Below are 72,089 nucleotides of genomic sequence, written 5' to 3' on the forward strand. Positions count from 1 at the left end.
TATATGGAATGTGTTTGGATGATTAGCTTGGACAGAATTGGCCTGGATTTGATTTTGGCATGATAAGGCTAGTGTTATGCATATTTGGGAAGTGAGGTAGTGATTCTGAGTTTTTGATGTTTTTGGAAGGTTTCAAAGGTTCAAACAACATCCATATGATATTTGGGAAGTGTTGGAAGCATCACTTTACTTAGAACTTCAAAGATTTAGAGGTTGAGAATTTTACCTCTTTTGAAAACCATGAAACTTGCATTCTAAGAAAGGAAGAGAAAACCTATGTTTATGAGGTTTTGGTGTGAGTTTGAAGAGTGATTTGCACCTCTATTTATAGGCCAAGAGTTCTGAACTCAGACCTTTGCAAGTTGATCAAGAATTGGTGATTTGGCTTAAGAGATAAAAAGGAATCTTTTACATTTAATGCAAAATGGTTAAAGTGACCAAACCATGGTTAAAACTCAAGCTTCTTATCCTCTTCTATTATGATCTCAAATCAGAAAAATATCTCCAATTATTGCCTCTATGCATCATTATTTGGATCATTTGGCAAATTGGCTCATAACTTAGTGAAAATGGCATGAAATTTCAAGTGAAAAGTTCACTAATGTCAAAATTCAAAACCATAGCTACACTTCAAATTTTTTCATGCTCTTGGACATTTTGGAAAGCTCATATGACACACTTCAAAACCCTAGTTGAAAGTTTCTTCAAGATCTTTAAGGAAGTGGGTGAAAAAGATCCATGAACTTTGAAGAAAATGAAGTTTTAAGTGAAATTTTCCAAAGATACCAACTTTGAAGCACCATATCTCTTAAATGGTTGATCTTATGGAAAAAATTTATATGTGTCAAAGTTGTTTATTGGATCAAAATCTACAACTTTCATGTTGGAAGTTTATTTCAGTTTGTAGGTGAAATTTTGAGAAATTCCCTTCCAAAGTTTGGAAAAAACCATTGAAAAACACTTAGAAATTTTTCTAAGTATGAAAAGTCAAACTTTTGATTCTTGATTGATTTTCTTGATTTTTCTTGATCAAATGACTTCATATATCATATATTGATGATTTGAAACTTCAAAAGTCATGGTTGACCAAAATTCCCCAAAAGTCAATGGTGATCTTGTACAGTTGACTTTTTCAGACGAATCGCGTTTCTGGAGATTTCAAATGAAACAGGCTATCCTCATCAAATGAATAGTATGAATGGATCATATTGAGGTATTAGAGGATATTGAATCATAGTTTGAGTTATGACACCATGTCCTGATTAAAAGGCAGTTGTTCAGTGAATTAGGTCAAAAAACCCTAATTGTCAACCAGATGAAATTGATGACTGTGGATCTTGAATTGAGGTACAATTTCCATTGTATATTGTCATAGGGATTATTTGAAGATGATTGAAACCTTTGATTGACTTCCTGGGGATTTTTAGGGTTTCCCAAATGTGATCCCTGATTTCAGTCCCTGATAGTTCAAAACCCTAATCTGATGATTTGTCTGATCAATCTTTGTGTAGGAGATGTTCTGAGCCAAAATGATGCACTTGGGGTCTTGAGGTCAAGTCCCAAGTCTTTAGGTCAAATCCTGAGCAAAAGTCAGGAGTATGCTATCTTCAGTCAAAACCCTAATTCAGTCGATTCAAAGCTGTTGAGTTTGTTGAAGTAAATCTCTGGGGACTAAATGTTGGTTGTTGATGAAGATGATTCATTTGAAATGAAGGGAGAACAAAACCCTAATTGATTGTTACTTGTACTGATGAGTGATTTCCTAATTAAATCCTGCTGAGTCACAAGTAACAAACACAAGCTATGCAGTTTGTTGGAGATGCAAATGATGCATATGCAATGATATGAGGTGGTATCTTAGGTCATAAATTGGGGTATGACACATCCTTTTGGATGTGTTTGTTTTATTCTGAATACTAAAGATCATCTTGGTAAGTTTGATTCTAAAGCACAAAAGTGTTTCCTTCTTGGATATTCTGAACGCTCTAAAGGCTACAGAGTATACAATACTGAAACATTGATTGTAGAAGAATCAATCAATATCAGGTTTGATGATAAGCTTGGTCTTGAAAAACCAAAGCAGTTTGAGAATTTTGCAGATTTTGATATTGATATATCAGAAGCAGTAGAACCAAGAAGCAAAGCTGCAGAAGCTGGCAGTCTCAGAAGCAATGGATCAGAAGATCAAGTTGCTGCATCTTTAGAGAATCTTAGGATTTCTGAAGAACCAACAATCAGAAGATCACCTAGACTTGCATCAGCTCACTCAGAAGATGTGATCCTTGGAAAGAAAGACGATCCCATCAGAACAAGGGCATTCCTTAAGAACAATGCAGATTGTCAATTAGGTCTAGTTTCTTTGATCGAGCCAACTTCTATTGATCAAGCTCTAGAAGATCCAGACTGGATAATTGCCATGCAAGAAGAACTCATTCGGTTTACAAGGAATGATGTATGGGACTTGGTTCCTAGACCAAAAGGATTTAACATCATCGACACTAAGTGGGTATTCAGAAACAAGCTGAGTGAGAAAGGTGAAGTGGTAAGGAACAAAGCCAGACTAGTGGCTCAGGGTTATAGTCAGCAAGAAGGAATTGACTACACAGAAACCTTTGCACCAATGGCCAGGTTAGAATCTATTCGTCTATTAATTTCTTTTGCCACTCAACACAACATCACTCTTTATCAGATGGATGTTAAGAGTACCTTCTTAAATGGTTACATAGATGAAGAAGTTTATGTCCATCAACCTCCTGGTTTTGAAGACTCCATGTCTCCAAATCATGTTTTTAAATTAAAGAAATCATTATACGGATTGAAACAAGCTCCTAGAGCTTGGTATGAACGTTTGAGTTCTTTCCTTCTGGAAAATGGTTTCACTAGAGGAAAAGTGGACACTACACTCTTCTGTAAAACTTTTAAAAAGGATATTTTAATTTGTCAAATTTATGTTGATGATATTATCTTTGGAACATCTAATGCTACACTTGGAAAGGAGTTTGCTGAGTCTATGCAGGCTGAATTTGAAATGAGCATGATGGGAGAACTCAAGTATTTCCTTGAGATTCAAATCAACCAAACTTCTGATGGAACCTATGTTCATCAAACGAAGTATGTGAAAGAACTTCTGAAGAAGTTTAATCTTTCTGAAAGCAAAGAAGCCAAAACTCCTATGCATCCAACATGTGTCCTAGGTAAGGATGAGGTAAGTAAGAAGGTAGATCAGAAGTTGTACAGAGGTATGATTGGATCTCTTCTATACCTAACTGCTTCTAGACCTGACATTCTCTTTAGTGTTTGTTTGTGTGCTAGATTCCAATCAGATCCGAGAGAATCTCATTTAACTGCGGTTAAGAGAATTCTGAGGTATCTGAAAGGTACTACTAATGTTGGCTTAGTTTACAGAAGATCCAAAGATTACAACTTAGTATAATTCTGTGATGCTGACTATGCTGGAGATAGAATAGAAAGAAAGAGCACTTCTGGAAGTTGTCAATTTCTTGGAAGTCATCTGATCTCATGGTACAGCAAGAAGCAAGCTACTATTTCCCTCTCAACAACAGAAGCAGAATATGTTGCTGCTGCTGGTTGTAGCACACAAATGCTCTGGATGAGAAGTCAGCTAGAAGATTATCAGATATATGAGAGTAACATTCCTATCTTCTTTGATAATACTTCTGCTATATTTTTATCTAAGAATCCTATCTTACATTCAAAAGCTAAACATATTGAGATTAAACATCATTTCATAAGGGACTATGTTCAGAAGGGTGTTATATCTTTAAACTTTGTGTATACAGGCCATCAATGGGCTGATATCTTTACAAAACCCCTTGCTGAAGATAGGTTTAAGTTCATTCTGAAGAATATCAGTATGGATTTATGCCCAGAATGAGAAGATGAGAAGATCTTATGTATGAGTATCTTCTGAAATGAGATTGGATTAGTCTTTTATAAGAAGTTCTGATTGTAATCAATTTGAAGTAGTGATTCAGTTATTACTAATGTTTCATTGTCTAAGTTGACTCAGAATCTCTTTAAAAGTAAAACAGCTGTAACTGGCTATCCAGATGGTAAACACGTGTTCACTATTTCTGGACAAACGTGCGTGTAGTTGAGGGGACGCCTACTTAGGTAACTGTGCTAATCACTTCTTTTGTCATTATTATCTCTCCTCACGTCATGTAACATTAAATGCCATTCATCATTTCTTTTATTGTCCTTTACGTTTTTATATCCGTCAAACGTTTCCCTTCCCTAGAACGTTTCCTTCCCCACATTCCCTCTATTTATTTCTCCATTTCTTTGCATTCTTCAATCAATCTTTGCGCTCTCTCTCTTTCTCTCACTTTTCTATGAATATTTTTTGCATAAACCTTAGTTTATTCATCTTCAACCTAGCATTCACCATGAATCCGTCTTCATGTTCCTCTCAAGAGGTTTCTCCACTGAAAACTTGCTTCAGTCCTCCATCAGTAATGGAAGTTTTGTGCAAATCTCATGTGGAAGCTGATGATTTGGGTGCTTATGGTTTCAACCAAGATGCAAAGGCGAAGGCTCAAGGGTGGTCGATCTATATGAATAGAACGGTTGGAAGAAGACTTTCTTGAGATATTGGATGATGTTAAGGATCATGTTCTTGACTTCTATGTTAAGGGAAAGCCTCGTTTGAGACATTAGCTCTCTTCCTGTGAACTGTCTCTCACTTCCTCCTTGAATTCATGCATCTCTCCTACAGTGGAGGTTCTAGTCTGGACAGGCATGCAGAGTTTCAAGCTTTCATGGCTGAACAAACTGAGAAGACCGCAGGGATTCATGATATGTTAGCTAAGATTATGTCTAAGCTAGGGTTGTAGTCCTTAAGTCTTTGTAGTTTTCTTTCCTTGTTGCATCTGCTTATTCTGCATACATCTTTTGTAATCCTGCTTGTTAATCAATGAAAAGTTTAATTTTGTTTCTTTCCTTTGTCGTTTTCTACATCTGAATCTTTTATATTCTTTTTGATGTTATGACAAAAAGGGGGAGAAAATATATGATAAATGATCTGATTAATATTATCAGTTACCGGGTAAAAAGGCCCCACATTACTAACAGAACTTGCAAAGTTCTACACTTTAAGTTGTGTTGTTGCAGGAATCGAAGATTCAAGATCAGCATAAGAAGCAACAAGAGGAATCAAGCTCTTGAATTCTTGAAGCAAGCTGAGTGCTATGAAGCTTCAGGATCAGAAGCAAGAAGGAAGAATGTTCAGATATTCTGATGATAGAATATGATCTGAAACATTATGTCTATTTGTTCTGATACATTTTATATGGATCTGATACATTCTATATGGCTTATATGGCTCTGATACATATTATGTGTTCTGAAACATATTTTATGTTCTGATTCATTCATGCTGACTTTTGTCGTTTAGTTTTGTTCTGTAATATTTCAGGATGTAGAGATGCTCTGATGATGCTCTGGTACATTCAACAATGTTCTGATACAATCTAGCATGAAGTGATGTAAGAAGAAATTCAAGTTCTGAAGCTGTCCAAATGGAAGCAAGAATCAGAAGCTGTGAATGATCTGAAGATCTAAAAGAAATTCAAGTTCTGAAGCTGTCCAAATGGAAGCAAAAGTCAGAAGCTGTGAATGTTCTGAAGATCAAAGAAATTCAAGTTCTGAAGCTGTCCGATCGAAGCAGGAATCAGAAGCTGTGAATGTTCTGAGGATCTAAAGAAATTCAATGTTCTGAAGTTGTCCTATGGAAGCAGAAATCAGAAGTCATGAATGTTCTGAAGATCAAGCACTGTGAACGTCTCTACCGAAATAATCAGGGAAGTCTTTTATTATTAAAATTCTTCTAGTATTAATTTCAGGGGGAGATTATTCATCTCAGGGGGAGATTGTTAATCTCAGGGGGAGACATATTCACATGCTTATGCTATAGTTGTGTAATTTGTCTTTAGCCGTCTGCTCTTTCTGATCGCAAATTCATATCATTTATATATGTTTTTGTTATCATCAAAAAGGGGGAGATTGTTAGAACAAGATTTGTTCTGATCAATATTCTTAGTTTTGATGATAACAAGGATATGAATTTTGTGTGAGATAATGTGGTACTCTAATACATTGCAAATTCCCTTTCAGGAAATATATAAAGAGTATGCACAAATCAGCGCTCAGAAGCTTTGTCTCAGAAGGTTCAGCATGCAACATCAGAACATGGTCTGGCAAGACATCAGAAGATGGTCAAGGCAGAATCAGAACATGGGTCTATGGAAGCATCAGAAGAACTTGAGATCAGAAGCACTGAAGTTCTCATGGTATCACGCTCAGAAGCACTTCAAGGTCAGAAGACAAGAAGATGCTATGCACCAAGCTGTTTGACTCTGATGATATTCAAACGTTGTATTCACAAACATCAGATCAGAAGAAAGTACAGGTGGCAGGCTACGTTGACTGACAAAAGGAACGTTGGAAGCTATTAAAGGCAACGTCAGTAGACACAGCGTGAACAAGGCTCGAGGTAGTTGACAAAAGCGTGAAACATTAAATGCAATGCTGTACGGAATACGCAAAGCATTAAATGCTCCCAACGGTCATCTTCTCAATTGCCTATATAAATGAAGTTCTGATGAGAAGCAAGGTTACCAATCCTGAATAAACTTATTCTGAAAAACTTGCTGAAACGCTGTTCAAACTCAAAGCTCAGAAACTTCATCTTCATCAAAGCTCACTACATTGCTGTTGTAATATATTAGTGAGATTAAGCTTAAACGTTAAGAGAAATATCACTGTTATGATTATAGCTTTTCAGAAGCATTGTAATACTCTTAGAATTGATTACATTAATTTGTAAGTAACTAGAGTGATCAAGTGTTGATCAGGATACTCTAGGAAGTCTTAGCTTGTGTCTAAGCAGTTGTAATTAGAGTGATCACGTGGTGGTCAGGATACTCTAAGAGAGTCTTAGCTTGTGTCTAAGCATTTGTTCCTGGAGTGATCAGGTTGTGATCAGGATACTCTAGAAGACTTAGTTGCGGACTAAGTGGAAAACCATTGTAATCTGTTGCGATTAGTGGATTAAATCCTCAGGTGAGGTAAATCACTCCGTGGGGGTGGACTGGAGTAGTTTAGTTAACAATGAACCAGGATAAAAATAACTGTGCAATCTGTTTTTATCGTTCAAGTTTTTAAGACTACACTTATTCAAACCCCCTCCCCCCTTTCTAAGTATTTTTCTATCCTTCAATTAACACATGGCCCTCGAGGTGGAACATTAGGTATTTCTCATGCCATTTCTTCCTCAACTAAGTTTTCAACCGGAGTTGAATAAGAAGAAGCTTCTTGTTGTTGTCTTCTTTCCCTAGCTATTTGTCTCCGTCTACGAGTTTTGTTATTCCTTCAACGCGCAGTCCTCTCAATCTCAGGATAAAAAAGGAGTTGATCTGCAGGTACACGTCCTCGCATAAACTGCTTTCTGAAAAGCTAACCAAGCATAATTAACAAACACAAGGAATAAGAACTTAGAAATAAGAGATTAATTATAAGACTTAATACAAAACAAACTATTGCAATGCTTGCAATATCTAAACAACAATCCCCGACAACGACACCATTTTGATGAAAGTATATTGGAGTACTTTTAGTTTATCGTTTCCACAGGGATTGGTGCGATATCACCGCCGTTCTATAGTTTATATTGTCTTGCGTTAAAGTTACTTTGGGTTTAGTTTGGAAAAATATCATTCACAAGTTTAGTAGCAAGGATTAAAATTATGAAAGTTCTAAGGTTATAAAAACGTATCAAGACTTGATTTCATCAACCTAATTTGTATGTATTCAATTAATCATGCATATGAACTCATTATTAATCAATATTATCACGTATCGTTCGTCTATACCGTTCGTGTCCGAAACGGTATAGCAAGTTTTACCGTGTTGTTCAACCAACGATTTTTCAACCGATCAAACAACACAAATAATGTTTATAAACCGATACAAAGTGAATATCAAACACTAGATCCATGTCTAGACATAGTCTTTGATAGATGATAAAGTTAGGTCAAGATAAAAACATTGTATTTCACAAACATTTAAACCCTAGAAATCCAAGATAAAGCAAACATTATCATCTATATTGATTCATAACTTGTTCATATAAAATAATCAAAAGGAAAACATACAAAGGAAAGGGAGATTACATCTTGTCTTGATACAAAAGAGGATTTAGCTACCCATCACCATGGTAGCTTGCACAAGAAGTAAGACACAAAGATTAGATAGCATCAATCTTCAAAGGATCAAAGATTCAAGCTCTTAATCTTTGTTTTTGAGTAAGAAATGGATGATAACTGATTTTCTCTCCTTAAGTTCAGTTTAGAGCAATGGCGCAATAGAATCATCCAACAAAATATCTAAAAAGTGCTTTTATACAAGTTTAGAAAGTGAAATATCGCTAAGCGAGATATAGCTCGCTAAGCGAGCCTACGAGAAAATAAATATTTTCCACTCAGTGAACTGCGCTAAGCGAGATAAAGCTCGCTAAGCGAGCTTAAATGTCTTAAGCTACTGCAAAGAGTTCCAAAAAGGGGCATAGCGCGCTGCAGAATGCGCTAAGCGAGCTTGCCAAAGGATTTCTTCACTTTTCTGACTTTTCAAGGGTTCAAAGCATCCTAAAAGCTTCTTCCAACTTCCCATTACTGCCATAATTCAAGAATCCTACAATTTTAAACACAAAAGTTAGGTATTCACATATTTACATACTAAAACAAAAACTTACTATATTTAAGCTATTTTTATGCAAACTTGAATAAATAGTTAGAGTTTGAGTTGTTAAGAACCACAAAATTAACCACAATTATATACACAAATTGGTCCCTAACAATTAGGTAGCTAGTCGAAAAGAACTACAAAGTTTCGATCAAAGACAAGATGATGAGAGTCATCGAGGCTGGTGGAAGGTTAATCCTAAAGGCTCCTATGTCTCAAAATAGAACCTTTAAGATTGAACTCGATGTAATGGAGCACAAGTGCCTTTCTACTGCAGCTAGCAGATATGAATGGATGTGGCACTATCGACTAGGTCATCTCAACTTCACTGACATCAGAGACTTGAAAAGAAAGAATATGGTTTCAGGACTTCCAGAAATCGACATTATAGACGAGGTATATGAGGAATGTGTGCAAGCGAAGCATCACAAGAATAGCTTCAGCAAGGAAGTAAGAAGTAAGTCGATGGCCATTCTCAAAATCATATACTCTGATGTATGTGGTCTTATCCAGTTGGATTCGAATGGAGGTAACAAATACTTTTGTTACATTCATAGATGATTTCAGTCGAAAACTATGGACTTACTTGTTCAAGAAGAAAAATGAAGTGATCGAGGTATTTGTAAAGTTTAAATCGATGGTCGAAAGACAAAGTGGGGAAAAGCTCAAGGTTCTGAGAACTGATGATGGTGGAGAATATGTTTCGAAAGACTTCGACATATTGTGTGAGAAAGAAGGGATTGTGCATGAGGTGGTGCCACCCTACACTCCACAGCAGAACGGAACTGCAGAAAGAAAGAATCGAACCATTATGAATATGGTGAGAAGCATCTTGAAAGGCAAGAATTTACCTAAAGAGTTTTGGGGTGAAGTTGTGTCGACCGCAACATATATTCTGAACAGATGTCCAACAAAAAATCTAGAAGGAATTACTCCAGAAGAATGTTGGTTTGGTGTGAAGCCTAGCGTGAGTCATTTGAAAGTATTTGGATCTATAGCACATAGACATGTTCCAGATCAGTTGAGAAGAAAATTTGATGACAAGTCGAGTCAGATGATCCTAATTGGATATCATTCAACTAGAGGTTACAAGTTTCTCGACCCAGTGAATAAGAAAGTAGTGATCAGCAGGGACGTGATCATAGATGAGCTCAAAGAATGGGATTTGACTGAAAATGTCTAGAAAGGTTCAGTGGGAATCTTACTCGAAGAACCAGAAACTCAAGTCGAAAGAGAAGTTCAATAAGAGGAGGTTAGAGATCAACTAAGTACAAGCAGACTTCGGAGGACAAGACACATGCATGCAAGGTTGCAACATTGTGTGATTACATCAGATGACGTGGTCAATGATAAAGGTGAGCTGGTACATTATGCTCTCTATGGAGATGTCGAACCAATCAATGCAATTGAAGCATTGAAGGATTCGAAATGGGTGAAAGCAATGAATGAAGAAGTGAAGTATATCAAAGACAACAATACTTAGTCACTTGTCAAATTGCCTTAAGGAAAGAAAGTAATTGATGTCAAGTGGGTATACAAGCTGAAGATGAATCCCAAAGGTGAAGTGACTCGACACAAGGCAAGGCTTGTGGCGAAATGATTTCTTCAAAAAGAAGGAATTGACTTTGATGAAGTATTTGCACTTGTTGCTAGAATCAAAACAATTAGTTTGGTTGTTAGTCTAGCAGAATTGAACAGTTGGCACATATGTCAGATGGACGTGAATTGTGCATTCCTGAATGGCCCCTTTGACGAAGAAGTCTATGTTGCACAACCAGTTGGGTTTGTGAAACATGGAGAAAAGAGAAAGGTGTATAGGCTGCATAAAGCCCTGTATGGACTTAAACAAGCTCCAAGAGCTTGGAATAAGAAGATATACAACTTTCTAAAGGAGAAGGAATTTGTGAAGTCCACAACTAAACATGGAGTATATGTAAGAAGAAGCAATAGTGAATTTCTTATACTATGTCTCTATGTCGATGATTTGTTGATAACAGGTTGCTGCAAAAGTGAGATCGAAGACTTCAAAGGTGATCTTAGCAAGGAATTCAAAATGTCTGATCTGGGTGACATTTCATATTTCCTTGGCATCAAACTCTACAAGATTAATAAAGGCTTAATGATGCACCAACAAAGATATGCAAGTGAAATTTTCAAGAGATTTGAGATGGAAGACTTGCAACTATCGAAGAAACCAGATGAAGATGATGTCGACTCAACCCAATATTGAAGGCTTATTGGATCATTTAGATACCTTTGTCATACAAGACCTAACTATGGTGTCGTTTTTTTACCTCCCCGTTTCACTTGGGAGGACGACACGCTAGACCCTTCACGCAGAATTTGGACGGAGAATACGCCCGTTGCGGGATGAATTTTGTTTCAGTTCTTCCTACGATAACACATGAACTTTTTAATTATCCTACGAGGAGGAAAGGGGAAAAAGATCTCAAATAAACCCTAGGAGTTTGCTAAGTGTGGGGATTCACCTAGACTAGAAATTCTGGAGTCCGGGAGGTCGGTTATACATAGGGAAGGCTTTAAGCACCCTACATATTCGTAGTAATCTACGGGAACCTTCTCTGTGTCTATGTGTTTGTGTTTGTTGCTTATTGATTGGGAAATTTTCTCCTTTATGTTAGGAGAAGGAATTGAATTGAATTAAAAGAAAGACAGACTGACTGACTATTTTTGGTTTTTTATTAGCTCGCTGAGATTCCTTGTGAACCTCATGCCTACATATCCCTAATGGAAGTCAGAGCTTTTTGTAGTTCGGAGAACTAATTAGGGAAATTAATTATTTTTGGTGCCATGCTTGAAGCTTGAATTAAAGCTTTGTTTACAGTAAACAGGCATGAAATCATCTTTACAGAGAGGTATTTCTACTATTCCACCACAAACATTTAAAAGAGTGACAGAAAAGCTGAATTCATTTCATTAAAGAGAGGGACCGTACTTGTGTGTTTGCAAGTATGCCAGTCACGTGTCTCTTGAATGAAAGAAAGATTCTCATCCAAATTAGGGAAAGTGTACAAGTCTGGGTTTGTTTTCCTCAGAGCATGCCTTTCAAAGTCCTAAATGGGAGAATGTTTGAAATTGAAATTGAAATTGAAATGTTTGTTTGTTTGAATGTGGTGATCTTTGACTCAGAGGGGATTTTGACTTTGTTGAGGATTATCCTAAAGGTTGACCCTACTGAGGATTGTGCTTTTGTTAAACAGTAATTGATGGATGAAAGACCCAGGTTTGAAGATGGACTCTACTGGGGAATTTGTCTTTTAAAAGCTAAATTTTGGAAGCTAACCCTTTCCAGGGAGTTATGACTTTAGAGGACTGATTTTGGAGGCTAACCCTTTCCAGGGGTTTTGACTCAGCTGGTGAGATTATCTTTTGAAAGTTTGATTTTTGGAAGCTAACCCTTTCCAGGGAATTTGGATTTAAAGGAGTGATTTTGGAGGCTAAACCTTTCCAGGGATTTTGGATTTAAAGGAGTGATTTTGGAGGCTAACCCTTTCCAGCAATTTTGGATTTAAAGGAGTGATTTTGGAGGCTAACCCTTTCCAGGGATTTTGAATGATGGCAGAATGATTATCTATTTGAGACTTCTTATTTAAAGCCCAAGATTAAGGCTGACACTAACTGAGGATAGACAACTATGGATCCTAGACTCTGCTAAGGAGAAAAATATTGAAGATTGAGAATAAGGGTGACAGAGACTGTCCATGTCTCTCATTCCAAAAGGTGAACTCAATACTGGGATTGAGACAATCTTAGCTAGTTTAAAGTCTGGTTTGAAGAGTGGAAGAAACTCACCAGGGTAGGCTAAAAGGTGACTAAAGACCTGTTCCTATGTTTATAAGAAACCTGATGGGTCCTTGTATACAAGCTCAAGAGGAAGCTGAGAATGCTTTTAAGAAGCCTGTGGGTCCTTGTACAAAGCCCAAGAGGAGGCTAATCGAGGGTCATCGAGGGTCCTTGTTATAGCACAAGAGAAAGCTATATGGTTTTGAACTTATTTTGGATCTAAGCAAATGGGTAAGAGGTTTCACCGGGAATAATTCCTCTTGGGTGGATGTGTCCTAGTTTTGGGTTCTAAGGCTTTTTTCAAGATGTTTCACCGGGAATAATTCATCTTGAGGGTTTGAACTAAAGATCTCTAATTAGGAAAGAGCCTTCACCGGGAAGACATTCTCAATCCTAGGCCATAGTCCTATAATATATATATATAGTTTAACTGTCCTAAGGTTTACACTCAGACGTAGTCCTAAACAATATATAAATTGTTTATATTTGACAGTAATTTAAATGAAGACTATAAATTGAAAGCTTGTAAAGCCTAACCTGGATGGAGTGGAGGCCTTTGAAGATGTATGTACAAAGCCTTACCAGTAGCTTGGTTGTTTATTGATAACAGTTGAATATTTATTATAAACAGTTAAAGGTTTTTGAAAACAGAAGAAGTGAAGATGGACCTTAGGTCACATAGGTATCAGAAGAGTTTCATCGGGAATAATGCCCTTCAAATACCAGAAGAATGTTTTGAAAACAGATGAGAAGATTTTGTAAATACAATTTTGAAAATCAGACTAAGAAATGATTTACTGTTTATGAAAAAGAACAGTTGAAAATGATTTGAAATGATACAAGGTTTTGTCGTCTGAAAACCTTTACCATCTGTTTATTCGAAGTTTGAAAACAAGTTTTGAAAATTGACAAAAGTCAACTTAATTGAAGTAAAGGTAAAATCTATACTTAAATATGACCTAAATGACTTAGGGTTTTATCATAAAATTATTCATATAATAATTAGATTAAAAACAAATGAAAACACATATTTGAAGTATTAAAAAAACACTAAAAATACACCATTTTAAACCTATTAAAAACACATGAAATAAATAATATTTTTGTGATTTTTTTGATTGTTCATAAAATAGATATATTAATTAACAAGTGTGTGAAAAATGAAATTAAAATGAATTATTTTGATAGGTGAATTAAATGGTTTAAGTTATGAAGAAATTAGAGAAGAAAAGTGGTAAAAAAATTGGTTTTGGCCCTAGCAAGGCTCGAACCCACGCCCTTATAACCTTTTCACAAAACCTTGCCAACTGAGCTACGCGCTCAGTTTGCAATATAACCATACTGAATTAGTTTTATTTTAAAAATGCCCAGGAGATTCAAATTTGCGCGCCACTATAGTCATCTTCTTCCTTGAGCTCGTGAGAATTTTAATTTCTAACTCTCTGGTTTCTCAACCAAATGGTATGGTGTAAACATCAATTTTGCTTGTTTTTGGACGAGGAACATGATCATGAGTTCAGAATTCATTTATTCTAAGTGTAACTAACGAATTTCAGTATGAACACGAAGAACACATAAACCCTAATTTTAAAATTAAATGATGAAGAAGATGAATAAATGAATGATGATAGAGGGTTTTTAATCCTCTGATGATGCTGAACAAACTGATATCGAGATATATCAAGAAGAGTACTTAAATATGAGTGTTAGAGTTTGAAAAAATACCTCTGAAAATGGAGGTCGATGGCTATGGTGGAGAACTTCTGGCTATGGCTGAATGATCCTAAAAGCTTCCTGGGGACTCAGTGATGCTAACTGAATGCTTATTGCAACTTGAATGCTTCAGAATTGCCCTGCTCGACTCCCTCGATTTGAGCTTCATGTGAACATGGAGGTTGAGGATTATGTACTTACAGATGAGCTGCGACCATCTGGATAGCTTCACTACACCCTAAGGAACCTATTTGGATGCTTGGACTTGCTTGACACCTCCTGAATTGTGCTACAGACCTCCAACTGCTCGAGCTTCAAAATGGAAGTGACTATGGTGCTCCTCCACTTACAGAAGTGATCCAGGTGCTTGGATCACTTCTAATGAACCTCCATGAGTTGTTAGAATGCTTACTTTCAAAAGAAGAGCTCTGGTTTGAAGAATTCGATTCTTCTTGCCAAAGAACTTTTGAAAACCATAAGCATGAGGGAGAAAAAGAGAAAGCAAGGAATAGAGTTGCTTTGGTGTCTTGAATACTGAGGAGGGCTCTTCTATTTATAGGCAAAAGGTTCAGAGTATTTGGATGTAGAGAGCTTGCTTAGTGAAGTAGTTTTGGTTTATTAGGCATGAAGAAATTTCAAAGAATATCAAGATGTGATCATTGCATTTTCGAGCTAGCTCCCCATCCATTGATCTCTTGTGATCTTAGGGGACAATTCTGATGCAGAGGAGAGTTCTAATTGGCTTAGAAAAGATTCCAATTGATGAATCACCATTTGCCATAAATTCACAAATGTAATGATTGCATAATCACATGTTTTGGTTTTGGAATATTCTCTTCAAATATTTGTGCAATGATGCAAATGATTCCATCCTATTCCTCATAATGTTTCTGAAGTTTAGAGGCACCAATTAGTGTAGGCATTTGCATAATTTGGTCAAAACCAAAGTTGGTCATGTCTTGAAATTTTACTCCATGGGCCTGACTTTGGACCATCATAACTCCTAGCTCAAAATGAATTTGGAGAAGGTTGAGCATAATTTGGAAAGCCCTAAACATCTACTTCAATTCATTAGTTTGGGGTTTCTTCAGAATCATTTGGGAAATTTGTGAAAAATGGGCCTGAAGTTGGAAGAAAACTAGGTTAAAAACACTTAGAGCTCTTTTGGCCCAACTTTTTTTAGTCTTAAAAGTTACTTTAAAGTTAAAGTTAAAAATAAGAGCTTTTAAAATAAAGTTAAAGTTGTTTGGTTATGATTAGTTTTTAAACTTTAAAATTATTTTTAATTTAAAAGTTATTTCGTAAAATATATATATATATGAGACATGATTAAATGACACCAATGTGTCAAATTTAGTAACTTGACACCTTTGATAACTCTTTACCACATATCTTTATAACAAAATTTACCATTAGATTGAAAATTATTATGACATATTTCATGTGTATAGAATTTAACATCAATCGGAGATCGTTTGATATGTGTACGAAATGCATAAAAACTAACGCCTTACAAAACTTCAACAAAACCGTTAATATTGATCATTCTCTTTAACATATCAAATGATTTCCAATTGATGTTAAATTTTATGGACATGATATATATGATGTTAGCTTTCAATCCAACGGTGAATTTTGTTATATGTATATGCAGTAAAGAGTTATCAGATGTGTCATTTTACTAAGTTTGACATCTTGGTGTCATTTGATCCTGATCCTATATATATATATATATATATATATATATATATATATATATATATATATATATATATATATATATATATATATATATATATAATGCGTATTGATTAATTGTTGTATTAACATATATAATTTAGTGTATAGTATAAGAAATTAATAATATTACTATTAAAAATCATTATACAATAAAATAAGATATAATATACAAAATAAATAAAAAGTTGGACATTACTAAAATCTACAAAAATGATGGTGTAAACAAAAGAAGAAGAAAAAAAGAATAAATAAAATATAACTCTAGATGTTATGAACTATAAAAAAATTGAAAAACTTACGGTCTATTGTATTAGTGTCATTTTAAAAAAAAAATGTTTTCAATGGGATTCGAACCGCAACCACATGTTTTAAGCTTCGAAAAAGTTGGTTTCAACTCCTTTTTTACAAGCTCCTTTTATTCAATTTTTTGTCTTTAAAAAAAAGCTACTTTTTTTCACAAGAGCTTTATAGAAAATGTGTTTGGCCCTCCATCTCCTTATAAGGAGAAGAAAAGTAGATAAAAAGTTGGGCCAAACAATACCTTAGAATATTTCTAAGTTTTCATGACCTATAATTTCCAAAGCCTAAATCTCTCAAATGATTGATCTCTTGAAAAAAGTTGCATTGTAAGAAGTTGTTTTATTTCATGAGATCTACAACTTTCATGTTGGAAGTTTTTTGAGTTATGTAGGTGAAATTTTGAGATCCATGAACTAGGTCAAAATGCACTTAGTTTGACTTTTGTTGACTTTTTGATCCTTGATGAATTTTCTTGATTTTATTTGGCCAAATGACTTCAATAATCATATATTGATGATATTGGTCCTTAAAAGTCATGGTTTGACCAAAAACCTTAAAAGTCAAAGGTGATCTTGTATAGTTGACTTTTTCCAGATGAAGTGAAATTTTGGACTTTTGTGTTGAATCAAGCTCTCCTCCCCAAATGAATGATATGAATGGATTATATTGAGGTAATAGAAGTTCTTGAGCCATGTTTTAAGTTGTGGATCCATGTCCTGATTAAAAGTCAAATGTGCAAGTGAATTAGGTTTGAAGCCCTAATTGTCGACCAGATGAAACTGATGACTGTAGATCCTAAATTGAAGTGTAATGTCCTATGGGTATTGCCATATGAATCATTTGAAGATGATTGAACCATTTGATAGATTTCTTAAAGCTCCTTAAAGTTTCTCAAATGTGGTCCCTGATTTTAACCCTTGACGGGCTCAAAACCCTAGTCTGGTGAACTGAGCAAACCTGAGTCTTGATGACTGGTGTCTAATCAATCATAGGTGAATAGAATGAAGATTTTGAGTCCTATGATTGTATTGGAGACTATTCCTTTTATTGATTGATCCTTTGCCCGTGCTCTTTTGCCCTTGAACATCCTCGATTAAATACCAGATGAATAAGTGACTGCTCTGAGTATCTGTTTTGAATTTGATGAAAAGTCTGGAGATGTGACATCTCAGGGGGTCAAAATTAGGGTATGACACTAACTTAGCATACAACGTGGGTATGATAAGTAATGCAAAAGCCAAAGATATCACATCTAGCAGCGGCAAAGAGAATACTAAGGTATCTGAAATGAGGTTTCATTATCTTCGAGAGCAGGTAGCATATGTGAAGATGAACTTGGAACACTGCAGAACTGAGAATCAGATTGCAGACATCATGACAAAGGGAGTGCAGGTCGAAATATTCAGAAGACTACGAGTTATGATTAATATAGATAGCTTAGACACAATGAATTAGGTGGTGTGTTGAAAGTAATTCCTTGTTTCGAAGCATTTTGCTCGACAGAGACAAGGGAGTGTCGAAAAGATTTGTTTTGTTTAAAAGTGTGGAAACAGTTTGTTACACACAAATTTGTTATAGATCTAGATAGATTAATTTAGACTTAAATTAGATTTGATTTGATTTAGTTCCAAAATAGGTATTTTGGGCTTTGGCTTAGGGAGTAAGCTAATCTAAATCTATAAATAGGGGGTAACCCTCATTATTTTGTAGTCAAGTCAAAAGGTTGTATTCACAGAATTTATAGTTGCAAGTGAATAATAAAGTTTTCCACAGTTTGTGGGCAGAGAGTTACTCTGCAGAAACCCTAATCTCTTTTCTTCTTTAAATTTCTTTTCTCTTTTCATTGTTATCGTGTGGTGATAACAAACTTGTTCATCAAGATTGATAGAAATTCATCATAGGTTTTGGTGGATTTCCAACAATTTTTTAATTTAATAACATGAAATTTATTAATCTACATGTGTTGTGCCCCTATCATCAAATTATATCACTACCAGAAAAAATATTTTTATGTTGTCTCTTTCACTGTAGGCCAACTTTTCACAATATTATTCTATAGACTTGAGTCATGTGGTTTGGCAGTTACAATATCTAAATTGTTGTTTCCTTTATCGTATTTTTTCTAACAGCTTGGCACCATATGTTGTCATCACCTGCCATCAGTTTCCATCCAAGATTTATTAGACAGGCTTTGTTCATGTCCTCCAAGTTCCTGAAACCCAAGCCTCCCATGCTTTTAGGAGGTTGCATTAGTGTGCTCCACTTGACTACGTGTGTATGCTAGTAATCATCAGAATCTCCCCATATAAAATGTATTTACATCTTTTAAATATATTTAATGCACTCCTTTGGTAATGAACATGTCATCATGGTGTATGTTGGAATTGCTTCACTGACCGCCTTAGCCAACGTTGATCTACTTACCAAAGAAAAATGTCGAGTTTTCCAATTTGTTAGTTTTGAATTAAGATTCTCTAAAATGTTTGTGAAGTTTTTCTTCTTAGGGATCCTCCCTGTTGTTAGAACAAGATTTGTTCTGATCAATATTCTATGTTTTGATGATAACATTATATATGAAAATTCTGGTATGACAGACTCGGATGTCAATCCTGATGTCAAGACATATGATCTGTTATTAATGTAGCATCAGCGGAATACAAGGATCCCTCATTATTTAATTACTCTTAGGAAAGAGTCAATGAGACCTGGGATCACACATGTTCAGCATACATAACCAGATTCTAATTTTACATGGTTCTGTACAGGATCAGCTAACACTTATGAGCCTGATGTTATAGACAAAGTCATAACATTCATAATTGAACAAACAAATAAACAATGCAGAAACATAAACAACACACAGAATTGTTCACCCAGTTTGGTTCTAACTAACCTACTCTGGGGGCAACCAAACCAGAAAGGAAATCCACTATTAGTAGTCTTAATTTGAAGCTAAACTCCCCCGTTTACAACTTCGCACTTAAACCCTACCCAATGCAATCTCTACCTAGGTTCTCCCTAGATATGGAATATCTCCATTCCACTCCCAATCATAGCAATGATGTCTGGCAGTCAACAACTCAGCCACTACATCGACAGCCTAATTCCCAACACTCTAAACACAAATAAACACAATATCAACTTGAAGTTGTTTACAAGCTTCCTCCAAGAATAAAAATTCACTCATTACTTCACAGCTTCTGAGTGATTACACTAAACCTCTCACCTACAAGTTTTGCGGTACAAATCAGTGACCATCCCACACACCGGGTGGTTCACCTACACGGCTAACCCTAGAGACTACATCTTCCTAGCTCTGGTTATTAGCTCTCCTAAATTAGGTTACAAAGTTTCCTATTTATAACCTGATCCCAATTAGACTTGGGCTTACAAATCGCAGCACTCTGGTTGTTACAAATATGCAGAAAATATTCTGCTACAAATAAGGTCTTTAATCATAAGTTTCCTAAATTAGAAACTGTTGAATCCAATCTTCTAATTTGATTATCTTCAATCTTCAGATTTGATTCTTCCATATTCTGACTTAATTCTTTGACCTTTAAATATACGCCACATAGGATTACATAATATTCACATAGAATATTCTGTATCTGTTAAGTACAAACTGAATCTTTCTTCCAGTTCTTCAGGCGCTCAGAAGCAACTGACTCAGAAGGTTCTGGATGGCTACATCAGAATATGCTCTGGCAAGACATCAGAAGATGATCATGACATTCCATCTAACATCTTGCTTTTACCTATTTTGTTCTTTATAAACTTGCAATATTCACATTAGTATTATGTTTTACTGCTATTATATTTTAACCAAACATAAATGCCAATCAGCCAATAAAAGCATTAACAATATATGAATTTTGTATAAGATAATGTGGTACTCTAATCCTTTTCATTTTCCATTTCAGTAAATATATAAAGAGTATGCATAAATCAGCGCTCAGAAGCAACTGACTCAGAAGGTTCTAGATGGTTACATTAGAATATTCTCTGGCAAGACAACAGAAGATGATCAAGCAGAATCAGAACATGAACTGAAAGCATCAGAAGAATGAAAGTCAGAAGAACAAGCTCTGAAGTTCTGATGGTATCACGCTCAAGCTCTTCAATGTCAGAAGACAAGAAGATGCTCTGCACCAAGCTGTTGACTCTGATATTCAAACGTTGTTATATACAAAATATGAGTCCAGAAGAAAGTACAAGATGAAAGCCTGAAACGTCTAATCTCTGACTGACAAAAGGAACGTTAGAAGCTACAAAAGGCAAAGCCAGTAAAAGCAAGAAAAGAAAGGCTCGGGGTAGTTGACAAATGTGTGAAACATTAAATGCAGAGTTGTACTATTCACGCAAAGCATTAAATGCTCCCAACGGTCATTTCCTCTCAACGCCTATAAATAGAAGTTCTGATCAGAAGCAAAGTAGAACACTTGTGCATAATACTGAAACGCTTTCAAAATCAAATCTCACGAACTTCATCTTCAACCTCACAAACTCTTGTAATATTTAGTGAGTGTTAAGCTTAGAACTTAAGAGAAATATCACTGTTGTGATTACAGCTTTATTAGAAGCAATCTTACTCTTGTAAACATTATTTTTACATTGATTGTAAAAGGTTCCTAGAGTGATCAAGTTGTGATCTGTAGACTCTAGAAGACTTAGAAGGTCTCTAAGTGGATAACCATTGTAATCAGTTGGATTAGTGGATTAAATCCTCAGTTGAGGTAAATCACTCTAAGGGGGTGGACTGGAGTAGTTTCGTTAACAACGAATCAGGATAAAAATAATTGTGTTAATTGTTTTTATCTTACAAGTTTTTGAAGTCACACTTATTCAAACCCCCCCTTTCTAAGTGTTTTTCTATCCTTCACCTGTAAGTGGAACCCTCAAATAATTCCTCAACTCCTTCGGCTCCTTATAGCCTGACATAACTTCACAATAAAAACATTAGATTCCCTATTGTACCTTTATCTACCACTCATACTCAATCGTTAGAGTTGGAGGTCCACAACAATGATTTTTGATAAAGATTAAAGATGATGAATAGTATCTAATGAATCACACACACATAACTAAAATTCACAAGATCCACATTCAAGGAGGTTAACCACAAGATATCAATAAGAAACTAGGTGTAGGTGAAGGAAAAACACACTATAGGTTCTTTTAAGATTCTTGAAAAAAATGGGTTTCTAGGTACCTTGGTGATTGTTCTAAGATTGATCAATTCTATCACTTAATTGATCAATCACTTCATTTTCTCTGGGTTTCTTGATCTTCAACAAGAAAACAAGAACAACCATGATCTAAGAAATGTGTTTCCTCACACTTTTTTTGAGTTTTATCTTAAGGTTTACACATACTCTCTCATTGACAAAAAAAGAGAAAGATGAATAATTGTGTAAGAGGAAAGACACTATCTTGAGAATTCTACTCTCAACTAACGTAGACAAAAGGTTTTTATCAAATCTTAAAGTAATGATTCGAATCAAAGATATAATCAACTTAAATCAAAGGATGGAAAGAGGTGAAAGAGGCCATGATTCAAGTCATGTATACCTCATTATTCTATTCAAAAAAGTTGTGATTCAAATCACACTTACCTTTGATTCAACTCAAATGAGGCAGAGCCAAATCTCACCTTATGATTCCCCAAGAATCGAGTCACACATATGTATAATTCAAATCATACATCCTTGCAGCCTTGATTCAAGTGTTATAACTTGTGATTCAAGTAACACTTGTAATTTTAACGTACAACTAATTGTTAGACTCAAAGGAAGACATAAACATAGACTATAACAACCAAGTCAACGAATCCAGACGTTTCTTAAAGGTATGGTGACTTAAATAGCCGAAGCGAATGAATACGAATAGAACATATAATTACAATTGAATTACAATAACAATGCTATAACAACAATGCAGATAAATTCACATAATGGAGAAGGATACAAACACACAATAAATCAAATAATATATTCTACACACAAATTGGTAAACAATCAAAATTAAAAGCAATACCAATGATGATTGTAATTTCAAGAGGTATACTCTTAAGTATACATTAAGTCTCTGATCCAATATTGTACGATGATGGTAAATATCAACGACAATGATCAAAGTAAGTGTTTTGAGAATATCTCAATGTTTATGACCCTTAGTGATCAATTAACCTCATAGTAGGTTGAGTAGATATGTACCTGATGGGTGTATCCATCTTGTTGTTTATGCTAACTCTCGTATCCAACGATAAGTAAAGAAGGTGATCAATCACCATTTGTGTTATAATTATCATCATTTAAACGTCAAAAACAGGTGAATTGATGTACTTGTGTCGTAGTTTAGGGTTATTTTTTATTCAGTTTGTGTCAAGCCTATATTTGTCATGGTTTGAGTCTTTCTTGACTATTTTTATGTGTTTGGTATAGTTTTCATGTTGTATGCAGCTCTGAAGAAACAAAAGAAAGATGATCAGAGAAAAATATGGGCCATAACGCATGATTAGAAAAAAAAGAGGATTTTCAAGACCTACTGCCCATACGCGTATAAGGGAGGCAATACGCGTATGGCCCATCCAATGTCACCTTGGCTGATACGCGTAATAGTAGGAAGGGGAAAGAAACGGGTCACAGCCCATACGCGTATGAGCTAGTCCATACGCATATGGGGCATCAGCAACTAGTAGGTTCAGGCCATGTCATGCTCTTACGCGTATTAGACCAGGCCGGTCATACGTGCCACCTTAGTCTATACGCGTATGAAGTTGCAGCAAAAAGAGGCCATACGCGTATGACATGAGGCAATACGTGTATGGAATCCCAAAAATGCAGAAAGCCCAAAATTGATCTATTTAGCTGGAAAACGCAAATTTCGAAAGGTTGGATGATCTTTGACGGCAAAGACACGTTTTGAAGGCAGGAAAACTTAGATTTTCAAGGTGGATCAAGATTTTCAATTTTTTCGTGATTGAAGATTATTTCATCTAGTTATTTGTAATGTTTACAACTTTTATCATGTTTTTCTTGAATTCTATGAGTAGCTAAATCCCTCAATGTTAGGGGTGTCCCTGATCTGGATTTGTTAATGAATTTTATTTGAACCTTGTAATGACAATAATTTTCTATCTATTGAATTTACTCTTGATTGGTACCTAATGATTTCTCTTTCAGAAAAACTGAGATTGATTTACAGTTAATAGTTAGGCATGACTATCAATGTTAACGCTCAATTGAAAATATTTTATAGTAAATATCACATAGGACTAGAGATACCCTATAGGAACCGAACTTTTCTTGATAAATAAATGCTTAATTTCATCTGTAATTCACTATAGACATAGGAACTAGGTTGAATGATTAAAGGTTGCTCACTAAGGACTTAGGAGTAAATACCCTTAAGAATCGGTAATTAATAGTTAAAAAAGATGTTTTTGAAAGATCATGTGAGAATTATAAATGGGTCCAATCATACACCTTCCCTAGCGTGTTCACTCACATAGACATAAATATTTTCAATTGCTTTGTTTACATTTACTTATTGTTTTATTTCTCTATAGCAAAAAAATTCTCAATCAAAACCCCCAATTACTTTTGTTTAGTTGAATTGAAACTATTACAATATCTCACCACGCAGTCCTCGAGATCGATACTTTGGGATTTCCCATTATTACTAGTTTGGCCGATTAGTACCCTTGTTAATTTACCGATCAAGTTTTTAGTGCCGTTATTGAGGACTCCCAGAATATAGAGTTCATAGTTTTAGTTTAGGTAAACGTGGTGCACCCAAGAACTATACTCTCGGTTTTTATCATGTTCGAGGTGAAAGCTTTGTCATAAAAAATATTATTTGTAGTAGTGTCAACTTTAACCTGAGTTGATGGAAACGAGCCTTCGTTTGTGAGCTATAATGGATCAATGGATGCGATTAGAGCATGATAAAAACATAAAAGAAAGGGCCTGAGAGGATCCAAATCTCATACAATTAAATTTTTTGATTAATTTTATAATTATTTAATTCAATTAGTTTTCCATCAATTCGTTTCGTATAACAACAACAAATTATTGAGTTATAAATATAAATAATTTGTTCATATTAATAAAATATGAGAGAAAATATAAATAAATATCAGTATAAAAAATTGTACAATGGATCGAGAAAATATAAATAAATATCAGTATAGAAAATTGCACAATGGATCAATAGTCTATACTCATTTTATTATCATGTCTTTGGTGGTATGAACCGAAGTGAGTGTGAAAATTAAAACTAAGTGTAATTTATAAACAACATTCATATATCTCAACCTAAATAAAATATATTTTCTAAAAGAAAAAATTGCAAATATCCTCACATGTGGATAATATCGAAAACGACCTCACATTAAGTAACTACATAAGAAATATTGAAAATTCATCAAATTATAATAATAATAAAATTAAAATAAAACGGAGAACGTACAATGATTTTTTGGTTAGAACTTTGAAGCCAGCTGGTGCACATGGGAAAAGCAGAAGAGTACGTCCTATGTGTCAGCTAGGGGTGGACAAGATAAATGTAACCGATGCTAACCGTCCGACCCCTTGCAAACCGAATGGATTCGGTCGGGTTAACTTCGGGTTTCGGGTCCAGCGGATGGTCTGTTCGGCTTTTATTGGATAATAGCGGTTCGGAGCGGTTCGGTTCGGTTCGGCCAAATCAACCCAACGAAAACCGAATCCGACCGCAAATGATTTATTTCTGTTGTTAATACTGGGCTGGACTGGGTAAAATTTGAAGCCCAGTATACATTAACCTAGCTATATATATCACCCTTAGTAAGATTAGTGAGCAAACCCTAGCCGTTTCCAAATACAATTATTTGTCTCTGTTTTTCTCTCTGATTCAGAAACTCAACAAGGTAGTATTGGTAGTATTTCTCCGTGGTTCCTTTCTTCTCTACCTCATATCTGATGATTAATTTTGAATGTGTTTTTACTATCTTTCTCTCCTATATTATGCGTTTTGTATCTTTTCCACAGCCTAACCAAGATTTCATTTTCAATCTTGAAGATTCAGTATTCAGAAGAACTAAATACTTATTCTGAGATGAAGAATATGAAGTTAATTTCAAAATGAAGAGGTTGTTAGAAAGAAACCCCTATAACCTTTAACCAAGGTGATTATATGACTCTAGTTTTTTATTCTTGAATCTGAAATATTAAAATGATATTCTCTAATATGTGTGATATTAGTTTCATAAGTATTATTTCTGTAGATCTGTGATTTCTTAATGTAGATCTGTGATATTAAAATGATATTAAAATGTTTCATTAATTGATTTTAATTAAAAATAATACTTTTTTAATCTGTTAGTTTGTAAGCGAATAAGCTTTTCAAAAGGTTTCACAATAATTTTGAATTTTAATCTTTTCATAAAAAATAATACAGATGGTATAATACAGATGGTTTCTCTGTTCAGATTTATACTATTTTTTAATTTTCCTTATAATTAAAAGCTGTTACTTGAGTATTGATTTCTTTCTCTTTCTCTTTGAAACTATTCTTCAGATTGAAGAAATTGTCAACAAGATTGCTGCTGGTTTTTTGCTCTCCATCAGAGAAGCAATTTGGGAATGTTGGGAATATCTGGCCTTTGAATGAAATTACAGACTCTGAATTTTTATGGAATTTTTATGATATAACCATGGACAGTGTGAAATTCCTTTGACATGAACAGTGTGAAATACATCCTCAAAATAGAATTATTAAAATGTTATAAATGAATTAAAAATGTTATAAATAGATTAATATATATGAGCCATTTAGTTATATATTTTTTGATTTATCTAATTTTGATAATTAACCTATTAGTAATAAAATTGAAAAATTAAAAAAATCTCAATTTATTATGGACGAATAAGAAATATATAAATTAACTGTTAATATGTTATAATGGACCATGTAGGGCCCAATTTGAAAGTTCTAAAGAAAAACTATTTAATATCCAATCAAATTATTCAAGTCCGAAATTAACCGAGGTATATAACCGAACCGATTTAAACCGGACCCGAAAAAACCGAATATTGAACCGGTCGGAAGTTGGGTTCATCATTTCCACCCGTGGGTTGGTCCGGTTTTATGTTTTGGGCCCGAACCCGGACCGAACCGAACCGATGTCCAGCCCTAGTGTCAGCGTGTTTTTTTTTTCTATTCACTGATTGGTAAGAAAAAATGACACATGTAACACGTTTTGATCAAATTGTCACACTTGAGAGAGAAATTCTTGTATGCTAACCACCTAATATTGAATATTAACGGTAACATGAAGTTACTGAGCGAAGTATAGAATATTAACGAGAACATGAAGTTACAGATGAAAATATTGAATATTAACGGGAACATGAAATTATTGATCAAAATATTGAATATTAATGGAAAAATGAAGTTCATTAATCAAAATATTGAATATTAACGGGCACACAGAGTTATTGATCAAAATATTAAATATTAACAGCAGTACAGAGTTATTGATTAAAGTATTGAATAATAACGGGAGCACGAAGTTACTGATCAAAATTTTGAATATTAACGGAAACATTAAGTTACTGATCAACATTTTGAATATTAACGGTAACAAATTTTGAATATTAACGGGAACACAAAGTTATTGATCAAAATAATGAATATTAACGAGAACACGAAGTTATTGACAAAATATTGAATATTAACGGGAACACGAAGTTATTGACAAAATTTTGAATATTAACGGGAACACGAAGTTAATGATCAAAATTTTGAATATTAACATAAACATTAAGTTACTGATGAATTTTTTGAATACTAGTGAGAACAAATTTGGAATGTTAACGGGAACATGAAGTTACTGATCAAAACAATAAATATTAACAGAAACATGAAGTTACTGATCAAAATATTTAATATTAACAGGAACATGAAGTTACTGAATAAAATATTCAATATTAACGAGAACATAAATTACTGATCAAAATATTAAATATTAACTGGAACATGAAATTACTGATCGAAATATTGAATATTTACAGAAAATGATGTTTATTGATCAAAATATCTCAAACTTTAGCCCTACCTAATAAACAGAAATTTCTATATTTTACATCTATTATTAAGACATTTACCTCTACAATAATATTAATATTGAACAAAATAACAAGTCCATAGCGGTTACCCGTGCGGACGCACGGATATCACACTAATAAAACCGAGAACGTACAATGATTTTTTTTGTTAAAACTTTGAAGCCAGCTAGCGCACATGGAAAAAGCAGAAGAGTACGTCCTATGTGTCAGCGTGCTTTTTTTCTATTCACTTATTCGTAAGAAAAAATGACACATGTACGTACAATGATGCTCCGCTTAGTTGAGAGAAATAAAGATATTTTGTGGTTTTAAATTGATAAGAAAAATGCAAAAGACAAAAGTACAAAAACTATGTCAGGAAAGGAGACTTCTAATTAGAGTGTTGCTATGCTTACACTAGATTTGATAAGAAAATAGCATGATTTAAGATATATACATGCGCCCCAGCTGGCTTCAAATTTCAACTAAAGGCAAATGTGATAATTATAAAAAAATATATATTAATAAATATTTTATTAAATAAATTTTATTTATTTTATTTAAATTAACACGAAAATTTATTATAATAATAAGTTTCTAAAATTTAAATTTTTTATTAATGGGTCTATTTATTTTCACTTCATTGTTTCATATTTATTAGAAAGATAAATAGAACTTATAGATAGAACAAAAATGATATTTCAAATATGAGGTATGCTATCTTTACACTCTTTGTGCGCTACACCGTATCATACACCTTAAATTTTAACAAAGAAAAATTTCTTGACACAGAAATCAAGGTGAGTTAAATTATTAAAAAAGAGGAGACATACATCATATGTATATAATACGGTGTAATAATACGGTGTAAGGTGTATGATATGGTGTACACATATCATTTTCCTTCAAATATTCCAACCTCATACTAGTATATAAAAGACACCTATATTGAACTCGTAAGTCTCACAAATAAATGCATCAAAACTAGTGTGAAAGAAACATTAAATCAACCATGTCATCAGCTATAACTTTGAAAGGTTGTTACACTGTGAAACCAATAGAACCAACATGGAGTGGCTGTATATCATTAACAGAATGTGATCAAGTTGGATTCATGACCCATGTTCCACTTCTTTACTTTTACCGCCCCCCACAAAACTGGCTTACCTCCCCCACTAAAATTGCCACCATTTTGAAACACTCACTAAGCAAAGTTTTGATGCATTTTTATCTACTTGCTGGTCGTTTACGATCGAAAGAAAATTCTCGTTTTGACTTGGAATGCAACGCAAAGGGTGTTGAGTTCATTGAAGCAGAATCCTCATCAACATTATCTGATCTAGGTGACTTTTCACCTTCTTCAAACAATTACTATCGTTACCTTTTCCCGCATGTTGACTACACGCTCCCAATTCACGAGCTTCCTTTGCTTTTGATTCAACTCACCAAATTCAAATGTGGTGACATTAGCATTAGTGTGTTAATCTCACATGCTGTTGTCGATGGACAAAGTACGTCGCATTTTCTCAATGAGTGGGCTCAGCTTGCACGGGGAGAGCCTTTGAAAAGGGTTCCATGTCTTGATAGAACCATGTTACATGATAAGAAACCATGCAATAGTGTTAATGAGTGGAAGTTTAATGAACCTCCGGTTTTGTTGGGAAATTCAGATGGTAAGGTTGAAGAAAGCAAGAAAAAAACAAGGGTGGAAAAAATCAAGTTAAATAAAGCACAAGTTGAAAAGTTGAGAAAAATAGCGAATGAGAGTTGGAATAAACATAGTAATGATCGAGGTTTTTCAAGATATGAAACGATAGCCGGTCATATGTGGAGAAGTGCATGTAAAGCTAGAGGGCATAAAAATGAGCAACCAACCATGCTAGGTGTCATTGTTGACTGGAGAAGTCGTGTGAAACCTAGTTTACCAAAAGAGTATTTTGGAAATGCTGTATATGATCTAATGGCTACTAGTCTTGCTGGTGATTTGATCTCTAAGCCATTAGGGTATGCTTCAAGTAAGATAAAGGAAACAATTGAGAAAATGAATGATGAATATGTGAGGTTGATGACTGAGTACTTAAAGAAGCTAGATGATTTGACTAACTTTCAAAATCTTCATGAGATTGTGAGTGGTAATATTGTGCCTTTTTATCAAAATCCTAATTTAGGAGTGGTTAGTTGGTTGACATTGCCATTTCACAGACTTGATTTTGGATGGGGGAATGAGCTTTATATGGAGCCAGGAATACATGACATGCTTGAAGGAGAATCATTCATTCTTCCTAGTTCTCATGATGATGGATCTTTGATGATTTATATTTGCTTGCAAGAGGTCTATATGGATGCCTTTAAAAGACATTTTTATGAAGATCTTGAGCTGGAGACTCTATCAAAGTTGTAAAATGAATGTTTTGAAAACAGCAGGGAGTATCTGTATTTGTAATATTTAATTATTTTGTTTTAGTATAAATTTGTCATTCAAAAAGGAGCTTGGACTATTATTTTGTGTACTAGAAAAATAGTAATTTACCTCTAGCAAGAAATCAAATCATGATGAAATATTTTATGATTTACCGATCGATAACTATGAGAGCCTTCGTAAAATTTCAATCATATTTCTATTCAATAGTCAGGACAACTCTTTTAGTAAAGTCTTGAATGGTTTATGTAGGTAAGAATTTGTTATATATTTTGAGCTGTACAGACAACAATATCAATTAAATTACCAAACCATATATATATATATATATATATATATATATATATATATATATATATATATACACTGTCATCCAATTAGAATTCACCAATCAGTATTACATGACTTATTTGTTATGAGATTCTTCAATGGCCTTTTTGTATCTATCATTTTTGTTGAAGGCTCTTGTATTCATCCATATCTTAGGCGCTAACAATCCAAATAGTTTTCATGACAGATGTTCTATTATTTATGACTTTAAATTAGGCTCTATTTTTGGGTTTTCTGTGTTGAGTTTTATTTTTTGTTGAAAACAATTAAGGGATATGAATTTGTAGAAGGTTTTCCTCCTCTAGAATCATGTTATAACATGAATTGTAGTGACAGGGTTACTTAATTTTGAAATCATTCGCAGGTGGAGAAATATGAGATTTTTATTTTATACATTGAAAGTTTTGGGAATTTTATCAAAATGAGAGTTTTATACATAAAAGGTTAATGGTTTGAAAGCAAGAATTTTTTTACCCATAGAAGAATATAAAGAGACACTTGATTGAGTAGAGAAGATGAAGCAGTATTGACAACATTCATTCTTAATTAAGAGAATTTTGTCTTAATTTCTCTTTTATTGAAAAAATATTTTATGTATTATAATATGTGTTTAATGAGACCATATTAGTTATTTTAAGTTGTATTTTATGTATTATAATTAATACAATTGATGCACTTTGATTATAAACAATTCTTAACGTTCTATTAGTTTGGATATTCACTTCTGAAAAATCTTAAGACAAAATATTGCTTAAGACAAAATATTGAATTATTTCAGATACACATATTCAAAAATTTCCTAAAAATAAAATATTGAGTGCGTTCGAAAATGCATCTACGAATGTCATTTTCAAATTTTTAGAGGTTTATTTCACCCCTATAAAAAAGTATTAAAAAATTCACTTCTCTTAATAGATGAATAAAATCACTAATAACAAGATATAACATCGTTGAAAGAGAAAATTTAACTGCCATAAATAATTCTTTTACAATCGTCCTTGAAGGAATTCAAACTCAACACCTTGATAAAAATGTCTCTTAAATTTATCCATATGGTCCTCTTGGAGACAAATATAAATCAACAAAGACCCATCATCATGAGGACTAGGAAGAATCAACGAGTCTCCCTCAAGTTCTTCATGAAATCCTGGCCCCATATAAATCTCTTTTCCCCATCCAAAATCCATTCCATAAATTGGTAATTCCAACCAACTAACGACCCCTAAATTAGGATTTCGATAAAAAGACACCTCTTCACCACTCCCTATATCATGAATATCTTGAAACTTAGTCAAATCATGTTGCTTTTTAAAATACTCAACCCCCAACCTCACATACTCATCATTTACTTGCTCTATTGCTTCTCTTATCCTACTTGAAGCATATCCTAATGGCTTAGACATCAAATCACCAGCCATACTAGTAGCCAACACATCTAATATTGCATTTCCAAAATACTCTTTTGGTAAATTAGGTTTAACGCGACTCCTCCAATCAACACAAACGCCAATCGCAGTTGGTTGGTCATTTTTATGGCCTCTAGCTTTACATGCACTTCTCCAAATATGAGCGGTTATCGTTTCATACCTTGAATAATCTCGATCATTACTAGATTTATTCCAACTCTCATTCGCTATTTTTCTCAACTTTTCAACTTGTTTTTCACTCACTTTGAGTATAGCATTTTTTGTTTTCTCCTTCCTTTCATCAACATTACTATCCAAATTTTCCAACAAAAGCGGTAGTTGATTATACTCCCATCCGCTGGCATTATTGCATGGTTCTCCACCATGCAACACATTTCTATCGAGAAATGGCGCCCTTTTCAAAGATTCTCCACGTGCAAGTTGAGCCCATTCAAAAATAAAATGCATCACACTCTGTCCATCACTAACTATGTGAGAGATTAAGAAACTAATGCTAATGCCACCACATTTGAATTTTGTGAGTTGAACAATAAGCAAAGGAAGTTCTTGCACTGGGAGCGTATAGTCAACGCGCGGGAAAAGGTAATGGCAATAATCATTCGAAGAAGGTGAAAAATCACCGAGATCAGTTAATGCTAACGATGTTTCAGCTTCCATGAATTGAACACCCATTGCATTGCATTCTAGATCAAAACGACCATTACTTTTCCTTTGTAAACGACCAGCAAGTGGATAAAATTGAACTAGAATTTTGCTTAATGAGTGTCTCAAGGTGGTGGCAATTTTAGTAGGGGGGATAAGCCAATTTGGCGGGGGGCGGTAAAAGTAAATAAGTGGAACGTGAGTTATCATTCCTACTTGACTCCATTCGGATAATGGTAAACAACCACACCATGTTGGTTCCTTTGGTGTAACAATGTAAGAATCTTTCAATGTCATTGATGAAGATGATGACATGCTTGATTTAATGTTTCTCTTACAAAGGTTCTGTTGTTTAGTTTGTGAGACTACAAGTTCAATATATATTTGAGAGCTTCCTTATATATTAGTTTGGATTATTTGAGAGTTTCCTATTTGGAGAGATGAAGAGAGATTACAATTTTAAAACATTAATAGTTCATTTTTTTCTTCAAAGGCATTTTTTAATTACGGATTCAACTTGTATTATTATTATTATTATTATTATTATTATTATTATTATTATTATTATTATTAATTTATTATTATGTAGGTATCCTTCTTTCTCTTAATTCACAGTGAAAACATGTGTCTATATTTTATTATACTTTATCAATTTTAATTACGATGTATAAAAATATATTATCAGTGGTTGTTATTTAAAGTATATAATTTTCCTATAAACATATTAGATATTGGTGCTTTGATATAAAAAATATAAAATTAGACTAGTTCGTCCCGTTAATTTAGAAATATATAATGAATACAATAAAAATATTAATTAAAGAAATAACTTCTCTAAATATATAATAAATACAGTAAAAACATTAATTTAAAAAAATAATTTTTCTACTCATCACAAAAAATTGAGTAATGTATTTTTAACTAATTAGATTATGAGCTTAAAGTAGTGCACTGTCAGTGTAAAAATTTTTTACACGATCAGTGCATCACAACCTTTAAAAATAAATACTTTATATTTAATTTAAAGAAAAATTCAAATTTTTATAAAATTTAACGGTTTGGATTTCACTGACAGTGTAAAACTGCTTTACACTGTCGGTGCATTTCCATTAAATCCTTAGATTTTACCATTTAATTTTATCATATTTAATTATTTATTCAACTTTTTAAGTTAAATAAATAAAAATTCATCTTAATTTAATTTTTCATTTCTTTTTCAAATGAATGAATATTGCAAGGATCCTACTTTAAAACAGTTATAAAACACATAACCCCAAATAAGTATTAGTACCATTTAGATACACAGAGAAAAAAATAATACAAAATGATTTCACTAAATCATTTTTAATTTATTTTAAACTTTTGTGTGAATGTGCCCAACCAATTTCATTTGTTTTTTATTTTTGATAATGTTTTCATTTGTATTTGTGCTCAAAAAAGAATTGCCCCCCTTTGAGTCAATTAGAAGAGAAAGATCTGCATGAAAACGAAAATAAATCCATATATTTAAGAACAATCAATAAGAAGAGAGTAAATTTAAATATTTAAAATTTAAATTCGTTTTTAATTGATAACATGGAGTTGGTTCTGATAATGGAGGAAAGAGAAAATTTTATTTTTATTATTTAATTTATAAAAAATTGTGATTGATTGTGTATAAGTCTAAGTGTTATGGTTGTATTTTCTTAATTAGAATTATTAAATATTACCCATTTATAATAAAAGATTCTTTTTTTAGATACTTTGAATAAATAATGTATCGAAACAATATGTTGTTCAAATGCATTATTTATTTAATATATCTAAAAAAATAATCTATTCTTATAAATGAGACCGGAATACTAAAGGATATTTATCTACTTTTTGTCTCTCAATGTGATTCATGTGTCACTTTTTTTGTAACCAATAAGAAAAAAGATTAATGGCAGACATCCTGCGACATAGAACGTACAGTACGACTTCAATTTTTGGCTTTAACCATCTGCATCACGTGGTTTTGCACTAATCACAGATGTCTGCCTAAAAAGAATAATAATTGCAAGCGGACAAGTTGGATAACTTTACCTATATGAGCTGTCTCATTTATATTGGTTTAAAAATATACAATTTACCATGTCATCAAGAAAGTCAATAATTTTGGTAATATATTTTTTTATAATTACAAATTCACCCATATGTCTTTAACGAATGCACCTAGGTCCTAAAGCTTGCAGTTTTTAACTACAAAAACCTGATGAATAATGGCATTAAAAAATACAATAAATTGAGATATACGTCTCATCACTTGCTTTTAAATGAGAATATTTGGCTTGTGATTTTGTGAATGTTAAAATTGTGAAGTACTAGTATATGTTGTACGTGCTACTGTGATGTATTAAAAAAACAAAATACATATAATATTTTAAATTGTGTCCAAATAATTCACATAAATGAATTTAAATTGTAAATTTTAAATTCTAAATTGTGATATAAATAATTTAATATTAAAATATAGAAGAAGAAAATAAATTAAATCTAAAGTAACATTACTATTTAATAGTAAATACCAATTTCTTAAATAAATATCTAACATGTAAACATATGTAACTGTATAAACATAAAATGCAAAACATAAATTATATAATTAATAATTACATTAATTAATTAGTCTTGAAATTTAAAATAAGTAAAAATATTATAAGTTTAGTAGTACACTATGGTCAAAATTAGTTTTATAAATAAATATCTAATATATAGTACTATTTGGGAGAAAAAAATAACTATAATTTGTTTTTGCCTAATGAACTATTATCTTTATTTAATTATGTATATGTACTTGCGGTGAATACAACCTAAATGAAAATTTAAAAAATTTTACTTTTTTACTTTTTTATAATAATGTATTTGTAAATTATGTTTTTTAAATTAATTTTTTTGAAAAAAAATAGTTAAACAATCTAAATTGGTTTTTAACAGAAATTTGGTTAACTAAATTATGTGGTTCAATTCATTAAATACTGTTAAGGATTTAAGTCTCATGTTCTCCTATCTACTATTGTCCCTTCATGGTTGTTTACGTGCATTTAAAATCATATATGCACGCTGATGTGTATTATCTCCCAACTAGGTATGTTGATTATGAGTTGATCTATCAAATCGGATGGGTTGGCCCATGCCCAGAACTAGAGCCTGGCTCCTAAAAATCCAAAAGGTACACAATCCATCAAGCATGTGGCCTGTAAGAGTGCAACTTAAATTATTTGGGATGTACACTTTGGAAAATGTATGGGCTCTCTTGAGCCCGTGTATATATTTGTCCTAAGTGTATGGATATGTACATAGCCACCAACCATGTGGCCCGCAAGGGCGAAATGCTTATGGAAAAAGTCTTGATTTTGTTTGATCTTATTACTCTACGAGTCAGTAACTAACTCGACCTGCTAATTTAAATTGGGATGTACATAGCCCAAAAACATGAGGCCCATAAGGGTGAGATGCTTAAGGAGCAAGTTCTCCTGGCTTTGTCAAAATTATCCTAGAGCTCGACTTATCTTTAAGGAATGCTCATGCTTTATGAACAGAGAGCCCAACAGTTTCTCATCATGTGCTTTCGAGTTGAAGTCTTATAAAATCTTTTGCGTCAAAGAACATAGAGCCAGAATGTTCCAGGTTTATGCTCACACTAAGAGCTTTGAATTTATGCATGAAGCCCGCATTAGGAACTTAGCTTCTACTATTCAAAATTTGAGAGATTAGTATATGAGAGATCATTTGAAAATTTCTTCTCATCGAACACTTTCTCAGTGTTTGTGTTCTGATTTATTCAACATAGCCACTTCTAACCATCACGGATCTAAGACTTGTCTCTATTTGTTCTTGGTTACAGAAGGTGGTGAGCATAGAATGTGTCTCATCCTTATATAAGAGAATCTTTACTCAGATTCTTCAGCATTGATCATTTAGCGAAAACTTAACTGGACTTCATTCCATTGATTTGATACAAATTTTACTTTGTCAAAAAGATCAATGTACAAAAGTTCTTGTTTCTATTTTCCATATGCTGAATGAGTTATTCTTCAAACCTTTATCCCTTCAGGATATTTGAGAAAGAATAATATCACATCCTATTCCTTCGTAGTTTTGGATTTTATAATCTTTTTCATGGTTTGACTCCAAAACTTACCACCTTTAGGCTTAAGTTCCAGGCTTTAGAACATATACCTTCTTCCCTCCATGTGATGCAAGAAATCAGAGTCTAGGTACCATGACATGTGTCTCAATTTCTCTACTGAGAATATCTGAAACATAGATTCTTTGTTTCTTGGGTACCCATAGTTTCTTGGGTCCTTTCTTGTTAGACTTCCCAGAGTTTTTAACAACCTTAGGTTTAGCAGCAGAATAATCATATTTACAGGATTTAAAACAAGGAGGTATAGCCATAGGTTTTGCCTTAGGTTTAGAATCAAATTTCTCTTTTTATTTTCCTTTATCTTTCGACATAAACCCAACAGTTATAAAATGGGAAGGAAGAGGATTAGGTTTGTCTTCCTTATTAAAATTAGATTCACCATAGGAGTTATAGCCAATACCATCTGCCCCATTTTTGCTTACGCCATATATCAAAGAAGCCAACGTGCTTCTCCCTATGCTTCCTAATAGGAACTTTTGAAAAGCTTTGTCATATTTTTTAATGACATATTCAGTACTCTCGGAAGCTTCTGGAGGATCTCTCGTGCCTTTGAGTGAAAAGTTCTCATCTTTAAGAAAGAAAATATCTTCATTTAAAATAAAGAGATATTCCTTAACCTTGCTTTTTTTCAAAAGATATGAATTCATGGGATTTTTTAAGTTCTTTGAAATCAATCTTGAGTAACTCATGTCTTTTCAGAATTTCGGTTAAGGATGTACACAATTTTAAATGAGAAAGATCAGAAAATACCTCTTTGAGGGTTACCTCTTCTTCACCTGATTCTGAGCCAGCTTTGCCTTTTGAAGGGATCTCTGCTTCTGAAGTTCCTACGCAAGCTATTAGAGCTATGTTGGCCTGATCTTCTTGAGACTCATCTTCTAAGGAGTCAGAGTCTTCCCAAGTTGCCATCAACCTTTTCTTCTTGCTTTGTAAAGCTTTCTTCTTGGAATTGTCCTTCTGTAGTTCAGGATATCCGTACTTGAGGTGTCCCTCCTTGTTGCATTCATAGCAAATGACTTCTTTGCCACTAGACTTTCTTTGGTCAGAAGTAGACTCTAAGCGACCATCAGTCCTTCTAAAACCTCTGAACTTGTTTCCTTGATTTCTCTTCCAGAGAAGGTTAACCCTTCTAGATAGCAGAAACAAATCATCTTCGATACCATTAGAATCTTCGTTAGAATCCTCGATCTCTTTGGCTTGAAGAGCCATGGACTTCTAAGAACTTGTGACAAATTTGAGTGCAATAGATTTTACCTTCTTCTGAGGTTGATCTTGTTCTAGCTCAATCTCATGACTTCTTAGAGAACTCACCATTTCCTCTAGAGAAGTGTTATTCAGATCTTTTGTAAGCTTAAGTGCAGTTACCACAGGCCTCCATTTAGATGTAAAGCTTCTGATAATTTTCTTTATGTGATCTGAGGTGGAGTATCCTTTGTTCAGAACTCTTTGTCTTGCAACTAAGGTTTGAAATCTTGAGAACATCGTCTCAATAGTTTCTTCATCTTCCATTTTGAAAGCTTCATACTTCTGAATTAAGGCCAGCGCCTTGGTTTCCTTTACTTGATCATTACCTGCATGAGGTCATTCTGAGAGAGTCAAATATAGACTTAGCCGAGTCTTTATTTGTGATCTTCTCATACTCAGTGTAAGAAATAACATTAATCAAAATGGTTCTTTTATTTGTGATCCTTTTTCTATTGATCAGTCATAGCTCTTCCTTCAAGCAGCTTTCCATTTCCATCAGTGGGATGTTCGTAGCCTTCTACTACCATATCCTAAAGATTAAAGACGAGACCTCGAAAGAAACATTCTAGTATATCTTTCCAATATTCAAAAATTTTAACCATTAAAGATGGGAGGTTTAGAATTGTAGCTTTCATTTGAAACTGGAGCAGGAGGTGGTGGAGTAAGATCTATCATAGTGTTTGTGAAACTCGTCTGGATCTTTATCTGACACGGTTAAGTGTATAAAACCAGAACCAGAGCTCTAATGCCAATTGAAGTTGCAAGAAACACAAGAAAGGGGTGTTTGAATTGGGTTGCACCAAATAGATGAACACAATTATTTTTATCATGATTCACTGTTAACGAAGTTACTTCTGTCCACCCGCGATTGTGATTTTTTCTTCTCAATAAATACTCAATACACTATAACCAAACTGATTACAAAAAACCACACTGACCGTAGCTAATGCCTGCTTGAGACTCCTGACTAGCACCTAGCATTCTCAAGGAAACAACCACAATAAGCTCCGATCAAACTTGTCGACAACTCCAACAAGTTCAACTGATCCTTATTGTGAAACCACTATGACCGTAACCACAGTCTTCCCGGGGCTTCTGACTAGCACCCAGTCCCCCAAGGAAACAATCAACCAAGTTGATTACACGTGTGTATTACAAGCTTATTCTAATAAGCATATTACACAATGTTTAAGTACAACAACACAAAAGTGTTAATAAGCAAGATACGAACAAAAGCTCCTTGCTAAAAATATATAACTATACAAAGAACTAGTAAAGGACCTGTGCGTTCGCACGGGTCACACAAAGTCGATATAAACAATAAATAAATATATAACGATGGTTAATAAATATATAAAAGATACGCAAATTAAAAAGAAAAAACATTTGAAATTATAATTGTCATATAAATATTAATTTAATATAGTTAGAAATATATACTTTAGTTGTAACACTCCATACATATATGTCTAGAATAGTATGTAGTGATGTTATAAATGGTACAAGAAACATACATAAGCGGTAAAGACAAGGAATTAAAATCGTATACAATTCAAATGTCCAACTGAAAACGTATATGATCGGCTTGTCTTCAACAATGCACAGCGGAAAGGTAATGTCTAACAAGGTCTTCCTGCCAATTGCTTATCCATAGGCTTCAAGCAATCCATCCAGCAATCCATCTACCTCTAACCTGTTCCTGAAAAATATTAAGAGGAATGGGGTGATATTACTAAATCTTAGTGAGTTCCCCTATCTTACGGGTTCGCTCGGTTCTACAAGGTGCATGCAATCAAACGGATTCACCGAGAATCCAGGTTTTCCTCACGGCCAGGTGCAAATACAAACAAGGGTACACTGTCAATGGAAGTCCCATAACTATCCAATGAGGTAAAAACAACAACAGGCTCAACGCCAGCACAAACAAGTATGCAGACCCGTACCCATGTACGAGGAATCCAGGAGTATAATCTGCCTGTCTACCTAGGCTACCAAACCACACCCTCAGTGAGTTACACCCGTACATCGCATCAGGAGACTTGCACAAGCACATCGCAAGACTAATCGGATACTCCTCCTAAATGGAATCCATCCGAGATGAGTTACAGCCGTGACATTGCCTAAGTGGTGTCCGACCCCATCACTGTCCATACGCAGATGAGTTAACATCGAGTGCAAATACGCCATCTTGACAATACGAGCTCACCGGGCGAAAGCCTAGTGATCTTGCCTACGTGGCATCACTAGAGGTGAATCAGAAGTAATATTACCTACGTGGCATTAATTCTCCACCATACCAAGCACGCCGATATGTTAACGTCGAGTGGGATACGCCCCGTAGGCCCTCACAAGCATATCGCAATGGTAGCTCAGGTGTGCAAAACATACCGAGAACGCAGATGAGTTAACGTCGAGTGGGATACGCCCCGTAGGCCCTCACAAGCACATCGCAACGGTAATGATGGAACTAAGTCCATAAACAGGCCTTACCACCTAGTAGCTTAAGCTTACTCCGATTCAAGCATACACAGATCATCAATATCACACAACACAGTATCAGTCATCACACAGGCAATCACATCCGAATGTTCAACCGGAACGAACGGAAAATAATGCATAACCATACATAACATTACATGTGATTTATAACTCATCCAACATGCATATCAATGTCATAACCAAAGTGTAATCATGCATTTAATCATCATAGAAACACATATTTACTCGAACAATTCCTTGATAATTCTCAATCCAAAATAAGAGGCTTTCAGTTCCCAATTCAGAACGAAACTGCACTCGATATGGGAAAGTATAAATTCAGCATCAGACTAATTCGCTACGCGAACTGCCAGCGAAGCCCCGATTCGCTACAGCGAGCAGTAGTGAGCTCTAGCGAGTAAATCAACTCAACTCCCAAACTTATTCGCTACTCGTTCGCCATAGCGAGCATTCGCTACGGCGAGCCAAAGTTCGCTAAGCGAAAGTTCTTAACAAAGGAGAAACCAAAACTTTCCATAGCATATCTAAACTCCTGAAATACGACCAAGGGTTCAATACTCATTTTAGGATAACATTATACAACCTAATAGTTAGGGTAACATTCTGGTCTAAGTTCAAAACGAGGATAACATCTTATTGACATAAACTCAAGGCTAATTGTGCTTATTCTAATACCAAGCAACACCTAATCATGTGCCATAATTTATATCTGCATAAAAAGCATGTTATCTAAGCAATATCACATAGAACACTGAAAGACCTTTCCAACGCTTCTGACGGCGCTCCGTTTCGAGTTGTAGAACTCAAGTTATGGCCGTTTTAGTGAAAACACAATTATGCAGTCTGCAGGCATTCGCTGCAGCGAACACAGAGTTCGCTGTAGCGAACCTGACAGTGCAGAATACGAATTTGGGTTCTAACATCCATACTTTCCACCCCAATTCATCCCAAATCAAGCCCTAACATGTATCAACTTACTAGAACATGCAAGGACCTCATAAGAACACATTTTTCAACAATTAATTAGGCATACTACTACAAGTATCCAAACACTGACATATAGCAGGTATAATCTCACTAACCCATTCAACATGCAAGAAATTCCCATTCCTACCCAAGTTCTATCTAATGGAACTCACCTTATCTCAAGAAGATTCTGAGTAGTAGAGGTTAAAAGGATGATGATTGTGCTCTCAAGGTTCTCCTTTGATCAAAACTCTACCTCCAATGTTGTCAAACCCGCATGCATGTCTTCCCTAAAAATCAGCATCAAACCCTCTACTTCAAACGCGTTTTTCTCCATGATAAAGAACATGCAAGAGGCGATCCGTATATGCAAATTGTAGAGAAATTCGTAAGCTTTCCAACGGGACTAGAATCAGCTCAATCGGAGTTACGAGTGAAGAGTTATTACCTGTTTAGTGAAGGCTGTTCCTAGAGTGCGAAAATGCAATTGATGAAGATGAACATAAGCTTCTCTTCCTTCTTTTACTCTACTTCCACTATAAAAATCTGGGATTATGCAGCCAAACAAACCCTTATTAAAGATATATTTCTCTCTTGGACCAACATGCCCTTTAACTAAATGGTATTTACCAACTTGCCATTTAGTTCACTTCTAACTAAGCCCATAGATTCCACTAATTCTCTTTAACCCTTCATAGTATATAAATATACATTCTTAGACAGTATGGGATATTACATTAGTAGAAAAAATAAATGAAATAATTAAGTAGTCATCTACCCGTACGTTCGCACACATCATACAATATCGTTATAAATCTACCGTGAGTGGTCATCTACCCATGTGTTCGCAGGGATTGCACAATGTTATAAAACCACTAGTATCTTTAATTATAATTAATATTATATATATTTTTAAAAAGAACATAAAAAATAAATAATATTTATAGATAAAAATATATCAAGTGCAAATATTGTATTAAAATAGTCTTTTAATTATATTAGTGTTAATAATAATGATATATATATATATATATATATATATATATATATATATATATATATATATATATATATATATATATATATATATATATATATATATATATATTCATAAAAGAATGTAATAATTTTGTATTTTCTATAAAAAATTATCATTAATTTATTGTGATTGTTATTTTAGTTCCTTCTCCTATTCCGTATTCATTACTCCCTCCGTTCCTTTTTAAGTGTCGTTTTAGAAGAATTTTTTTGTTCCTATTTAAGTGTCGTTTTATAATTTAATGTTATAATTTGTCATTTATACCCTTATTTTCTCAATAACTCTACCTTAAATTTTTCAATTAGTTATTGGAAAAAGAGAATGTATGATTGAATTTATTTGGAAAGAGAAAATTAAATAAGGGTATAATAGAAAAATTAACTCTAATAATCCACTATCTTGGTTGAAGAGCTTTTTGCTAAAACGACACATAAAAAGGAACGGAGGGAGTAATTTATTACTGAAAATGTGAGATAAAAACCAAGTATGTTAATAATAATGTCATAATATTTGGAGAATTTGAATAATTGGAAGTTAAATAATACTACTAAATAAAAAAAATCTAAAATGAAATACAATTATTATAATGTACATTTATTGTAATATATACTATGATAAGTAAATATTATAAAGGACCAGTGCGTTCGCACGGGTCGTACAAAGTCGACATAAATATTGAATATATATTATATAGTTATTGTTAAAAAATATATATAAGATATCTAAATTAAATAGTCTCAGCCATAAAAAATTTGTGTATTCACTAATCATAATTGTCTCATGTTTTTATAAAAAAAACAAATATTTGTATCATTTTTTAGTATAAATATTAATTTTTTATCATAAAAAAAGTTAATATATTTTCAAGTCAATTTAATTTTTTTCATAAAAAATATTGTTATTTGTATAAAATTAAATTTAAAAATTAAATATTTGTTATTTGATTTTATTATTTTATTCTTTTCAATTATTATTTTAAATAATATATTTATCTCATTTCAATTTCCATGCAAACGCACATGGTATTGCTCTACTGACCTCCATGTTTATAAATACCTAAATTATAATTAGAATTTTATAATTTCTATTAAAATTGATCATAATTCAATTAGATTTAATAAATTGAATAGTATTATATTTGTTAAATTTGTGTAGTAATTTATAAGCTATATGCTATAGTAATTTAAAAATCATTAAGCATATCATCTCTATTCAATTTAAATAAATATTTTGTCATAAATCATGAATATATTTTTTTTTTATAACCACCGGTTTAGTCCGGTTCGGGGGAACAGCTCTGGCATCAAGTGGGTCAAGCCCCCTCCCGATCGCAGTTGCGGGGGATCGAACCGTGGTTCTCCCTACCAAGTCCAGCGCCAATCACCACTGGACCAACTAACGATTGGTCAAATCATGAATATATTACTAGAAATTAAAATTTAATATATTTTTTTGAATTTGTTTCTATATTTACCGTTCTACCGTGTTTGTTGGTATTTTGATCAATTATCCCCTCACTTTTTGCGGTGTCTGTTAGAATTTTGATTAATTATACACCAATTATAAATATTATCATAATAATGAGTGTATAATATAAATGTTACAAAAATACTATTACAATCCTCTCATAAATTAAAAATATTAATATTTTTTTATACAAATTAAAATATTAATATAAATGTCATTATACTAAACTTAAAATTTTAATATCATGTTTACTCACATAAAAAGTTTAAGATAAAATGATGTTTAACATATGAAAAAAAAAAACTGTTAAACTGATTTAGTTAGTATAATTAAATAAAGTAGGAATTTTATAATTATGGATGCAAAATTATAAATAAGATTATGAATTGGGGGTTGGGAGAATCGATAAAGATTATTGTCATAGTATTAGTATTTAGTATTATTATATAGTATTATTGTTAGGGGTATACCCGAATTTTATAATTATTGTCATATTATTAGTATTTCTAGTAGTGAATTGGATTTTCGCGTATGAAATAAGGGTTCTAATTTGATTTGATTTAGTTTAAATTAATGAAGCAATTTTGACATTAAATTAAATATTTGATTTGTTGATCAATAAACTCATTCAAATATATAATTATTTGGTAATGATATTGATGCGATATTTTTGTAAACATAACATTTTCAATTAGTGTTAGACCAAAATTGAAATCCTCTCTTGATAACATTTATTTTACGTGGGAAATAATCAAACAATTATACATTATCTGTTGATCTACTTATCGATTGAGTTATACACCACATTTTAAAATTATTTGAAACGGAATATTCTAAAAAATTGACTATTAAATAGTTATGGTAATAATTTATAGTATGGTAGTTAGTTCCAAAAAAATATATTGGTTTAATAATTTGATTAGATTTAATGAATTGAATGATATTATGTTTGTTAGATTTGTATAGTAATTTAGAAGTTATATGCTATAGTGTTTCAGAAGTCATCAAACCTATGATCTCTAATATTTGTTCAAATTTAAGTAAATATTTTTTCGGCCCGTCAGAAAAATAAGTTCGGCCCGTCGGGCATGCCTATAATTTTTAAATTCTTCATTATTGTAAATTTATGTATTCTATTGATATTATATGATTTTATCATCTAATAGAAAATAAATTTAAACTCAGTTAAGTTTTATAACGAATCTCTGACAAATCTTGGACAAATATCAATGGTTGAAAAACTTAAAAGAAAAAATTTTTGAGTGATACTAAATAAGCATAATTAAAGCGTTTAGGATTTAAGTGATACTAATAGTATCATTTTTTATTTAAATACTAATATTTTAATTAAAATTACTCATTTATTTAATTTTTAGCAATAATATAATATTCAAATAATTTTTTTTATGAGATGAAGAGAATATTTATTTTTGATGATTTCTCCACCAATAGTTTTAAGACAATATTTATTCAAATCACGATTTCAAATAACAATTAAACTAATAATTTCAAATATTTAAAAATTGTGATTCATTACTCTCGTTAACGCATTTATATGTGGACTTAGAATATGGCTCAAAACCAAAAATTTCAATTAAACATCGTTTATTCTCGATTGAAATGTAAACATAAATATCCATTAGAGATTTTTAATTTTAAAATTATTTCAATATACTCTTATTTTATAATTGAAATGTAAATATAAATTTATGCTATAAATTTATATTAAATAAAAAAACTGAGAAAATTATCAAAGTACTAATAACACCCATAGTAATTGGATTGCACATTTGAAAAAAAATGAAATGAAGAAGAAACCCTTATATAAATGAGTTAGGATATCTAATTACATTTAATCTAAAATATTGTCAATAGTCGCCAAAGCATTAATGGTATGGAATTAATAATGGTTAATAATTGGTATAAAACCAAAAATTTATATAATTAATTGAATCATAATTGATATTGATTTTCATTATTCACTCGTAAATTAAATTTATTTATAATATCAAAAATCAAATTAATTGTATTAATTTTATATATGATTAAATAATGTAAAATATTTTAAAAATTTAAAATAACAATTTCATTTGATATTAATATCGATTATATAAATTTAATGGGATTTTATGACAGAATAAATTTAATGTGATGAATAGTAATAAATTGAATTATTGTAAAGACTTTACACCTTTTTAGACAAGTGATAATGATAAGAAAACATTAGAACTAATAAAGTGACAAAAAAAATTTAATTCATGCGTGAATCATTGTATGTAGAAAATTAATGGTCCAATTATAATTAAATAAAACCTGATAATTAAATAAGATGTAATTAGTTTGAAATAATAATATTTAAAAGAGAAGTAATAAAAAACTTAATTATGAGTATTATTTGCATTGGGGAAGTCAACAATCATGACTCAAGAAAAGTGAATGCATAATGGACAGGTAATTAACAATAGTTATCATATAAAAATATTATATTATAGGGATTTTTTTATTCATAGAATATATGATTTTCCATCAACTATATGATTTCTTTCATAAAAATATCATACTTTAGCGGTTGAATCATTTTTATAGAACTATAATTATTTTTAGTAGAAAGGGTTAAAATAAACTATTTCAACATTAAATAGCAATAATTATTATTATTAACACACATTTATCACACAAAAATGATAATAAAGGACATAAAAAATTATCTAATTAGATTAAGTGGGACATAAATGTAATAATAATAATAATAATAATAATATAATAATAATAATAATAATAATAATAATAATAATAATAGTAATGAAAATCCTTATATTAATATAAATACAAATTCTATATTTAAACTATTTAATTATGAATTTATATATGCAAAAATATAATTAGTAAACTTATATATAATTAGTAAACTTACATTTAAAATATACTTTTTGTAAAAATTGAGTGATTTAAAACACTGCTATATAAAAGGAATCAATATAAATTAGAATTAATGTCAACTATTTTTTTATAAATATTAAAGGAGCAAACCTATGCAAGTCCAGTTTGACACTTCGACCAATATTTATTGGTGTGTCCTAATCAATACAAATCCATGAATGGCAGCTGTAATACTGGGGGCAACTCTCAAGACACCCATGTCTCCCCACAGATCAGGGTTCACAAGATCATATCCCCACAGAGTAATCTTCTTCAAATGCTCTCGTCCCGACAAAGACATGGCTCCCCAACAGAGTTTACATCTTCAACACTACCGGTTCTCCGATACCTTGCTCTTCTCCAACATGGGTTACTAATACTTTTTATCCCCAATCAGGGTACATCAAGTTACTGATCATCCCCAAGCAAGAATAAAAAATTCCCAGCTGAGCATCTTCAAGACGAGATCAAACATCAAAATCGTAACACTACAGATGTTTATTTTCTCAGAATACTCCAAAAAGCATCAGTCATACATCATATACATCACATACATATTTATAAACTGCATATGGTTATAATTCATACATAACATACAAAGTGCCCCATTTATTTTGAGGACTCCACCCCATTCATTACATGCATCATAAATATTACATAAAAATTGACAATATGTAACAGGTACACTACAAATATTCGAATCTTATTCAAAGCAAAGCCTAACGCACGGTTTTCCAGACATCTACGGATGCAAATTGGATTAGTCTAACGCACGACTTATCCTTCAACCTAACGCACGGTTTTCCAGACATCTACGGATGAAATTGGATTAGTCTAACACACGACTTATCCTTCAACCTAACGCACAGTTTTCCAGAAATCTACGGATGCAAATTGGATTAGTCTAACGCACAACTTATCCTTCAACCTAACGCACGGTTTTCCAGACATCTACGGATGCAAATTGGATTAGTCTAACGCACGACTTATCCTTCAACCTAACGCACAGTTTTCTAGACATCTACGGATGCAAATTGGATTCAGTCTAACGCACGACTCATCCTTCAACCTAACGCACGGCCTTCCAGACATCTACGGATGCAAATTGGATTCAGTCTAACGCACGACTCATCCTCCAGCCTAACGCACGGCCTTCCAGACATCTATGGATGCAAATTGGTTCAGTCTAACGCATGACTCTTCCCTCAGCCTAACGCACGGCCTTCCAGACATCTACGGATGAAAATTGGTTCAGTCTAACGCACGACTTTTCCCTCAGCCTAACGCACGGCTTTCCAGACATCTACCGATGCAAATGAGATTCAGTCTAACGCACGACTCATCCTCTGGTCTAACGCACGACCCATCCTCCAGTCTAACGTACGACTCATCCTAAGTATATTCTTCAGATACGGTCTAACGTACGACGTATTCTAACTCTCAAGTCTATCAAGCCGGATGGCATCTTTAAGCCCATCTCCGACAACACTCTTCCTAGATGGAATCTTCAAGCCCATTTCTGATAAAAGTCCCTACTTCAGCTAGGGCAAATTCTTGGGTATTCTAGTATTCAATCCTCTTCTACCTTCAGATTCCGACAGGCACACATACCAGTCTACATCTTCAGATATAAGAAAATTGAACAGGGGCAGCTGTCATACCCCAAAATTTGCCCATACTATTTTTCTTGTTCAAACTCAAGTCAAGGCACAAAGCTCAAAGACATCCCTCCTAAATAAAGGCTCAAGAAACTAGGGTTTTGTTGTTCTGAGAAAAATCAATGGATCAAAAGACTCCAAGGCACCTCATATGGTTTAGGATATTCCAAACTACCTCCATGACAAAATTCAAGGCTCAATTCAAAGGATTGGTCACTCAATTGATCAGAAAGTCAACAGTCGACTAGTTTGACCTAAAAGTCAACTGTGTTCAAAATACAGTAAAAACTCCAGATTTTTTGTCAACATCCTCATATTGAAGTATTATTCACCATTTTATCAAGAATTGATCTTGGTTCATCAAGGAAAGATCAGAAATCAACAAATTCAAAAGTTTCTAAATTAGGGTTTTCATAGGAGAAAGTCAACTGAACTTTGACCAGACATAACTCTTACATAAAACATCAGAAATTTTCCATCCAAAGCTCAATTTGAAGGAAATTGAATTCTATACAATTTTGTCTCTCACATGCCAAGGCCAAAAATGCTTCATTCAAGAGATATGAGCCAAAACATTACAGGTCCTTTTAAAGGATCGCAAAAAGTCATTTTTTCTCAAAGCTCATAACATGAACATGGAAGACTCAATTGAGATGAAATCAAAAGGAGCCTTTAGGAGACTCTTTGGGCTTTCTAGAAAGTATGAGAACATGGTCATATGATCAAAATTGAGGGAGACATGATATGCACAAGTCGAGCAAAATTCAAAGAATGCACAAAAACCTAATTGAGTAATTTGGTACTTTTGAGTCAATGGGCCTAGGCTATGGATTCCAAGCACACATATGATCCATAAAAGGGCCTATAAAACTATCCTTACATTTTTGGAATTTTTATTTCTATTTATTTGGATTTCATTCATTTAAAATGTAAATAAATCAAGTAAAGTATCAAAAATGATGAATTAAATTGTGAGGCTTTAGTTTGGATCATATAAAGGCCCAAGAAACTCATTGAGGACCATAAAATTTCGTGGTGCATGGTTTCAATAATTATTTTACTTATTCTTTGATTTTCATTCAATTTAAATCAAGGAAAAATAAAATAAAATCAAATTAATGTAGGATTTGGTTTCTCTCAATCATAAAATTAACCTTGGGGCTCAAGCAAATCAAATATATTGATTGGAAAGAGATTGAACCAAATATAGTATGATTTTATGCAAAATTCAATCAAACTTTTTCTCAATATTTTCTCCAATCAAAGATTTGATTTTTCTCCAAACTTTCAACCCTAATCTCTCATAATATATATATTCTACAAGTGCAGCCTGAGGGAGGAGAAAAAAAGACACGTTTTGGACAGCCAAAAACTAGGGTTCTCAAGTTACAAAATTCACATAAACTAGGGCAAGGAATATTTTTGTCTACAGCAATCCTCAAGACCTCTGAGTCGTTTAATTCCGCACCTGAGGTGTTGTAAGGTAAGAATAGACCAAGGACCAGGTATCATGACTCTTAAAACGCATCACTTCTATCCATCATCTTCACTCACGTTTGATTTTTGGTATGTTGCATGTTAATGTGTTTTATTGCAAACTAATGTTATATTTGAGCTCCTGGGATCTTTTAAGGAAGGTTTGAACCGTCGGAGAGGAGTTTTAACGCGTGCAACAGGAACTGCCATTGATAGGGCATCCAGAACGGGAAGCTCTATAGCTCACTGCACAAGCCGTATCAATAAAAACTAACGCCGCCAATCGACTCGCAGCCCTCGGTTTAGGGGGGGAAGTGTTAATCCTGGACTTTGATTCTGAGTATTTTGCAGGATAAAAAAACACCCATCGGAGATGATGGTGTTTTCCGGCGTCCCGCGGTGGTCTGAATTGTTGCAGAGGCGGTCGAATTCACGTGGCAGATCCTAGCATTATGATTCGTCCATTCAAAATTGCAGAAATCTTGGAAGGCGCTGAATGGCTGGTCAAACGAGTTAGACCTTCTCTCCACACGCCATTGGTCTATCCAAGTGACACAGGGCCCCACTTTGACTCTCTCTTTTTGAAATAATCATTTAATATGTTTAATATTTATTGTTTGGTCTCCATGTGATTATCAGCAAGCCAATCCAGCGCAGTTTGTCTAAAGATGCGTTAGTAGTCTTCAAGACCCAGGTTCAATCCCTGGGTGCGACACAATTTTTATTATTTGTTAGATATGTTGATCTCTATAGGATCCCACGCACACAAGCCAAACAAGACCACCATACTCCCTCATGTTCAGACCCTTAGATCAATCACACCCCAGATCCAACGCCCTGCAAGCTGATGGTCCACCATACTCCTTCAAGGCACCATCACACAAGATCGTAGCTAAGTATTCTTTGTTTTTTGTTCTAATTATATAATTTCTTTAGTTATTTTTATTTATTTATTTGTTATTTTCTTTTTTCTTCCTTTTATTTCTTTTATTAAATTGATGTTAATCAAACAAATTATTTTTATTATATTGTAATCATTTATTTTATTTAATCGAAGGTCCGAGTTTTCTCCTGACATTAAAAATATTTTTATAATAATTAAATAAGATTAATAGTTAAATTTTTAGGTTTGTTAACCTTGATTTATTTATAAACCCTAGAATCTTCAGGTAGGTGTTATCCACTAACACATTTTTTAAGCCTTTAAGCCTTTTGGGTCACAATAAGTTTTCTTAAAAAACCCTTTAGGGTTTGTAAACTTTTAGGGTTTGTAATCAATTAGGGTTTAGATCAGTCAATGCACTAACCTTTTTTTTCTTTCTTTGTTCAAATTTTCAGGATTAATCAAGATTCTCCGATTACGCGCCATGCCAATTAAAAAGCTAAGTTCTGATCCTTTTCTTATTTAAATTTAATTTTTATTAATTTTTACTTTTGCCTTATAGGTTCAATTAGGGTTTACTTCATCTGTTAAAGGAATTTCTCTAACACTCACCCCTATTATTTTTCTTTTAATTCTCAGAGTCGATCGAGGGTTCGAATAAGATCAAAGCGTCCAAGGATGTTTAAAACTAATTATTGATCCCTTTTATTTTTCCGCCTTTTAATTTCCCCCATTCCCGCAGGTGTTTATTGTAATAGCGTAGGAAATTTTATTTCTGCTTTTATTTTATTATTGCGTGGTTAGTAATTTAGGGAGTGATAACCATGAATTGAACGTAGATCACCTAATTACAAGATAAATGTCATCGAAGTTAACCACATGATTATGCACCCACACACCTTTAGGGTAAACCCTCTTGTTGCCTTATACTGTTGCCTTATAATTCTGTTGCCTCTAAGTATGCCAAATAGTCAAAGTCCCTCGATTCCGAGGATACCTATAGCAAAGGTCGTCTTATTCATTGATATCATCAATTTTGTCCCTCGAAGTTGCCTCGGTAAAACATGATGATTGTCCCAAATTGCTAAGGTATCCTCGCATGATGCTAAAAAGATTAATGACTATTATATCCTTCCCTTAGACTACCTGCCCTCTTTATGGCATGGGACAGTCTTATGGCGAACGATTATTCTCGATGACCCTTAAACATCCAATTGAAAGACTTCCTGCCCTCTTGTGGTATGGATAGACCCTTTCGCCCGAAAGACTAAAAGAACAATTTTTCTAACTTAGGGTAGTTGCTACTAATTGCTTGCTCTTTTTCGAATTCAGATTCAAATTCAAAATCTTTTCCCACTTCTTTTCAAAGAAACTTTTCAAAAAGACTACGCTTATTTACAAGCTAAAGTTCTGATTCGGATTTCTATTCACACCCTATTTTTCAAACAATTCAAAAGGTGAGCTAAGCAATTAAGAGCCCATGGATAACCATGGATGCAAAGGGTGCCTTACACCTTCCCTTTGTATAACTTACCCCCCGAACTCAATCTCTTTTAAAAAGGTCTTTTTCTGTTCTTTTAGCCTTTCTATAAATTGGATAAAATAAAAGTCGGTGGCGACTCTTGCTTACCGTGACATTTCTTTAAAAGTCAGTTCACCGTATTACAGAACTGGCGACTCTGCTGGGGATAATTTTCTTATAAAAGAGGGGTTACCTTAAAAGTTTAGGATTCACTTAAATGTTTTCTATTGTTTGCTTTGTTTGTTTTATTTTTCAGGGGCGTTTTGGGAATTAAATGAAGGACGAATCCTATACCCGGATTCAAGAACACTTAAGATTAGGAGTGGCATAGTCATGGCGACCTCTTTCACATATGTGGGAGATGAGTCAATATGAAGTTCACACTTGAGTTAGGACTCCATAGCATATGCACACCTTTCTCAAATGAGGGGGGTCTATGTATGTGTCTGTGGGTGCGCCGGAGCTCAAGGACCTTTAGTTACCCTTAACCCATCTTAGCCTTTAGGAACGTAGTGGGTGCGCCGGAGCTCAAGGACCTTTAGTTACCCTTAACCCATCTTGCCCTTAACCGATTTGCTTTAAATAAATCGAATCGTTGTTGTTTGTTATTTTATTTCTGTATCAGACATTATTTCGGAAGTATATTTCCGAATTCTTCCAAGGGGAGTGAATTCGGAGATGCACTTCCGAATTCACCTATTTTCTGGAAAAAAACATTATTTCGGATGTACATTTCCAAAATCAATTTTTTTAAACAAAAAAAAACATGTTTTCAGAAGTGCATCTCCGAAACCACTTTTTCTCTCATAAAAAGGTGACTTCGGAAATGCATTTCTGAAGTTTAGGGGCATTTTGGGGTTTTCGCCACGGGTGACCAAGAAGGTGGGGGGGTCAATAAAGAAATTTCTAACAAATAAAGAGACAAGGTTCAACGAGATTAGAAAGGGATATATAATAATATTACAATGGATTAGTCCTAAGGGGGACTAGATACCCAAAATATTTTCCTCGTTTGTGAACAACTTCATAATAATTATAGAGAAAGGTGCAAGTTCTAGAAAATTTTAATTGCATAGATACTCTCTTATTTTAAGGCGTGTGTGCGCGCATGTGTGTGTGAGAGAGAGATGTGAGGTATTACATTAGGATTATATAGGTTTGAGCGATCTCTTGGCCTGACTCTTTCCTTAAGAAACAAAATTTTTAAGAGTTCCACTAATAATATTTGATAAGATTTTACCATGTTCTTCCCACAAACCTTATTACAGTCGATTGAAATATTTTACAAGGCTGATACCTCAAACCAAAAAGTGGAGCTTTTCATAGGCTAAGCTCACGAACCAAGAAATAGATTTTGACTGACTAATCTCGAAAACCAAACATAGGTTTTGTAGTAAAACCTCCACAACCGACCAAGAGAAACTTCAAAACAATCACACTCTTGATAAAATATTTGAACACTAGTACAAAAAAACTTCACAAATATTTTTCACTCACAGAGGCACCAAGGAAACTTTTAGTGAAGAAAGGAATAAAAGTGATAGAAATTAAAATGAGAGGAGAATGATTTAAAATCTAATTATAGTTTGTGAAATAATAAGGAGGCGTCATTATTTTAAAGGATAAAATGTAACTAAAAAATGAAAATAATCCATGGCTTTTTAATGCTCATAATCAATTATGAGTATCCACTAATTGATTATGTAGTTCAAAAAATGGAAGCTTTCAATTGCGTTGTTACTAATCGAATACAAACCCTAATAGTCGATTATGAGTTGAAATAATAGATTAAGAATAAATGATAATCGTTTATTCAATTTGATTTTCACAAATAATTGATTATTTGGACTTGTAATCAATTAGCCATATGCGAAAAAGATTTTTTGGTAATTTTATCAAAGAGAGAGGGTCCTCAAAAAAAATTTGTGAGTGTGGGGATATGCCTTAGAAAATTATGAGTTACTCTACCATCTTACAATACTCTAGTTATTCAGACACTATGTTAAGTGCACGACCAATCAAGAGAGCTTTCACACTTCCTCTCTTTCATAACTTTGAAGCATTAAGATCGTTTTTACATTATCTTTGTCTTTATTATTTTCTAGAATCTTGATTTTTCTCTCTAATGAGGCTTGATATAGCATTAGAATGAGAAACATCATCAGAGATAATTGCTAGCTTATAGATAATTATATTGATCTTTAAGCACCATCACTTTTTCAACATATCAAGTACAATCACTTGATCAACAACATGTCAAATGTAACACCCTTATAAACCCACAAATATTTCGCATATGATTTACGAAAAATAAATCAAATGACACACTACACAAGAGTGTCACACTTCATATAAACATCACAATAATCGTTCTTGCTCTGTAACGCGGGTTGTCAATTTAAAATGTACATCTGATAATAACTCAACACATTTATTTAAAATTTTGCAGCAGAATCATCGTCATAATATCATAGTCAATTGCGTCAATGACAAAGATAACTTAGAAAATCCTTCAATAAACTTCCGATAATAACCTGCTAAACCAAGAAAACTTATAATCTCAGAAACAGGTCTCGGAGCTTCCCATTGAGATACAACCTCAATCTTTGACAGATCAACAACAATACCACCACTCGATATCACACGACCAAGGAAACTCACTTCCTTCAACCAAAACTCACACTTAGAAAGTTTCGCATACAACTGCTTCTCTTGCAACACAGACAACACAACCTTCAAATGCTCAGCATGATCCTCTTCACTTGGAATAGATCAAAATATCATCAATAAACACAACAACAAAACTTGTCCAAATTCTGATGAAAAATCCTATTCATGTACTCCATAAATACACCAGGTGCATTAGTCATACCTAATGGAATCACAGAATACTCATAGTGACCATACCTCGTCCTAAAAGCAGTTTTCTGAATATCCTCAGCCTTCACACGAATCTGATGATACCTGTGGTGTCTTTTTTTTACCTCCCCGTTTCATTTGGGAGGACGGCACGCTAAACCCTTCACGCGAGATTTGGAAGGAGAGAGCACCCTTGTGGGATGATTTTTATTTCAGTTCTTCCTACGATAGCACACGGAATTTTTAATTATCCTACGAGGAGGAAGGGGAAAAAGATCTCAAATAAACCCTAGGAGTTTGCTAAGTGTGGGGATTCACCTATACTAGAAATTCTGGAGTCCGGGAGGTTGGCTATACATAGGGAAGGTTTTAAGCACCCTACATATCCTTAGTACTCTACGGGAACCTTCTCTGTGTCTATGTGTTTGTGTTTTCTAATTGATTGGGAAAGTTTCTCCTTTGTGTTAGGAGAGAAAATTGATTTGAAAGACAGATGAACTGACCGTTTTTGGTTTTTTGATTAGCTCGCTGAGATTCCTTGTGAATCTCATGCCTACATATCCCTAATGGAAGTCAGAGCTTTTTGTAGTTCAGGGAACTAATTAGGGAAATGAATTGATTTTTTTGGTGCCTTGCTTGAAGCTCAAGGTTGAAGCTTTGAAATTAAATCTCTGTTTACAGTAAAGAGACATGAAGTCATCTTTACAGAGAGATATTTCTACTATTCCACCACAAACATTTAAGTGACAGAAAAGCTGAGTTTGTTTCATAAGAGAGGGACCTTACTTGGTTGTGTACAAGTATGCTAGTCACGTGTCTCTTGAATGAAAGAAAGATTCTCGACCAAATTAGGGAAAGTTGTACAAGTCTGGGGATGTGCCAGAGCATGCCTTTCAGAGTCCTAAATGGGAGAATGTTTGAAATTGAAATGTTTGTTTGTTTGTTTGTTTGTTTAAATGTGGTGAAATAGGAGAAATATCTCTCTATAGAGATAAGTCATGTCTATCTAATGTATAAAAGATTTGAATTTGACTGGCTTGTATGAGGCCCAAGCTTGAGGCTTAAAAGGTTTTTATTGACTCTGGGAGATGACTCCACTGGGAATTTGACTTTGACTGAGTGGATTTTGTGTTCTGTATGAAGCCCAGAATTGAGGCTGACTCTAGTTGGAGAGTGTTTATTTTATTTTTTGATTGAAAGGTTTATTTTAGTGTTCTGTACAAAGCTCGGAATTGTGCCTGACTCTACCTAGGGAGACTATATCTTCTGCCTTGTATGAAGCCCAAGGTTGTGGCTGACTGTTGAGGAAACAAAGTTTTGAAGACTATGGATGACTCTATTTTGTGTGCCTTGTACAAAGCCCAAGGTTGTGGCTGACTCTCTAGGGAAAGGACTAAAAGGGTATTAATCTTTTGACATAGAAGAGGATGTTTATCTGCCTTGTACAAAGCCCAAGGTTGTGGCTGACTTAGGGGGGAAAAGATCCTAAAACCCAACCAAAACATCAATTTAATTATGGAAACGAGTTATTCTATCATATATAAGATTATTTAGCATCATAAAAACAAGGTTTCATGACATTGATTTCTTCACCTCATTTCAAACCCTAAATTCAAAACTTATGAAAATGATGAACAATTTACAATCTCATGAAGTAGAAACATTATAAAATGTATACATCATATAACAACAAGTATTAACATCAAAACATGCTTTAATCACCAATTTCATGGAACCTCAACCAAAACCTAACATGTTAAACTAGAATCAACAAAATTTCCAACCCTAACATGTTTCTAACCATTACATACTATTATATAAACCAATAATCAAGAAATCTCATCCTTACCTTAGTGATTTCTCCTACTAGGGCTAGCCTCCTTCTTCTTTCTCCCTTTCTCCCTTTCTATACTCTTTTCTCTTCTTTTTCTTCTTTTCTTCACTTCTCTCACTATCTTTTCTCTTTTTCCTTGTTTTGTGAATTCTTACTATCTCTTATTTTCACTAATGGGCTTAACAAATAACACCCCATATTTCTCATACTAACTCAACATAGGCCCAATTAGTTATTTTCTCAGTTTCACACTTCTAACCCAAAACCACATATATCACAAAACACACCATTCACATAATTTAATTAATTATCATACCACATAATAATTAATAAACCAAATAAATAATAAATACTAAAAATGGGATGTTACACTGCATCTTTGAAGGTGACAGAGAAAAGTTTGCCCTTTAACAAATCATTAGCTCCAATAATTCTAATTTGCGTGTTGATGAAGGTGACATGCTCATATGGATCGTTTCTCCTGTCAAACTTAGCTAGCGAGGGAGGCTTGAAGTTCTCTTACATTGGCGCCCCCCATATCTCATATGAGAGAGGTTGGGGTCAAGGAATTCAGTATCTTCTAGAGGTTCAACTTCATACTGTTAGGGGTGTTCAAAATCAAACCGGCCCAATAAAAAACCGCAAAATCAAATCGAACCAAACTGAAACCGCAAAAAATTGCATTTGGTTCGGATGTTTTTGGGCTGTTTTTTAACAAAATCGTGCGTTTTGGTTTGGTTTACGGTTTATAATTTACAAATCAAAACAAACCAGACCAACCCGCATTACGTTACAACTAACATTCACTTATCCCACGTCCACCCCAAACTCAAACCTATTATGCCTTAGCCTTACGATTACGAATGATCTTCCATTCCTCACATTAAAAGTTTTAATTTAAGTCTTCTCAAATCTCACATAGCGGTGTCACGCCTTTTTCTCATCTTCTTTTTCAAGTACATATTACCTATTCTTTTCTAGTCTCTCATCTCTTAAGATCTTTCTTTTTCATCTTATTATTTTTATTCTACTATTTTCTCTTCTAATTACGTTTTTAACGCTCCTCTTATTCTCTAATCTCTCCTCTCTTTTGCTCTTTATTTTTCATCTTCTCTAATCTTTCACTTTTTTTTCTATTTGACTATAATGTTTTTTATATTGTTTTATGCTACTATTTTATGTTTTTTATTCCACTTTTATCTACTCTTATTTCTGTATATTAAATGGAAAGTTGTTGCCCAAATATGACGAGTTTTGTTGTTATTTGATAACACATAAATGATTAAATATAAAGTTATGTTGTCATCTATATGTGTATGTATGGCTCAATAATTTCAAAAAAAAAATACCGAACCAACCCAAACCGCATTGGTTTGATTTGATTAGGTTTTATTTCTAAAAGCCAACCGAATCAAACCGCACACTTTTTTCCCTTGCGGTTGGGATGGTTTTTTTTTTACGTAAAAACTGCCCAAACCGCACCACGAACACCCCTATATATTGTCGTCCATGGCAACACAAATTTCTTCCATAACATCCTAATCATTGCCAGACTCGCTGTTGGCTAGAGTTTATACCTTCTTGTTCACCATGACAAACAGAGGAATTAGACACGAGGATAACAATCTAGTGTAGTGAAATGATGATGGCTCAGGTCAATTTTACAAGGCCCGCAAAGGACACCAATTATACTTACGAAAAGTACCATACATGACAACTTCTTGCGTTTAAGGGCTGTCAGAGGCTTTTGTAATGATTATGGTGTTAGAGCAAGCTCATGCAAGGTGGTGAAAAGCTCTACATGCTGATGTTATTCCGAGTGAAATTGAATCCTCAACCTAACAGAGGCAATATATTATGTTGTCGCCACATAGTAACTTCCTAGGTCGCCTCTTGTCGGCCCTTTATAAATATATCACAACATAACTAAACTATAGTTTTTTTTGAATTGTAACAAGAATTGATAGGAAAAAGTTTTAAAATATTTTTTAATTTAATTTTTATGAATTTGTTTCGAAAAGATACACTCAAGATGTTTTTCTAAAAAAAGTGTCATAATAAAAGCGCTATAAATAAAATGATCCTATAATAACAATTCTTTTAATAACACTCTTATTGGTTTTAAAAATAAACTATTGTATGACACCCAATAGTATATATATATATATATATATATATATATATATATATATATATATATATATATATATATATATATATATATATATATATATATATATATATATATATATATATATATATATATATATATATATATAAAGGTTCATACACTGATATATATATATATATATATATATATATATATATATATATATATATATATATATATATATATATATATATATATATATATATATATATATAAAGGTTCATACACTGAGAGTGTAAAATTATTTTACACTGTCAACCAATCACAATCTTGTATCAGAATAAATCACATTTTAAATTAAATTTTTTTTTAATGACAAGGCACTTTATTAGTTTTTTATTGGATGACAGTGTAAAATAATTTTACACTGTCAGTGCATATAAATTAAACTATATATATATATATATATATATATATATATATATATATATATATATATATATATATATATATATATATATATATATATATATATATATATATATATATATATATATAAGGAGAGATCAAATGACACCCAAATAGTTACACCATGATTTACACTCGCTCATCATTTCCCCTTGGATAATTATTTTTGCAAATCAACCGTTGGATTGAAACATATTATTATATAGATCATATGTATAAAGTTTAAGATTAATCTATGATGATTTACTATGTCATCGAATTGCATCAAAATTAACGTATATTAAAGTCTATTTTAAGTTAATTTTTGTGTATCTTGATGACATAGTAAATCATCATAGATTAATCTCAAACTTTCTACGTATGATCTATATGATAATATGTTTCAATCCAACGGTTGATTTTAAGAAATAATTATTCGAAGTAAAGTTATGAGCGAGTGTAACTCATTGTGTAACTATTCGGATGTAACTTGATATATATATATATATATATATATATATATATATATATATATATATATATATATATATATATATATATATATATATATATATATATATATATATATATATTCAAGTGAGAACATTATATTATTATGAAAAATGAAAATAATTAATTATAACTATTAATTTTTTATTTATTGAAGTCAATGAGCGACATTAATTTTCATTTCAAAAGTCTTCTTTCATTGTAACTTATGTAATATATGCAAAACTTTAATTGATATTATTTTTTAAGAATAAATATAATTGTTACATTCTAAGATTATCAATTATATTAATTTTATTAAATTTTTAACACAAAATAATCTTATTGATACAAATATTTATTGATATTAATAATAACCATCATCAATTTAGTTATATAATAATCTGAAAATTATTTGCAACTAATATATATATATATATATATATATATATATATATATATATATATATATATATATATATATATATATATATATATATATATATATATATATATAATCATTGTACTCTAAAAGAAAAATTAATAAATTAATATAACTACCCACTAATCAAAATTATTAATATAACAATATAATAAGAATGTTTAGTTATATTATAGATTTTGATTATTATTATTATATAGTTATATAAATTATTTTATTATTATATCATTATAGTTATTATTTTGATTCATATTTGTATTAATTTTTTCAATATAACGGTAAACAAATTGTATTAGAAAATACTTTTCGAATTTAATATAGAGTTATATTAACAGTTTTAACTAAAATGTTAAAAAATTTTTTTACAATAATAAAAAAAATTTATTCTTTGATATAAAATAATTTAATCAGTGGTGTTTGTCATTTAGATTAAATAAGTTTTTAGTCCTTGTAAATATAGCGAAATTCGATTTTAGATCCTCTAAATTTTTCCTTCAAACAGTGATCCTTCCAAACTTTTTCGGCCATAAATTTAATCCCTCCCGTTAGTTTTCACTAACGGAGGCTTACGTGGCACGCCCCGTAGAGGATAGTTTGACAAAAATTTAAAAACCATTGAGATTGCGGGAATTTTTAACCTCCTCTAAACAAACCCAGAAAAAAAAGAAAAATATTGATTGTGAACTTTTACCAAACATTTTGCGACCAAGGTTCAAACTGAACAATATCATCCTCTTTCTTCTGTATTACTTGAAATGGCAACAGTGAGACACATACAGTCATACATATACATGCAGCCACATGTATGACTTCATTTGCTGTATTTGACATACTGTTGAAAGCTCGCTAATAATACTGATATGATTCTTCACTTTCAACTGGCGCAATATCTGATTGGATTGAAAAGAAATCAACATTAAGCTAACCATTAAAAGGAAATAAAAAAATATGGAAGTGCCAATATTATGTGACTGTGTTTTGAATTTGGTAGCACCTTTTCATTTTGTAGTTCATCGAGATGCAATTTGAGTTTAAAGAAATTTGGGACTTTATTTTTAAAAGTTCCTTACTCTCTCATCCTTCTTTGACCTCAAGTCCTTTAAGACAGGTAAGATGTAGGCTAACTGCTGCTTCAGAGTGCCCTTTGGCTAACTGCTGCTTCAGAGTGCCATTTCCCTTTCAAACGTAGAACTGAGTTAGTTGCTATTTATCTACCAAAATTAATTAGCAAAGTTCTAATTGTGCAAAGGAGCAAACATGAGATTTGGAAATTCTCAAACAGGGATTGCAGTTATTAACACACAGAAATAGAAGGAAAACTTAATTATCAAATCTGTTAATAATTACAGACGGTTTGAAAATTTATGACAAGCCTGGTCGTTCAAAAAATGGGAAACTGCAATGGAAGCACCATTGTTCATATATACATAAAACATGAATTGTTCAAGGAAATATTCAATGACTTGGCACAATGAACAAAATTTTAGGTATTCCAAAACTGTAAATCATTTAAATATGAAAAATGCTAAGCAGTGCCCTCAGGGTAATGATTAAGACTTTAAAAATAATAAATTTATCTAGGTAATCTGCGTATTTAATATCTCAAAAATTGAAGAATTATATTTTCTATAAAATATTTTCTTTTTTTTGGAATGCTTAACCATTGTTCTAAGGACACTGGTTAGCAAGACCTTTAAATATTACCATTTTACTATCAAACATGTAAGTTTCACAATTTAAGTTCATCACATCACCGACTCTATTGCTTTTGGAATCTGATCCACATATGGTTCCAGATATATCTCCTTTCCATGCATTTACAGCAGCCAACAACACAAAGTTTCCATACTAATTGTCAAAATGGGAGATTTATAAATAGAGAGATTAAAGAAACTAAAGAGATGCAACAGAAAGAAGAAAACATTGTTTAATTTACACCTTGCTCGCAAAGTGCTCAACAAAAGTTCACAACAATATCTTCTTCTTTTTTCTTGGTTTGTTAAGAGGAGGTTAAAAACCCCCGCAATCTCAATCGTTTTTAAAATTTTACCAAGCTATCCTCCATGTGGCGTGCCACATAAGGCTCCCTTAGGGTATGTTTGGATTGATGGAATAGGATGGAATGAAGCAGAATGAAATGAATTAAGTTTATGTGCCATCGTTTGGATTAATTAAAAACGGGTGGAATGGAGTGGTATCGGATGGAATGCATTCCATCCCATTCCATCACTTTCCACCATTTTTTGTACCCTCTGATTTGCACGGAATGAAAAAATTACTCTATTCCATCATGATGTATCCAAACAATAGAATGACGTATTTATTCCATTCCACTCCATTCTGCTCTATTCCATCTCGCTCCGTTTCATTCCGCTCCGCTGTTTTTATTGTATCCAAACATAACCTTAGTGAGAACTAACGGGAGAGACCAAATTTAGGGACGAAAAAGTTTGGGAGGATCAATATTTGAAGAAAAATTTAGAGAGATTAAAATCAAATTTTACTATATTTATAAGGATGTCAAACATATTTAACCTTCATTATTTTATAATTAAAATATTAGTAATTATTGTTATTGAATAAAAATAGCAATGAAAATATAATTTAAAATTATATGACAAGAGGATGGTATCCCCACCAGTTTCCAGTAATTGCAAGAGCGTTTGTTTTTTCAAAGCCACTACAAAGCTATCAGTAAAAAGGACATGTGTAACTTGAAGATTATTTTCTTCAATGAACCTGCTTCATGTTTCCACCATATTTTAATAAAATTAACATCAAACTCAGGTTCAAGCGATTTCACTAAGTCACAGACTTCAAAAAAAACTGGCAATCTACATCTTGACTATTAAACGCATATACATCCCCACCATCATATCTTAGGCCTGGTCTTTTACAAAACAACCCTTTGTGTAGAAAATAACCTTAAACTTACTAATTTTCTATACAAAAAATTCACTTAATTTTAAAATTTACCAAATTAGATCAAACAAATACACTATGAACTAGAAATACTACCTATATAGAGATTCAGATACGAAATACATATTAATAACATATGTTACATAGTGAAACACTAGGACCACTAACTTGGACCACGCTTGCTTGCAGATGGAATGGGGAACAAAGGCAACGACAAAGTAGTATTTAGGACCACACGAAAGAAGCTTTGTTCCGAAACCACTATGACAAAGTCGTTGTTTCAACGCAGCTGACGAGTGCTAGGGATTCTCTCTCTAATGATTATAATATTAAATACATCAATTTTTTTTGTTTTTACAAATGCATTTTTCAAATACTAAAAGATCCAAATTAAAAGACAAAACCTATATGTGTTTTCTAAAAATGTAGTTTTGGTATGATTCTTTATGTATACTAGCGTTCAAACGGGCACTCCCGTGTCTGTTTGTCCGCTTTATGATGCCACAGCGTCAAAATGTAAATGCATATTTTTGTGTAAACTTTATGATATACAATGTTTCTCATTTATTCATTAAGACAAATAAAAAGAAATATGCTTAAAATAACCTTTCTACTAACAAAATAACTCTTCTACTAACGGTACTGGCTATTAAAATATGATTCTCTCTGTCATTCATTAAGACAAATAAAAAGAAATATGTTTAAAATAACTCTTTTAGGATCAGTGTTGGCCCTCAAACAACACATGACTCACATCACGCACTACAATAAAATTCAAAATACACATGAAACCACTATCGTACAGTTTTAACATTTTTTTTTTTCGATAAGCAGTACAGTTTGAACATTAAATTGACTCATATTGTAGAACTTATCTTGAATGTTATAATTTATACAATCATTCCAACCTGAAAAATTATAATAGATAATATGAACATTGAGATAAAAGATGGATTAAATCAAATTAACATTTGAAAGTTTTCATATGTACAAACATAGCCACCCAATGTACCAATTTCAGCGATGGAGAAAAAATATTAAAAAAAAATAGAAAGTATTTTCTTTTTATTATAATGAAAATGGAATTGGATATGCTGCCGTTATGCCAGGTATGTACATTTGTTGTAAGCGGCGAGCGCCACCGTACCACCATAGTCGTATGACTCCTCTTAAAATTATGATGTATTCATTGCGTTCTTTTTTCAAATTTTTACTTCTGTTGTGAAGGTTCATTTTAGTCCTTCACAAAAACTGCAGAGGATTGATTAGTCCTGAGAAGAAAAAAAAATCCCTATTAAATCTCTTTAAAAATTTAACCGAGTCATGTTAATCCCCCAACTAATATTTTCAAACCGTTTTTTTTTTCTTCTTATTTTTGAACCGTGACTGAACTGCCAATAAAGGCCTATTTTAGCCCCTTTAAAAAAAGAGAGTCTAAATTAGTCCCTAAGGAAAAAAAGTCCATATTTAATCCCTTACAAAATTTAACTAAACCATGTTAGTCCCTCTTTTACTATAGGATTTTTTCCTATTTTTAAACCGTGACTGGACTTGACAAGATAGACATGCTTTCAGAAATTGGAAACTCAGACGAGATAAACCAATTTTCTTCTAACATATCATGTGTATTATTTTCGCCACAAGTATTATTTACAAAAGTAAGAAATTAGCCTAAATCACCCTAGTAACAAAACTAAAACTTCTTAAAAGATCATTAACATCTGAAATAATAACAACACCTAATACACAAGAAAAACCGTACCCATCCATCCATAAGCATGATAATAAATCCAACAAAAAAAACATCGTGGTATCCCGATGATTTATCTATTTTTTTTCTCAGGGACTAATTTGTCCGTGAGGGACTTAAAATGGACTTTCACTCTAAAAACTATTAAGAATGAACATGTAAGGAAGAGATGAAAATGATGTTATATACTGTTTCTTATGAATAGGAATAAAAACTACCTACAACAAATATAGAAATAAACTGCCTCTAAAAAAAACTGCAATTAGGAAATTATATTTTTTTTTTTAAATTTCTGAATATTTATGGAATAAAATAAAGGAGTTACTTTTTTTAAATGAATGAGTACAGATTAAAGAAAATTTCGTAGTTACCAAAAGATAATTGTAATCTCCTCTTCTCTTCTTCTTTTTCCCTTCACTTATCTTTAAAAATCAACAAAAAGTTATTGATAAATTACTCAAAATAACTCAAAAATACTATACATGAAATAGTTTGAAGAAAATAGGCTATTGAATAACTTAAATCTGACACTTGACATACAAATTAGAAATAATTGGCATTAAATAAATAATAATTAGAGTGAAGATCCATTTTGGTCCCTCACAAATATTACACGAGTCAAATTAGTCCTTCACAACAAAATTGACCCAACTTAATCCCTTACAAAATTTAACCGGATCATATTAGTCCTTCTGCTAATATTTTTCTCAAATCGGTTTTTTTTCTAGTTTTAAACCGTGACTGGACTGCCACGTTGGATTTTATTTATTTTTCATTTTTTAAATGCTAAATTGATTTTTATTTTTAATTCCATTTTTAAACAATTATAAATTAATAATATAAAAAAGGCAAAATTGTTTCTTATAAGAAGTTGAACTCAGACCCACGTGGTTAATCTTAAACAATTCTAAATTTAAAATAAAAAATACAAAATTTGTATCAATATGGTCTCGAACCTAAGTCTCTTCAGATTAAATGACAGTCAATTTAATACAATAAAAATTGATTTGTCTATTTGTAAATGATAGTCACTTTACTAACAATAGAAATTGATTTGTCTATTTGTTATTGATAGTCACTTTACTAACCGTAGAAATTGATTTGTCGAGTTGTAAATGATAATCACTTTATGAACAATAGAAATTGATTTATCTAGTTGTAAATGATAATCACTTTACTAACAATAGAAATTGATTTGTCTTGTTGTAAATAATAGTTGCTTTACTAACAATAGAAATTGATTTTTTTCTAGTTGTAAATGATAGTCACTTTATTAACGATAGAAATTGATTTGTCTAGTTGTAAATTTATGTAGAAATCATGGAAATTACTTGTTTAAAAATTACTTTATAAGAAATAATCTTGGCTTTTTTGATATTATTCATTGATAACTGTTTAAAAATGAAATTAAAATTAAAAATTAATTTAGTATTTAAAAAAAATCTAACGTGTTAGTCCAGTCACAATTTAGAAGTATGAAAAGAACTGATTTAGAAGTAGAAAAAACCGATTTGAGAAAAATATTAGCAGAAGGACTAATATGATCTAGTTAAATTTTGTAAGGGATTAAGTTGAGTCAATTTTTTTGTGAGGGACTAATTTGACTCGTGTAATATTTGTGAGGAACCAAAATGGGTCTTCACTCTAATAATTATTCAATCAACTCATAATGATTCAATCAATTCTATGCCTTCAACAAACTCCAAACGAATAATAATAAAATAAGATCCATATTGAGATGAAATAGAAAAAGAGAAATAAATATAATACTTTGAGTAATATAAATAATAGTTGAGTATTTATGCACCGTGCATAAGGATATATCTTATCCACATCAACACATCCCGAATAAATATATATACAAACGACACCGTTAAGTAGAAATAAAATTATGGCAGCAATTTGTTCATACTGGTAAGACACATGATACAAATTGCTATTGCAGGAGAACAAAATTAGAAATTGAATGTAAGTTATAAATGTGATGAAAAATAAACCACCCATATCTTGCAGTGTTTTTTCTTTCTTTCGGTTATCAAATGTTTTGTGAGAATACAATTTTTTTTTTTAAATTTTTTTGAATAAACAATAAATTAAAAAAAAGTGGTTATTTATTGTAATTAACTTAGTGACAGAGGGGAAACTCATTGGTATTGGTTTCTTCCACGTGTTCTCTAGTGAGAGAAGCTCTAACCTCTCTCTAGGAACTTATCGTGTTATCTCTTTTACCCTTTCTAGGGTTAGAAGCGCCGTTTCGGCTACACCCAGTTTTCTTCTGGCTTTCTCCCCCAATTTCCTGTTGGTTTTTTCTCTTTTCCCCTAATAGGAAAAGCTCTCTTCTCTCTTTTCATCTTGTGAAGTCTCGTTTTCTTAGGGCCATGGAAAAATGGAGAAACATTCCATTATCAGAGGAGGAGGAAGCAGGCATTACAGCGGAGGCGGACGAATCCTGTGAAGAAGAGGTGTTTCAAAGGACTCTGGCAGCAAGGCTATGGACGGAAAGTAGCTTCAACACCAGGGCTTTTACTAATACGATGATAGGAGCATGGAAACTCAAAAATCCGGTGGAGGTTCAGGAGCTTAGTAAGAACCTTTTTCTCTTCAGGTTTGCTACTAAGAGAGATTTGGAAGGGGTGTTGAAGAACGGGCCTTGGAGTTTTGACCGGAATCTGTTGGTCCTTGCTAGAGTATCCGGCGAGGAGCAGCCATCTGAGTTGAATATGCACTTCGGAACGTTCTGGATTAGGGTGTATGAACTCCCACTTATGCTTCGGTCAGAATCTATGGCAAGGAAGTTAGGAGGTATATTGGGGGATTTCGAAGAAATGGATCTCAAGGAGGCACATAGAAATGGCAGGTTCCTACGCCTGAAAGTCAAGGTGGATCTCAAAAAGCCACTGAAAAGAGGAACAGTTATCAGATTCAAGGAGAAAAACCTACGAGTATATTTCAAATATGAAAGGTTGCCAACCTTTTGTTTCATTTGTGGAAGAGTGGGCCATCAGATGAAAGACTGTGAAGAGATAGGAGATCTTAGTGATGAAAGTTATGAAGACTTGGAAGAGCAGGACCTCTCATATGGAGCTTGGTTACGAGCTTCACCTTTACCCAGAGTCCAGGAAGAGCAGAAGAAAAAAGATTCAACCTCAAGTTCCTGCAACAAGAGCCTCTTCAACCTGTCTTCGGAACAGAGCAAATGCGATCCAAAAGGAAAAGGAAAAGATATTGAAGGAGACGAAGGGGAAGTGGAACAGAACAAAAAGATAGAGGAGGTAGGAAGGAAGGTGGAGGTACCAAAGTTGAAAAAAGGGAGTGGTAAAGGAAGTCTACTGGAGATCGAGGCGATGGCGGAATCTCTAGGAGCGGTTGACATCTCTAATGTAGGACAAGGTTCGGGAAAGGATAGTCGAGAGGGGATGACTAAGAGAAAGAAGTGGATAAGGAAGCAAGTAGCTAGGAAAGGGAATCAATCTAAGAAACTGGAAGTGGAGTGTGGGAAGAGGAATTTGGTGGATGTTATGATAGTGGATGGGACGGTGGAGGGAGGTGGTATGGGTGAGAAGAAACTGAAAGGCCAGGAAACTGTTACTGTACAAGAAGTGAACAATCCAGAGGTGGTGTTGGAGACCCAACACCGCCTAAGTCAATGAGAATCATCAGTTGGAACTGTAGGGGGTTAGGGAGTCCCCGTGCAGTTCGAGCCTTGTTGAGGCTCATTCGTTTAGAAAATCCCGATGTGATCTTTCTTATGGAGACTCGCCTTAGGAAGGATGAATTTCAATCTTTGAAGTACAAAAGTGGCTTTGATAACTGTTTAATTGTTGACTGTACAGGAAATGGGAGAGAGAGGGCAGGAGGTCTTGCTCTGATGTGGAAGGAAGGATCACAACTTACCATAACTTCCTTCTCCAGTAATCACATAGAAGCTTCGGTTATTGATAATGTGGACAACCAGCCTTGGTCCTTGAATGGTATATATGGCTTCCCTGATGAACAATTCAAAAGGAACACGTGGAGGCTTATTCAGGAATTGGCTACCAGAGGTGCAGAAAGACTTATATGCTTAGGAGATTTGAATGATGTGTTGCTGGATCAAGAGAAGATGGGAGGAAACGTAAGGAGTTCACAGCAACTGTCTTGGGGGAGACAAGTAATGGAAATTTGTGGGTTAATCGATATGGGTTTTGAAGGCCACCCTTTCACGTGGACAAACGGAAGAAGAGGTAGAGAGAATATCCAATGTAGGCTTGATAGAGCTATAGCTACAGCCAGCTTCATAAATCGTTTCTCACCCTGCAAAGTTAATCATCTCCCTCGATATGGTTCGGATCATGTTGCCATTAGAGTCATCCTTGAAGCTGAGGTTGGTAGTCAAGGGCGAAAGAGAGTTCACTTATTCAGATTTGAAGAAGCTTGGAGTAGGGACAAAAATTGTGAAGCGATGGTGAAGAATTTATGGCACGGGGCACCATGGCAAGGAGTGGCTAAGCTGAATGCTATGCAGAATTTGGAGGATCACTTCAAAGAGTTCAGAGCCAGCTCGGTTAGAAAAGAATTAAAGAGGCTGGAATCCCTATTAGAGGAAGACAAAAATTGGGATCCTAGTGACGCATCCGTGGCAAGACACCGAGCTCTTGAAAATCAGAGAAACAATTTGCTGCAAGTTGAAGAGATAATGTGGCGACAAAGGAGTAGGGCGGTTTGGCTTCAGCATGGGGATAAAAACACGAAATTTTTTCACAAGAAGGCTGAGCAAAGAAGGAAAACTAACTATATTAGCAAGCTGAAGGATGAGAATGGCGTTTGGTGGAGAGGGCAGGATCACTGTGAACGGCTGCTAGTTAATTATTTCAAAGAACTTTTTACTTCCATCAGTCCCAGTAATTGCTCTGAAGTTTGTAAGGTTGTTAGTGGAAAACTTAATGAAGATCATAAGAGATGGTGTGGGAGAGTCTTTACCCCTCTAGAAGTTGAAGAGGCTATCTTCCAAATGCACCCTTTGAAGGCCCCAGGTCCAGATGGGCTTCCTGCTTTGTTTTTTCAGAAATACTGGCATATTGTGGGATCGGATATGATAAAGCTGGCCCTTGACGTGTTGAACAACAATCGTGACCCCAGTGACCTAAACACAACCCATATTGTGCTCATACCTAAGTGCAAAAATCCAGCTACACCTAAGGATTTTAGACCGATAAGCCTTTGTAACGTGGTGATGAAAATGGTGTCGAAGACCATAGCAAACAGAATCAAAAGAATTCTCCCAGATATCATTGATGAGGAACAAAGTGGCTTTGTGAGCGGAAGATTAATCACTGATAATGCCTTAGTAGCCATGGAATGTTTCCATTGGCTCAAGAAGAAGAAGAAGGGTAAAAGAGGGATAATGGCGCTTAAACTGGATATGTCTAAGGCTTATGACAGGTTGGAGTGGGCTTTCGTGATCGAAACTCTCGTTTCTATGGGCTTCCCCATTGATTTGGTTAATGTGATCAAACAAACTATCTCCACTGTGTCTTACAAAATTCTCATCAATGGACAACCGAGCACTTGTTTTGCCCCGGAGAGGGGTCTCCGACAAGGAGATCCCCTTTCACCTTATCTTTTTATCATTTGTGCTGACGTTCTTTCAGGTTTAATAAAGATGGAAGCTGTAGAGAAGAGGATCCACGGTCTGCAGGTGGCAAGACATGCTCCAACCATCACTCACTTATTCTTTGCAGACGATAGCCTCCTGTTCGCTAGAGCTACGGAGCAGGAAGCAGCGAGAATCATGGCAGCTCTGAATACTTATGAGTCAGCTTCTGGTCAGGTTGTCAACCTCGACAAAACAGAAGTTTCCTTCAGTCAAAATGTGCGAGAGGACGACAAAATTTTGATCCGGAATAGGATGGGAGTCAAGACTGTTCAAACACACTCTAAGTATCTAGGATTGCCGGTGATATTTGGTAGATCAAAGAAAGAGGTTTTCTCTATGGTGGTGGAAAGAGTTTGGAAGAAGATAAGAGGTTGGAAGGAACAATTCCTTTCAAGGGCTGGTAAAGAAGTTCTTATTAAAGCTGTTGCTCAGGCGGTTCCAACATACATCATGAGCTGTTACAAACTTCCAGAGACCATATGCCATGAAATTGAAAGTATGCTAGCTAAGTTCTGGTGGGGAGCAAGAAATGGCGAGAGAAAAGTGCACTGGTTGAGCTGGGAACGTATGTCTTTAGCAAAAAGCATTGGAGGAATGGGGTTCAGGGGGATTCGTGAGTTCAACAAAAGCCTTTTAGGAAAGCAGTATTGGAGATTGATGACCAGCGAAGGCTCCCTTGCTGGAAGAGTTTTCAAGAGCAGATACTTCCCAAGGAAATCTATAGATCAAAGCAACAAAGGTTATGCTCCAAGCTATGCGTGGCGGAGCATTTTTGACACAAAGAATCTGTTGCAACAGGGGTCACGATGGAGGATAGGGAATGGTCAATCGGTGGAGATCTATAATGATAGATGGCTTTCCATGAATCCTGGTTTTAAAGTCAAGAGTCAGCCCAAGAATCTGAATGCAGGAAGCAAGGTAGCGGAGCTCATTGATGGAGACCTGGGAACTTGGAAAAATGATTTAATTTTCTCCTCTTTTAAAAAAGATGATGCTGATCAAATCATAAGCATTCCTCTTTCCTCAAGAACCTTGCAGGACAAATGGATATGGCAGTTTGAGAAGAGTGGAGATTACTCAGTCAGGTCTGCTTATCACCTATGCATGCAAGAGAAGATTGCAAATAGTCCTGGACCCTCGAAGCCTCCTTGCAAGAAACTGTGGAAAAAAATTTGGAATTGCCCTGTTAATACTAGGATAAGGAATTTTTTATGGAGGGCGGCAAAGAACATTCTGCCAACAAAATCCAACCTTCAGAAAAAAGGAATTAGCGTTGACCCCCTCTGTACTTTGTGCCAAACAGTCACTGAAACTGTCCACCATCTTTTGTTAGAATGCGATATTACCAAACACTCGTTTTTTGCTTCTGTTCTAAGTTACAGGATTCCTGGTGAGGTTGACGTCCAAGACTGGCTGCTGAATGTGTTGTCTTGTGGGGACGGTTTCAGCACTCAACTGTTGTGCACTTTGGCTTACAAAATTTGGCAAGCTAGAAATTTTAAACTGTATCAGGCCAAGGATTCTGAGGCTGGGA

The 72,089-nt window shown here is 33.4% G+C and overlaps 3 protein-coding genes and 1 long non-coding RNA gene across 4 annotated transcripts; 3 read left to right on the forward strand and 1 right to left on the reverse strand.

Moving 5' to 3' along the window:
* Positions 1-25,096: 25,096 nt before the first annotated feature.
* Positions 25,097-26,118, forward strand: LOC131628423 (uncharacterized). Its single transcript, XR_009291797.1, has 3 exons — positions 25,097-25,228; positions 25,381-25,486; positions 25,879-26,118. It is a non-coding gene; the product is annotated as an uncharacterized LOC131628423 (long non-coding RNA).
* Positions 26,119-28,352: 2,234 nt separating this feature from the next.
* Positions 28,353-30,001, forward strand: LOC131628424 (spermidine hydroxycinnamoyl transferase-like). Its single transcript, XM_058899257.1, has one exon. It carries the CDS (start codon positions 28,420-28,422, stop codon positions 29,806-29,808), a length of 1,389 nt encoding a protein of 462 aa, XP_058755240.1. The 5' UTR covers positions 28,353-28,419; the 3' UTR covers positions 29,809-30,001.
* Positions 30,002-31,132: 1,131 nt separating this feature from the next.
* LOC131628425 (spermidine hydroxycinnamoyl transferase-like) lies at positions 31,133-32,576 on the reverse strand. Its single transcript, XM_058899258.1, has one exon. It carries the CDS (start codon positions 32,538-32,540, stop codon positions 31,143-31,145), a length of 1,398 nt encoding a protein of 465 aa, XP_058755241.1. The 5' UTR covers positions 32,541-32,576; the 3' UTR covers positions 31,133-31,142.
* A 34,722-nt stretch (positions 32,577-67,298) lies between these two features.
* On the forward strand, positions 67,299-68,570 carry LOC131628455 (uncharacterized). Its single transcript, XM_058899295.1, has one exon. It carries the CDS (start codon positions 67,299-67,301, stop codon positions 68,568-68,570), a length of 1,272 nt encoding a protein of 423 aa, XP_058755278.1.
* The last annotated feature ends 3,519 nt before the right edge of the window (positions 68,571-72,089 follow it).

Source organism: Vicia villosa, unplaced genomic scaffold (assembly GCF_029867415.1).
Source record: "Vicia villosa cultivar HV-30 ecotype Madison, WI unplaced genomic scaffold, Vvil1.0 ctg.000455F_1_1, whole genome shotgun sequence".
In the NCBI taxonomy this organism is placed as follows: domain Eukaryota; kingdom Viridiplantae; phylum Streptophyta; class Magnoliopsida; order Fabales; family Fabaceae; genus Vicia; species Vicia villosa.

Coding starts and splice junctions, on each gene's coding strand:
- LOC131628455 (XM_058899295.1), top strand. CDS start 67,299: ATGGAAAAATGGAGAAACATTCCATTATCAGAGGAGGAGGAAGCAGGC.
- LOC131628425 (XM_058899258.1), bottom strand. CDS start 32,540: ATGTCATCATCTTCATCAATGACATTGAAAGATTCTTACATTGTTACA.
- LOC131628424 (XM_058899257.1), top strand. CDS start 28,420: ATGTCATCAGCTATAACTTTGAAAGGTTGTTACACTGTGAAACCAATA.